The 72,089-nt window shown below is 43.8% G+C and overlaps 2 protein-coding genes across 2 annotated transcripts; both read right to left on the reverse strand.

Annotated features, from left to right (window-relative positions):
• Positions 1–19,889: 19,889 nt before the first annotated feature.
• LOC133896764 (nucleotide pyrophosphatase/phosphodiesterase-like) lies at positions 19,890–44,749 on the reverse strand. Its single transcript, XM_062337378.1, has 12 exons — positions 44,439–44,749; positions 23,298–23,389; positions 23,109–23,175; positions 22,914–23,033; positions 22,734–22,826; positions 22,439–22,568; positions 21,880–21,961; positions 21,670–21,802; positions 21,117–21,322; positions 20,883–21,008; positions 20,436–20,745; positions 19,890–20,370 (listed from the first exon to the last, which is right to left on the reverse strand). The coding sequence occupies exons 1-12, from the start codon at positions 44,601–44,603 to the stop codon at positions 20,065–20,067; spliced, it is 1,830 nt and encodes a 609-aa protein (XP_062193362.1). The 5' UTR covers positions 44,604–44,749; the 3' UTR covers positions 19,890–20,064.
• A 676-nt stretch (positions 44,750–45,425) lies between these two features.
• Positions 45,426–46,570, reverse strand: LOC133897954 (2-C-methyl-D-erythritol 2,4-cyclodiphosphate synthase, chloroplastic-like). Its single transcript, XM_062338790.1, has 2 exons — positions 46,154–46,570; positions 45,426–45,826 (listed from the first exon to the last, which is right to left on the reverse strand). Exons 1-2 carry the CDS (start codon positions 46,172–46,174, stop codon positions 45,596–45,598), a joined length of 252 nt encoding a protein of 83 aa, XP_062194774.1. The 5' UTR covers positions 46,175–46,570; the 3' UTR covers positions 45,426–45,595.
• Between the last annotated feature and the right edge of the window lie 25,519 nt (positions 46,571–72,089).

Here is a 72,089-nt window from a genome sequence, read left to right on the forward strand (position 1 = left end):
AATTAGTGCGGGAAAAGCCGGGGAAAGCGCTGGATGAGCTCGGTGAGGGTCCTATAGCCACCCTTCAGTGCTCCGGGGAGCTTGGCCAGGGCCAAATCAAGCTCGGTGTGGTGGATTTTGGGCGGCGGCGCTGCTGTGCACTCTGCTCTGCTCTGGACTCGGTCGAATGAGAGAATGGGAGAGAGAGAGAGGAGAGAGTAACGGGGGGGGGGGGAAGATAAGGGCGATGGCCTATGCCTCTGGATGCTACGGTGCCGTGGCTTGCTTCCTAGCGACATGGCTTGGGTACCAAAGTCAATAATGCCGACGTCGCCCTCTGGAAGCAGCTCGGTTGGGAGAGGCCGAGAGAAAGAGAGGGGATAACGGGTGGGCCCAATGAACTGTGACCGCCAAGTAAAAATATCCCCACCACTTCTTCTAATTCATTTGTAGGTCTTATTGAGGTCAAAAATTTGTTGGACAATTTTTTTGTGAACTTATAATTCACGTGCAATCCATTTTAACTTGTTTGACCCTAATAGCCTGAGCCAATTTCCAATTAAAATTCTCCAAAGATGCAAGCTTTTCTAACTTGTGGTAATTTTTATGTCTTAAAAATAATTCCCAAAATTTGGAAAAAATCACTAATATTTCTCATTTAACATGGACTACTTTCTAGAATTATTTCCAACCTTATGTTGCATAGCAAATATGCGAGTTTCTTCACAAAGCATTACTTAATACTAACTTTAACAATTTGAGTTTAATTGAAATTTCATGCTAATAATTGCTCAAAATAATTAAACATGATTCTAATGATCCTTATGATGCTTAATGATATGCTTAAGCCATTTGGGCTGTCACAGTGGCACGTGAACGGAATGGTGTAATTCCTTGAATCCGTGTGGTGCAAGAGGGGACTTCCATAGTTAAGGTGTACTTCACATGGCGGTGAAACATTAGCAGGTAAACATATATTAGGAGGGCCTTTGTAAAGCTCTTATAGTGATTCCTAGCCACACACCTCAAAAGTGTGTAAGTATTTAGCAGACACAAGCAAAATGAGAAATCGTGACTTGTGGATAAAGTGTACAACCTCTGCATAGTATAAAACTGATTAATTAACCGTGCTCACAGTCAAGAGCAGTGAGGAATCACTACATTTATTTTCACTCTTTTCTTACTTTTCATGCCTAGGCATGCTTTGTCTTTCAACCGAGTAGTTCTCCGCTTGGGAGAGACGAACCCCTTGTTGGACCGGTCTAAGGAAAGCCCGATCACATACCATATATTGAGTCAGAAATCAATCCCAATATATAAAGGCTTCATTGATGATAACAAAAACAATGTCATTAACTTAAATGTAAATTTGTTATTACAAGAAGAAACCTACAAGGGTTAAAAAGTAAATGAACATGTAGCTAGCATAGTTTTAGATTATTCTAGGTGACTGCACAGTCGATTGGCGGAGAGCTCGAACTAGAATGCGCCATCTTCAAGAAACTCCTCAAACTCTTCCACAATTGAGTAGCATGGGTTTTATAGCAATTATGATTACATATCGTACTCCACAAGTTATGGTATATGTAGCTTATGTACAAGGAAGAAGGCTAACACGGCTATTTTGCATAAAACAATATTTATTTAAATTAAGTGAGTAATTAAATTAAGTGAACAATAAATAACCAACAACCTCAAGATTCTCGTCAACTTGACTTAACCAGAGTTTCAACCATGGCATGGTTCCCGCTACCAGGGTTGTTCAACTATATAACCATCTCAACCACTATGGTTGACCAAACCTAAACACTCTGCTAAACACTCTTGTCTTTGTTAGCTAGTTGATCGCCCTCTAGAGCGGACTCCGTGGTGTCTCCCGAACCCGGCTGATTTCCCGATGACCTCAAACCCGATGGGGCCATCAAAGAAGCTAGGGGATTTTCCCTCTTGGTGTTAGGGGTGGCTCCGCCTTAGTTGGAATCAGGGCTCAAAAAATTGTCGAAAACTAGTTAATATTCATGAACACTGGTTACTTCGGTCCGCATCGAATTTTGAATTTGACCGATTTTCAAATTCAAAATACAAAAATCACAAAAAAATAAAATAAATACTAGAGACGATTATAAGACCTTCTGTGAATTTTTTTTTCAAAAATAATGTCCTTTGCATAATATTTCATGGAGAGGAAGTTTGGAAAAAGAAAAAAGAAAAAGCATGCTTTAAAATTAAGCTCATTTAGTAAAGTTCACGTTAAGAAAAATATTAACGTGCAAACACATATTATGGTGTACTTTACGAGGGTCTATAAAACTAGTTTTACTTCATTTAGAGTTTTATTAATTTCTCCATAATTTTTACAAAGTTCACTAGCATACAAGTGAACATGTTAAGAAACAGCATTATAATTAACTTTTTCATGTCTACATTATTTTTCCTACATAAAGCATAGTATAAGTAAACTAATAAAAGTGGTTTTATTAATTTTGGAGGTGTGATGGGGTAGTTATGAATTAATATATTTGCAACACATTTACACAATACTTCATGTTACAATAACTATTTCATGAGTTTATGTACTTTTCAAAGACATAGGATCATGTAAGAAGACTAACAAAATTGATTTCATGATTTTTGAATTAGCGAAGAATTAGTGCATTTAACTAGGTTTAGCAAATACATTTCTCACAGAAAATATTCAACTTTTTAATGATTATAAATATTTTTATCATGTAGATCATGTTACAAAATCGAAAAAATTTGCTTCACTTGATTTGAAGCTCAGATGAATTAGTTATTGATTTTGCAAGGTTGAGCTATTTTTTAGTTTTTTGTTGAACTTCATTGAAATTCGAGAAATAAGCTCGGTAAATCGGGAAATTTGACCACTTTTTGACTAATTTGTTCCAAAGCGGAAAATGCGATCAGTAAAACAGAGAATTCGCTTGGTTTTCAGTAGAATTCCACCGGTTTTCGCTGACTCAATTCGATTGGCTTTTGTCTCCAATTTATAAATTTCACCAAGTGAATTTTTCTGAATTCTCACCAAATTTTGACCAAATTTATAGTTTTTCACAAATGTTAGAAAATCAGTGGGTAGCGGTTTTTGTTGCCCAAACGGATTTTTGAACCCTGGTTGGAATGTCCATCTACGATCCATTCAGGTCATTCAAAATTGTCCTTGTAATACCAAATAAAAAGATGAAAAGGAAAGTGTTGACCATATGAACCAAATAGTTTATAAATCCATTGCTCATATGAATGATCGGATACCACAGCTGCGTAGATCTCATCGAGGTGAATCCATTTTGCTATTTAAACATCCATTTCTAACACCTTGTGACCCATAGCGAATCCAATAAACCTAGACTGTTGAATTTTAATATTAAAAAAGAAAGAAAATGGGAAGTGATAAAGTTGTGGATAGATTGGTTCTCCATGTTGTGGCCCTTGCTGCACGCTGCACTGCTTCCCTAGCCACGCCACCGTGTCGCCGCACCACCGCCTACTATGTTGTAGCCAACCACCGTGCCTCCTCCCCTCCCCCTCACTACTCTCTGTGCTAACCGAAAGGGACTGAAAGGCTAGAACAAAGAAGACAAGAAAAAAAGAAAAGAAAGAAGAGGAGAGGAGAGAAAAGAAAAGAAAAGAAGGAAAGAAACAAAGAAACAAAGGAGAAAGAAGGATGAGGAAAGGGAAGGAGAAGGAGAAGAAAAGAAAAGGGAAAATGTTGGAAATTCCCCGATTTCATCGGGTTCCTCTTCAATTCTATGAAGGTGATTCCTATGTAATCATTAGACGGTTGTGGATGAGTTGAGTCAATCAATCCTCATCAGATATATGATCGGTACGCCAATTTGATCACAATAGTCATTGTTGAGATGAAGATGTGACATCCGAAGTGATCTGTCTTTTCTTTTTAATTGAGCAAGGTCTAGTTAGCATGGGAAGTACAATTCGACCTTGAGGTGGAGATGTCACATCCATTCTTGCCATATGAGTTTTTCTATTTTGCATGCTTTTGAAGCAATGACATGTATGCGATGTTTTCGGGCGTAGGAAGTGTGCTTCTGTGCTATAGGTGTTATTGATGTGTTTTAGTACTAAAAATATGCTTGTGCAGGTGGTAGTACTTCCGACCGTGTCTAAGCGAGATTCCTTCGCCGCCCTCGGTAAAAGGCAAGTAGTGTAGGGGGTGTAATTCAGTGATGTGTTTATATTCATATCTTACTTATTTTATGAATAGATTGGAGTATTCACCTTTTTCCATTTTATTCAAATCATGAACAATATTGCATTTGATGAATTAAATATATGCTATTTTAACAATTGTTATTATGTCGTTGGCATCATGGATTGGTAGTTGTGTTGTTCATTATGAGTAGTTATCAAAAGAAAAATTAAGAATTGACGTCAATTCACATGCATGTATATGCACTTATGCATTTCATATGGCAATAAAGGCCGGTCACCACCATCATGCTGTGACTCATACCGTTACATGGAGTTGCATGAGAGGCTGACATCATCCATCACAAAACTCTCAATTGGAGTTGCGTCATGACATTTATATATTTATACAATATTTGAATAATACTGAGTATTGGAGAATCTAATGCCATGATATATGGGAGATTGTGTCAAAGATTGTTGTTGTTGTTGTGTTGAAGGATATTATATCATGTGGAAGAATACTCCTTTTAAATTTATACGCCTTGCCCTTTCTTTGTGAATACAATGGTTGTTTCTATATCACTCTTTAACTAGGTGAGATGTTTATATTCACACATGTTACTTGCTGAGCTTATCTACCCCTATTAATTATTTTGTAGGTACATTTATATTGTTTTGGTGAGCATAATGGACTTGGGGTTAGAAGCTTACACATTCCACACTGTTTATATTCTAATTCACTCTACTTAGCTAAAAGTGTGATGCTCATTCTCGATATAATGTACTGGTGTAAAGGAGCTTTGATCTCTTTTGCGTTGAAAAAGGTTGTATGGCTTGATCGAGTCATAAGGAGTTTTCGTATTGCTTGTATCATATTATGACTTGCTAGTGATGTTTTGTTAGTTATACATCAAATTACAAAGGAGGAGCTGCCAAAGTTTTGCATTTTGGCTAAAATAATCTTAAGTTGCAAAGTAGGACATTACAATTGATATCAGAGCCTAGGATTTAGGTCCTAGGGTAAGTAGATAAAGATTGACAAACTTTGCACAAATAGTATGGGAGAGGGATCTGCATTTCATTGCATGCATGCGCTTTTATGTTTCTTGCAGTATTTATTATTTATGCTGCTATGTTTTAGAGTTATCCAATTATTTCTCTCTCTCTCTCTCTCTCTCTCTCTCTCTATATATATATATATATATATATATATATATATATATATACTGATCAAACAAATTGACTAATTTCTGTTATTGCTCGTCTTTTCAATAGTAAGAAGTGACATGGCCTATAGAACATGAGAAGCTTCGGAGGATCAGTAGCATAAATGTTGTCTGGCATTGTAGATGAGTTGAGTGGACCGAGTGTTAGGTATGCGATCCAGCTATCCACATACGGAGCGAATGTTTTGGGTACGAGATGGATTGGCCCCATGTCGTCTACCCTAACTATTCATTCTCGAGATGTCAAAAAAGTGGGTCGATGTGTGCCTTACCCTAGAAGGCAGAGTGACGATGTTTTCAGCCTAAACCTTAAAATGGTGTAGGGAGTTTCCCTATTTAGTCGAGGCAATCTTTTTGCCAGTCATGAAGATGTGTTGAGAGCAAGACTCGAGAGGGGTTTTGGCAGAGGCTCCATAAAGATGGTCTTTTTGCCACTTTTATTTGGCATTGTTGCTTAGGTCATATAAATAAGAAATGCATGCAGAGGCTCCATAAAGATGGTCTTCTTGATTCATTTGATTTTGAATCATTTGATACATGCGAATTTTGTTTATTTGGCAAGATGACTAATGCGCCTTTCACCCATCAAGGAGAGAGATCGAGTGAGTTGTTGGCCGTTGTACATACTAATGTATGTGGACCAATGAGCTCTATCGTTGGAGGTGGTTTTCAGTACTTCATTACTTTTATCGATGACTTTAGTAGATATGGTTACATCTACCTAATGAGACACAAGTCTGAGTCCTTTAAAAAGTTCAAGGAGTTTCAGAATAAAGCACAAAATCAACTTGGCAAGACAATTAAATTTCTACGATCTGATCATGGAGGTGAATATTTGAGCCATGAGTTTGGTGATCATCAAAAGCAATGTGAAATTGTTCCACAGTTGACTCCACCTGGGATGCCTTAATGGAATGGAGTGTTTGAATGGAGGAACTAGACTTTGTTGGACATGGTCCGGTCCATGATGAGCCAATCTGATCTTCCATTATCCTTCTGGGGATACACTCTAGAAATTGCTGCATTCCCTTTAAATAGGGTTCCATCTAAAGCTGTAGAGAAGACACCATATGAGATATGGACCGGGAAGCATCCCGGGTTGTCTTTCCTTAAGATCTGGGGTTGTGAGGCCTATGTAAAACGTTTGATGTCAGATAAGCTCACTGCCAGATCAGATAAATGCTTCTTTGTGAGGTATCCTAGGGAAACCAAAGGATATTACTTTTATAACTGGGAAGAAGGTAAAGTGTTTGTCACTAGAATGGTGCTTTTTTGGAGAAAGAGTTTCTCTCAAGGAACATCAGTGGGAGCACGATACAACTCAAAGAGATTCGGGACCATCAGAAAGTGTTTTAGCTCTTACTGATGTTTATGGTCCTAACCACGAAGCACCTGAGAGGTTTATGGTCCTAACCACGGAGCAGCGTGATATATTATTGTTGGACAATGATGAATCTAAGACCTAATCGGAAGCGATGGTGGGACCGGACTCTGAGAGATGACTTGGAGCTATGAGATCTGAGATATAATCCATGCATGATAATCAAGTTTGGAACTTGGTTGATCCACCTGATGGTGTCAAAGCAGTTGAGTGCAAATGGGTTTTTAAGAAAAAGATAGATGTTGATGGAAATGTTCACATCTATAAGGCATGATTGGTGGCAGAAAGTTTCAGACAGATTCAAGGTGTTGATTATGATAAAATATTTTCGCTCGTCGCAATGCTAAAGTCTATCCGAATCATCCTAGCAATTGCCACATATTATGACTATGAGATATGGTAGATGGATATCAAAACGGCTTTCCTTAATGGAAACCTAAGTGAGTATGTGTACATAACACAGCCTGAAAGTTTTGTTGATCCAAAAAATGCTAGGAAGATATGCAAGCTGCAAAAGTTCATTTATGGGCTGAAGCAAGCTTCTCAGAGTTGGAATCTTCATTTTGATGAGGTGGTCAAAGGGTTTGGTTTCATTAAGAATGAAGAAGAGCCTTGTCACACCCGGTTTTAACGGCCAAAACCAGATGCGGCTTATGTGTGCTCAGAATGTTCAACACACATAAGTACGTCACAGGTGAAGTAACAAAAGCAATACTTTTATTAAATAAACGTTAAACTCTTACAGCAATTGACACATATATTATCTTCTATGAAGATATCTGTAGTGGAATAGAAGCACTGGTGCCCAACAACACCGCAGGCAACTGACCGGGAGACATGTGCCTAGAACGTCATAACCTTGTCTTGATAGTCTTTTTCGCAACTCTCGATTCCGAGGATGATATCTCCATCGTCCGGACTCCAAATTGGATGTTTCTTGATTCTAAATTGTAGTACTAAAAAATATCTACAACTTTGGTAGTCATTGGAACTTCTGAAAATGCCATCTTGATTTTCAAAATGCGCCACAAGATAAACTATTTGAACTTGAACTTATCTGCACAACACTGATTTCGGGGGCCATAACTCCTAGCTCCATTATCCAAAAGAGGACTTACATAGGTTCAAATTGAAGCTCTCGACGAGACCTACAACTTTGGTATTGTGAAGATTTGCATTTGAGGCCGTTTTGAACTCTGAAATGTCATGAGAAGATGAGGCTATCCAGGACTCCGCGAAAATTTGCAGATTTCATGGATCCTTTGTGTTGGGCCTTCTAGATGACTTGGCTAAGGGTTTGGACTTGAGCAAGATTGAGTCCAAAAACTTTTGCAGAGAAATTTGAATAGGGTTTGAATTTGAATTGAGTTTGGAGTGAATTTAAGAGAAACGAAAAAGATGAGGTTGAACAAGAATATGAGTAGATAAGGAATTTGAATTTGGATTTGGGTAAAATTTGAGAAAGAGGAGAGATTGGCTTTAAACAAGAATTTGGATAAGATTTGAATTGACCTAGAGAAGGATCAGGTATGATCAAGGATTGAATAGATGATGAATTCAAAGATTTTGAATTCGAACCATTAAGATCCTTAACTTATTCACTACTGAGTTTTGTAAAAACCTTTTCAAAATCTTTTTCACTCAAAACACCAAAGAGAAGAAAAAGAAAAGGAACTCTAATGCATTTACCTGGCTCCTAACAAAACTCAGCATGCAATGCACACAAAATAATAACCTAATTGATTGATTGGTTAAGAAAATAGGTTTTAAACCTATACTACTAGTGAAGCTATTCAATAATGTTGGAAAATTTTAGAAATTTGAGAAATCTAAAAATTAGGGTGTTACAAGCCTTGTGTTTACAAAAAGGCTAGTGGGAGCGTACTTGTGTTTCTGGTCTTGTATGTAGATGACATATTATTGATTGGGAATGATATTAAGATGCTTGATGCTGTCAAATCTTCATTGCAAAAGAGTTTTTCAATGAAAGATCTAGGAGAGGCAGCATACATATTGGGCATAAAGATCTATAGAGATAGGTCAAGAAGGTTGATCGAATTAAGTCAGAGTACATGCATTGACAAGGTATTGAAAAGGTTCAATATGCAGGATTCCAAAAAGGGTTTCTTGCCGATGTCACATGGCATCACTCTCAGCAAGAGTCAGTGTCCTTCGACCACTGATGAGCTTGAGAAAATGAGTGCGATCCCGTATGCTTCTGCTATCGAGTCCATCATGTATGCCATGCTTTGTACATGCCCAGATGTCTCATATGCTCTAAGTGTTACGAGTAGATACCAATCAAACCTGGGTGCCAATCAAACCTGGGTGAAGCTCACTGGGTAACAGTATAGAATATCCTTAAGTACTTAAGAAGAACTATGGATTTGTTCCTAGTCTATAGAGGTGAGGAGGAGCTTGTTGTAAATAGTTAAACCGATGCTAGCTTCCAAACCGACAAGGACGATTCGAGATTGCAATCTGGTTTTGTGTTTTGCCTTAATGGAGAGCAGTGAGTTGGAAGAGTTCCAAGCAAGAAATGGTAGCTGATTCCACGACGAAGGCTGAGTATATCGCAGCTTCTGAAGCTGCAAAGGAGGCTGTTTGGATCAGAAAGTTTGTTTCTGAATTAGGTGTGGTGCCTAGTGCTTCTAGTACAATGGATCTCTATTGTGATAATAGTGGAGCCATTGCACAAGCCAAAGAACCTAGGTCGCATCAGAAGTCCAAGCACATACTCCAGCGCTATCACCTTATTCGAGAGATTTTAGATCGGGGTGACATGAAGATATGCAAGGTGCACACAGATTTAAATATTTCTGATCCGTTGACAAAGCCACTCTCACGGTCAAAGCATGAGGCGCACATGAGAGCTATGGATATTAGATACTTACATGATTGACTCTAGTGCAAGTGGGAGATTGAAGGTAATGTGCCCTAGAGGCAATCATAAAGATGATTATATAACACATCTATGTTAATGTACTTTTGAATAATATGTTATTCCAAGAATGACTACCTTTTATATTGATTGGCAAGTATGTGACTTGTTCATAAAACTCTTTGTTTATATCATGACGTTATTCTTAGTCGATCCCTGGTTGCATATTATTGTAATGATATATAAGACCAGCACATGTATTGATTGATGATCACGTTTTATGGATCATAGGTATAGAGATACAATCAATAATGTGGATAATTATGTTAGAGAACATGATGTTGGATAGACACACCTTGAGATACTACTGGATTGTTATTAATGATGTGCCATCAGTTGTTATATCAAATGATGTACCTGCAGGATCCTTAGACCTGAGATCGTCATTGATTCCCAGAATGTGTAGTGGCATAATTTGAGGTTGTCAAATACTATTCCGTAACTGGGTAGTCATAAAGGTAGTTTTGGGCTTGTCATTAAACATATCGTGGGGTGTGAACGATCAATATGGAATTTACCCCTCCTTGATAATGGGAGAGATATCTCTGGGCCCCTCGAGGTAGTTGGATCGAAAAAGTGCATGGCCATGCCAATATGATTAAAGAGTTAGTCATGAATCCACTACTTGATCGAGTGAATGGTCGAGCTATCACAAGGGTGGCACGTATCTTGCCTTGAGCTTGACTGATATCGTGAGACGGAGGGATTGGTGCATGTGTATATCAAGGTTCAGCTGATATGATCTTTGTGTATACTCGGGAGTCAACATGTCCTGCTAGAGACCACTATTGATTTTGGTTTGGAAAGGGTTTCTGAGTCGTAGTTGTTTGTATGTGAACCTAACAAGTCACACACTTAATGGGTTGAAACAAAATATGCAAATTGGATTCGTATATAGATTTTGATTGGATTGTGATCCATGAGAAGTTAGAGTCCTAAAGGGCTTCCAACGTGGGAGCCCATTGGCGAGCTCTATATAAGGAGAGGCTTGGGTAGGGTGTGATAAGGTTGAGCCACTCCAAAACCCTAGCCGCAGCCTTCTACACGATCTCCCAAAAACCTAGCCACGTGTGCGGTGCTAGCACATCGGTGCTCAGTGTTTCTGCCCAGGATACCATAGAGGCGCTGCTGCTATTGTGGTGCTGATCTTCTCGACGAGTTGATCGCGACGTGCTCAGGACTGGTTGCTGGCCATAACGAACTGGTTGACGTACCTGCTCGTTTGATCGCGGAGCACAACGCGACCACTCGGATCTAGTCAGATAGCACGACACAACCACTCAAAATTGGTTGAGGACGCAATAGACCTGATCGGGAGCTAGTCGAGGAACTGGTCAGGGAGCATGACCACCTGCGCGGGGTTGGTCCTGGATCTGATCGAGAAGCTACTCAAGGAGTTTGACATGCATGATGTTGGATCAGTCTACTCCAACTCTTCTTCCACTGCATGGTTTTCTGGGAGAATGCGGTAGAAAAAATTTGTTTTACCCAACAAGCGAGTGCTCCTGGTCCTGTGTGCACAACAAAGAAAGTCTAGGGGGTGATGTGTAGATGTACCTCCTCGTCGGTGTATGGCCTCCACCTGACATCGTTCACCGTCAGCTCCTTGAACTAGTGAACAAAGTTCAGGTAGGCGCAGTGGGTATGCACACTGGACCAAGTTGGTTGTGCAATAAAACTAAGTTAGAGAAGTATAGTAATGAAATGATTTAACTAATATGTGCAAAGTTGGTAGCTCTTACTCGACGTTGGGACCACAAAGAGCCCATGGTTGGGCTGTCGACGCCTATAGGGATCGGTGACGTCCTAAGGGGGGTGAATTAGGACACTTAAAACTATTTTAGCTCTAAAAACAATACAAGATAAACCTATATCAATTTATATCTAAGAAGGTAAATTTGCAAGTAAGTAAATGCGAAAACGTAAATAAGGTAGAGAGAGCAAACTCGGCACAAGGATGTTTTCCCGTGGTATCAATGGCAAATTTCAGCAGAACAATATTATGTATTTTAGGCATAACTTTTCACTCTGAACTCCAATTTTGATGATCTTTGGCTCTATGGAAAGCTTGTGAAGAGCTCTATAAGATTATACAGAAATACATTCCATTTTATCACATCAAAATTCATGGAACAAGTCTAATTCATTCATCTTTGTTCCGGCTTCGGCGACTTCTCTTTTGTTGCATCCATGAGACCTACTAAATCATATACTTGACAAACATGTTAGTCCCAATGAAAATGTTGTCATTAATCACTAAAATCACAATCATAGCCTAATAGGGCTATTTTTCCTATAATCTCCCCCTTTTTGGCGATTGATGACAACATAACCAAAGTAAGTAACAAATAACAAATGATTCCAAATGTAAAGATCATTAATGAGCACAAAGTCTTACCATATTGCTCGGATGCATGTTCGTACCACTCAATCATCTTATATTGTGGCTCCTCCTTTCTCCATTGCCACTTTCTCTCTTGATTTGACCTAAGCAAGAGCTTATCCCCCTTTGTTAACCTTCATGTATCTTGCACTTGCTACAATCTTCTTTTATTGTTCATCTCGCATTCCTTGCTTTGGTCGTCAAACTTCTCCCCTTTTGTGAATAATTTTCCAAAATGGACTATATGCACATGTTGAACTTAAAGGGAAAAATATTAGAGAATATGGGAGAGAGCTTCACAAATCATGATCCAATTAAAAATTATACCAATTGTGATGATACCAATTGAAAGCATTGAAAGCATATGGATCATAATTCATGAAACTCACATAATATAGTCTAAACTCTCCCTATATGTGTGCATACATATGATGAGAAAGAAATATATGAACAACTAGACAATATGTCAAGATAGGAAGTTTAAGCTATATTATGCATGGAGGTAGCTTAAATGAATAAAGATTTGACAATGATACCAATTGAAGCGTTTAAGCATTGCATACCTTCAGGGACATGTTGATTGCTCCATGAGACTACAAGAGATACAACTTGCAACACATGTAAGTCTTAAAATCACAACCTATAGGATACATTCCCCCTAAATGTGTGCATACAAGTGTTGAATATTTGTGAGATATATGCACTTGTTATTGATAACAATGGGGACTTGTCCTATAGATTGGATCATGGCACATAAAAGATACTAAATGAAAGACAGGTGCCATGTAAATAACCTACATCTAATGAACCATGTAAGTTGCTCATGGGTTAGAGATAAACACAAGCAACCTACCATATGAAAACCTACACTAGGTATTGCAATAACTTGAAATAAGCACATGCAACCCTAGATGAGGTAAAAAGATAATAATTAAGAAGTTTTTGCATTTAGCTCATTTACCTCTTTTTACCTTTGGATGGGGATTTGAGTATGTGATGATTATGATCTTTATCAATGCACCCATCTTGTACACTTGGCTTCTTTGCTTGAACCTTCACTTCATCTTGTAAGCTAAGTCTCTAAATCCCCATAGCCACCTTGGGCTTCAAGTCTTCTTTGGAACACAAACTGATTGGGGCCCCTTTATGTTGGTGATGACTTCTTTGGGCACCCAAATGAGTTGGTTCCACCTCCGATCCTTCTTTCCAACCATGTGTGCAACCACCTTGTCATTTTCCTTCTTCTTGAGCTTATAGTGGTTGCTCTTGATCTTATTCTTGTAGTTGGACTTAGTGTAGAGGTTGGAGGTTTTGTTGGAAAGGTTTGTCATCTTTTTCTTCTCCTTGGTCTCCTTCTTGACTTGCATGCATTGGAATCACTTGTGTCCTTCTTTATGGCATATGAAGCATGTCACGGTTGACCCCTCCGCAAGCTTCTTCACCATGAAAGCACGATTATCTTGAGGAGGTTGGACATGTCTTTTGCCCTTCAATCTCGCCAAGTTCTCCTTGAGCTTCTACACTTCTTGCTTGAGCTTATCATTTTTTGTGTAATGTGTTCATTAGATTGTTCTACAACAACATTCTTAACACAAATGTCATTGCAAAGGGGTGAGCTAGATAAAACATATAAATCATCACAAGAAGTGGAAGCATCGACCTTAGGATTGTAATTAAAAAGAGAGGTAGATTGCTTCAAAATGACCTTAGTTTAAGATTCAATGCACTCAAATTTAGCTTTAAGCTCTTCATGCTCTTTATTTAGCAAATTGAATTTGCACAATAATTGTTCATAATTAGAAACAAAGGTAGCATGAATGTTATTAAGTGCATTAAGGGCCCTTTGTTGCTCATTGATCAAATGAAGAAGTTCATCATAGGAAGGAGAATCCTCATCGGATTCATCATCACTTACATCGCTATCCATACCTTTGACCATAAGGCACTTGTGAGATAGTTTGCGAGATGACTTGTGTGATGATGCCCTTGAGAAAGAGCTTCTCTTGGAGGAATGGATGGTGATGCTCTAATCACTTGAGTTTGAATCTTCATCATCACTCACCCATCTTCCTATGCTTGCGAATGCCTTGACTCTTCCCCTTGTCTCCCTCTTGTTCTTGGTCTTCTTCTTCTCCTTCTTGATATGATCAATTGTTTTAACCAAGTCCTTCATGGAGATTGGGTGATCAATTTTGGCATTGATTTTCTTGATGTTCTTTTCCACTTGTAAGATGAGCTTGGCGACTTTGGGATTCATTTCTTCATTGCTTGAGGTGCTTTGCTCATCTTTTTCATAGCTCTCTTCATTTTGATCTCTATCATCTTCGCTTGAGCTTGACTCTTGCTCTTGTCTCCTCATCCTTGCCTTCATATGTTGACATTGAGCTTGCTTGCTTGTGAGAGCTAGATTCTTGGTGTCGGATGAGGTATGAGTTTCCACCTCCATGTTCATTGTCATCTCATGGGCGGTGATCTTGCTGAGCACTTGACTTAGAGTCATCTTCTTGATGTCATTATTGTCGTAGATGATGGAGACGATCAACTTGTACTTTGGAAGAAGAGCTTGAAGTATTCTTCTCACCACTTGATCATCTTCAATTTGCGTTAAACCTAACCCATTGATCTCATTGACAAGAATATTCAAACGTGAGTACATGTCATTAGCACTTTCATGGGGTAGTTGCTTGATACCATTAAGCTTGGTAACAAGCACATGATATTTCTCATTGTGCATATCCTTTGTGCCTTCATGTATTTCAATGAGACTATTCCAAATATCATGTGCATTGGTGAGAGAATAAACACGATTGAATGCATCAACACATATAGATGATAAAAGGATACTCTTTGCCAATGCATGTAATTACCTCTCCTTGTTGGTGATGTGAGGTTTCATCCCTTCCTCGGTGACTCTCTAAATATCTAAGCCTCTAGCTTGCAAATAACAAGACATTAGAATATTCCAACGCGGGAAATTTGCGCTATTGAAAAGTGGAGCACTATGGGAATCCATCTCAACCCCGGACATCACAACTCTAGAATTTTAAGCCTATTACGAGTATGAGGCTCTGATACCAATTGTAGAGATCGGTGACATCCTAAGAGGGGGGTGAATTAGGACACTTAAAATTATCACGGCTCCAAAAATAACACAAGATAAACCTATATCAATTTCTATCTAAGAAGGTAAATTGCAAGTAAGTAAATGCAAAAACGTAAATAAGGTAGAGAGAGCAAACTCGGTACAAGGATTTTTTCCCGTGGTATCGATGGCATGAATGCCACCCCTAGTCCATGTTGAAGCTCCACAAATGATATGCTCTCGGTAGGCACCCGGTCATGGCCTTTGAGCCACCAAGCCACCAAGGCAAGGTCTCACCACTAGCCTCTCTTTTGGTTCCTCACCGCCGTGATCACTTCGGAGCTTGAGCCACAAAGGCATGGATCTCCGTGTCCCTGCACAATCGCCTTGCCATCGCTCCACACCAAGTCAGAGGGTCAACAAACTTGCCGACGAGTCACCAAGACTCCAAGGTGCCAGCGTACCAAGAGGTACACTGTTGGATCACTCCTTGATCCACTCTCTAGGCAGCAATCACCTAGCAACTCACTCTCTAGGCCTATAAGCACTAATCACTCACTAATCTTGTGCTTAGTCGTCTTGGATGATCACTTTAAGCACTTTGGTGGCTTGGATGTCTTCTCAGGTATATATGAACTTCTCTGGACTTTAGCACACTCAAATAACTGAGTGGAGGGGTATTTATAGCCTCAAACTCGCGCACTAGCCGTTAACCCAACGACTCTAAAAAGCTGTTAGCACCGGATGATCCGGTGATTCACAAAAAGCCGTTGGAACCCCACTTAAGCCTCTGCGAACACTGGATTGTCTTGTGATGACTCACTGAACACCAGAAAAATGCACCAGATTTTCCTATGTGTACATGTTCATTTTGATCCTCTCTGAAAATAATAGTCCGGTGTGTTTATTTTGTGAACACTAGATCATCCGGTGAGTATAGAAGAAGAAACTAGCCATTGAAACCCACTCAAACTCATCTGTGAACACTGGATTATCCTATGATAACTTATTGAGCACCGAACAAATGCACCGGACTATTCTATGTGCATATCTTCATTTTGGAGCTCTCTGGAAATAATAGTCCGGTATGTTCATTTTGTGAACACCGGATCATCCGGTGAGGCAAAATATTCTACTTCAAATTTTCTGTGAACACCGGACTATTTTTCATTGTACTCACTGGATTATCCTATGTAGCATGGATTAATTTTTATGTGAGCACCGGACTATCTGGTCAGGCAAATTTTAACAGAACAACATTATGTATTTTGGGCATAACTTTTCGCTTCGAACTCCAATTTTGATGATCTTTGGCTCTATGGAAAGCTGGTGAAGAGCTCTACAAGATTATACAGAAATCCATTCCATTAGATCGCATCAAAATTCATGGAACAAGTCTAATTCATTTCTCTTTGTTCCACCTTCGGCGACTTCTCTTTTGTTGCATCCATGAGACCTACTAAAGCATATACTTGACAAACATGTTAGTACCAATGGCAATATTATCATTAATCACCAAAATCACAATCAAAGCCTAATAGGGCTATTTTTGCTACAACACCATCAACAGGAAACTAGTACGCGCTGTGGTCGACAACGAGCCTACCGATGATGAACCACTCGTAGAACCACAAATGTAGCAGTGGCGGACAACAATGGATACTTATCGAAGTCACAATAAGTCTCCAGGTTCCTTCGACCAATGGTCTGAAGCAAACGTGGAAGATTATCATATGATGCTTTGTAGGTCCCGAACCTCATCTCAGTTGCCTTCCTATTCATCCTTCATGCCTTGTTGTAGCTGATAGTGTACTGATACTCCTCCTCAATTTCTCTGATTATGGACCTTGGTTCATAGTTAAGGTTATTCACAATCTAGGCGTACATCACATTGACAACAAAGACTATTGTGATGTTCCTATGGTTGGGCTCAAGTTCATCCAGCATGTAAGTATGGTCCACCACAATCGACACCTTCCAATACTTAACCCACTTTTCATTGAAGTTGTGCACCCGCCACAGGTAACTCTCCTTCACGAGCTTCACATCATACTCCTTGCTTGACTCCACAACATAAAATTGTTGTCAGAGCAATATCGCCCATTGAATCACATCATCCTTCATAGACTAACTGGTAGGGTACTTACCCCCTTGGTCACCTCATTCTACGTATACTCTCAAGACACTTGATTCTCCTCAATCACCAAAAGGTTGTTAAATTTTGGATTGTTCCAATCTGCAGGGACATGAGCATCATCCTTATCATCTGACATGTCATACTCAAGAGCTTCATCGGCCCCAAGATCATCCCGCTCCATCTGTTCAATTAGAGAAATGATTTGTTCCCCCTCATCCACCTCACTGGTGGGTTCAATCGAAACAGTCGATAACTGTCTAGCATCTATTTCGCCATTCTCATCACCCTCCTCCTCCTCCACAGTCCACCTTGCGCATGGAGAGGCCGTGTTGTGCGAGCATGGATGGAATTAGAGACCGTTTGGGATTGGAGTCAAGCTCGGCAGTGCAGATCAGGATCACAGAGCAAAGGCATGAGACGATGTTGAAACATGTGGTTTTGCAATGGATCAGCTTTGGTCCAGAAGAGACTCAACAATCGGTGACTTTGCGCACAGAGATTAGATGATTACATGCGGGTTTGACAATAGACCCAAGCAAATAGTTCACGATAAAGACGAATAGTCTGGTATTCAGCAAGGTGAGATTGAAGTTTTAGTCATGCGCCGGATGGATTGGCGTACATGTGACAAGGCGCATCGTGCAGATGTACATGAGATGCAGGGGTGTTGGAGCACAATAGGAGGTCACATACGCTGATGAATATTGTAACATGCAAATGAGGAGAGGCAGTCAGCTGGCTAGCCAGACCTCAGGCCGGTGTTGTGGTGCTCGATGATGAGCAGAGGCTGTTGATAATATTTGGTTGTTGTGCACATGGCGACTGATAAGAGATCAATAGTGATGGCCGAATAGTTTGCGGGCACACGACAAACAATCCAACGAAGGCTAGCGGACAATTCACTTGGAAGGTGAACATACCATGGTGTAAGGCGGACATGCTCATCATGTCATGGGTGGTAGAGATGAATGCACTAGCAACAACGACATAGGAGTGTGGGGGATGGTGGTGGCTGTTCTTTGTGGTGTGGCAACACGTGGTGCAAGCTCAAGATATAGGATTGCATTGGAATGGGCTTACATGCTTCCAAATCAGCAAGGGCGCAGATAGATTCAAGTTGTGCGCATGAGTTTCTGAAGTGTGGATCGAAAGGGCGTGACGATGCATCAATTGCTGAATCTGAAGAAAGTAGTGATGATTCTCTACTTGCAACTGGACTAATTCGATTGGTTTGGGATTACAAGAGGCTACATTGTAAGATGTGAATCGTAACCTAACAGTCAGGTGGATGAGTAATGCTAATGTGGCAATTTCTATGTGTGACTCGGAAAGCGACATTAGAGTTGTCTATATCAAGAGTGCAGTTAATCAAGAGCGTGGATGTCGGATTCAATTAGCTTTTTCATGTGACGCCCAACAGGGAGCGGTTTTCTTTATGAAGTTTGGTTATTCTGGTTTTATCTACTTATGTGACGACATGGCGTATCATGTTGTTGCAGCAGATGCTATCAAATTTAAGATTTATAACGGAGTTACGTGCTTCGGGGAGTCAGGCATGCGTCAAGGCTAGAGAAGAATCTGATTTCGCTCGAAGAGAATGTGCTGGTAGGAGAGAAATGTGCATAGTTGCAGGTGGAGTCATGTTGACTGAAGTTACAAAAATAGCAATGTCTCTGGAAGGCGACGAGTTTGAGAAAAACTCATTAGGAAACTCTTGTTGAGTGGAAAGACGACAACTCAAGTCTGGTGTATAGGGAGGTTTGTGCATGACGTCTTCAATGTGGAAGATTATTCGCAAAGATGGAGTTTGTTGGTATGTGTCAAATAATTTTATAGAGTTGGTTACGTATAGGACTTGGAGTTGTATTAACGATACATGGTAGAGTTAGAGTATAACTCCAAGTGGAATTAATAGGACTCCTGTAAGCAGGCATCTTCATAAATATGAGAAAAGGACCGTTGTTGTAACTATGACGGCATAGCGACACATTCGTAGGGGCGGCAGCGGTTCTGTTAGAGCCCTGGGAGTCGTTGGTGTTGCTGGATGAGGATGAACGCCAGTAGTCATACCTTGGGGATGTAGGTTTCGGCTGAACCTCGTATCGTGCCTCTGATGTTGTCTATGATCGTGTGTATCATATCATTAAATCAATTTGGATAATTACCTAACAAATCCCAATGTTGTTTACCGTCATGGTTGTCCCTGGTCATATCAAACAACCCTGAGTAACATTTTTTCTGTTTTGGTGAAAGCTGGAAACAATTGTCGGTGTGATGAAAGGGAAGTGGGGCGTGAGCGCAGAATGCAACTTTCAACATAAGGGAAGCTCATATTCGCCCATGGAGATCATTTCTAACAGGCGCCCAGAGATTAGAAGCCTTCAATTAGGCATCATACACATCTTAGGACAATTCCTCCCACGTCACTGGAAATTCATTCATTCCCTTATATGCCAATCAATATGTCAATGAGGCATCATCCTCCAGATGATCAATTCATAGAAGATTTAATTTGTTTTTAGCATTTCCTAAAGTAAGATTGTTTTTAAGCAGCAGTGGACTTGAGAAATTATAGGAGGTAGACAGGTAGTTAACAAGTTCGGCGAGCTCTCGTGCAAATATTTTGATGCAAACAAAATTTATGGGCCATATTCACGATCAGTTGATGAAGCAATCTTGTGAAATCCTTTTTCCTTATTTTTTCCAAATGATTGGCCAGTCACAGTTACAAGAAGAACTGAACATTAACGAGCATCCCCTCTGCGTCATGTCGCTGATGTTTTCGGAGGGCAGCTGTCCTTGACACACGCCAGCACGTCCCTGTATTCCCTGTGCACAGTGAAGGTGTCGTACACCTTGCCGTCGCTGGACCGCTTGTACTCGTAGAGAAGGAACGAGTAGTTGAACGCCGTGAGCTTGACGAAGCCGTAGTCCATCTCCCTGTAGATGCTCCACGCCGGGGCCTCGGTGGTGAAGTTGCTCAGGTGGCTGCCGCCGCCCCCCACGACGACATGGATGGTGCCGTTCATGGTGCCTGAATAGTGGGACTTCTCCGAGCTCATGCATTGTTTCTGCAAAAGTAGTTATCAGCATGCGCGAACGCAAGTAAACTTCTAGCGGGAGGAGCAGGCGTTACCTCATAGACAGGACATGTCCTCTCGTAGTTGTGGACATGACCGTAGAACGCCAAGTCCACCCTGTACTTCTGCCAGAGCTTCTGGAGGCTTTCCCGGGCCATTGGCTCGGCAAATGATCCCTCTTTGCCGTAAAAGAAACCAGAGGAGTAACCAAGAACGCGATGAGCGATGAATATTAGCCATGGCTGCTTCTTTCGGTCAACCGTGGCGAGGCAGTTCTCGATGAACTTGTACTGCTCCGTGCCTTCTCGCCAGTCGTGCTCGCTGTCCGCAATGCAGAACCGGAACATGCCATAATCTGTTGAATACCTGTTTAACAAGAACACAGTGTTTATGCATGGTAAATAGTGTCACTGTTGATGATCTGACAATATACATAGATTTGGTAAATTGAGCTAGTTGCTAACACTTCTTTTCATTTTGAGAACAAAGCTACTGCCACTTACCAGTAGTTTGCTCTGTTTTCTGTTGGTGTATAGTACATGGTCTCAGCTAACACCCCGCACTCCCCTCCTGAATCCGTACCATCGTAGAAAGACCCGCTGTTGGGCCAATCTCGCTCATGATTCCCACTGAATAAGAGAAAGCATTTGTCATGAGAAGTATTTCCCTTTTGTCATGTAGAACCCCGATAATTTCTGAAAGTCTTCAAGATGCTTAGTTTAGAAAAGATTACAAACCTTGCAATCATGTAAGGGACCCGTGAAGTAATCGCTTCGACTTGTTGTGTGAACTGATCCCATTGTGAAATGTACCCGTTGGCATAGGTAATATCGCCAATGTGAAATACTATGTCTATGTTGTCAAGGTCCTTGATTAGCGTATCAGTAGTGTTAAGTGATCCAGGCTGGTAGTTGCTGTACTCATTGCTTCCATCCCTCTCAGCCTATAATTGACAACACTGTGAGTCCACAAGGACTATGACTGAAATATATAAATTTGTAAAGCATGACGGTATAATAAACATCGATAGCGGTCTGCAGTTCGAAACAGCTACATGATAATTTTGCTTCAGAAGGACATAAACAACAAGAGCCATTGTAGTAGTACACACATACACACGCACATAATTAAAGTTTTTTTTTCAATTTTTGAAACCTTTTTCTCGGCTGTGCAACCTATGAGTCAATGATGCTTTAGGAGCCATGTCAAAAGAAATTGTTCTTAATAAACATACACAAAGAATATTATATTGATTGAATAGACATAAAATAAAAAATTGCAATTTGTTACCTTCCCCATATCGCCAAAAATAACAACACGCTGCAATGACTTTTGACCAGGATAAGGAGGTGCTTTGAAAGAGTAAACCTTGCCCCATACAACATTTCCATTAGGCAGCATATGTCCAATTTTGTAGTAGTACCTAATTCGGGACAAATATCAGAACAGCAGTATTCAAAACCGAGACAACTTTATGTAGGACCGAAGGCAAGAAATTACTCTTTATTTGGCCATAAGTCTGTTAGGAAAGCTGTGTGTATGAAACCAGGATCTCTCCAACCAACAGAACGAGCAGGTTCTCCTGCACAAGTACAGTGCGACAATTAAGCTAAGACACGGAACTAACTAGTTTGGATTTCCAATCATGTGCAACTTTACACTGTTCCCAAATAGAAGAGTTCTCCTAATCCTACTTTTTTTTTTTACCAGAACAGGTCATCCACAGATTCCGTTACCAAGATAACGGAATTAATAGAGTACATGAGTATTCGCTTACTAAAGATTGAGGAAAAGAAAAGTACTGAAGAAATGTAAACTACTGACTAGAGTTTATGCAACGAAAAAATAACCCAGATTGGAGTTCTACTTTTTGTTGCCACGGATATCAGGTAAATAACCCTGAGACTTACTGAATGAAATATATTCAAACAAAATCGGGACAGCAAGTTAACAGGATTTCATGTCTCCAGCATACTTACAAGCATTAGAATTTCACATTTTCCCTATTTGACCATGTTTCTACTGTGCTACTGTATAGAATCTTTTATAGGAGTCATACCGCAGATGCTTTCACGATCAAAAGTGACAGTGCCAGCTGCAGTACGTAGAGGAGGGGTCGATTTCATGCCCCATTCAACAAAGGGATATGCTTCATTGATGTCATAGCCACTTGTCCATGTGACAGTCATCTAGCAGGACACAGAAAACATTCTTAGTGGTGAACTTGCCGTTTGCTGCCTTTTTTAGCTAGGATGCATCCCTGTGCTAGGCGTGGATAGCAGGACACAGAAAACATCAGTATGGCACTGTGGCTAGATTTGCCAGTGTGGCCCAGATAGGAGAGAACAACCAACCTCGTTCCAGGATCTTCCCTGTGCTAGGCGTGGATAAACTGGAGCTTTTGGGTTCGCAAAAGCTATCTTATTTGATACTGCAATAAGCTTTGGCTGTGAAAGAAATATATGTCAGTGATTTTCCATTGAATGACATAAAATGGATAGCATAACACTGCAATGTCTTATGCTGTAACCGACATTTGAGGGTCCACCGGTGAACAATGCAAAGGAAAAATCTTGCCGCTGGTTGATCAACTGAAACTTCAGAGACCCTTTCCCAGACTTGACGTAATCTGATGAATAATTTGCAAACTGATACTGAAGAAAGCACAAAAAAGATTTAGGCTCGGCATTCGTTTGAAGAATAGAAAATCACTTATTATTTCAACTGACCTTTATTGGTGCTGAGCATATCACAGGACCTGGGCCTGATCCATGAGAACCAGGGCATGTGGATGCACTGCTCGAAAGTGCAGGAACATATTGTCAGGTCACGATTGCCATCGTACAAACTCACATTATAAAAGCCAATGTCCCCTTCTCCCAAACTTATATTAAGCAGATGTAAACAAGTAAGTGTACTTGACGTTTGAAGGAGAGAATATGCCGATCCAATCATCGTCACTTGGATGGGGAGCAATAAAATCTACAGTTACCGAAGCAGTATCTTCACCCTGTGTCGACAATGTTGTGTCAGATTTCTTTTCCATGCAGCGAAATGGACTAGACAGTAGTAGTTCTCATCAGTTCCTCAACCGCATTTATGAATTTTTCTTTGGCAAATTCCAAAATCCTTATTGTAGAATCAAAGGGTATATCTTGTATAGGAGTTCAATAAAATTGCACATTAAATATTTTTCTTTGAAAAGTGCACCATTTTTTATGCAGAGAACACCACTTTTTCCAAAAATTCATCTATAGAACAGCAGAAATGCGTAGCATTGGTAGATAATGTGAAAACAGAATGATAGCATTGACGCACTACATAGGTGACTCCTTAGGTGTGGGGAAACTTGTCCCATGTGACCGCACTAGCACGAACAAGCAAGGACAAGCAAGAATGGGTGATGCAGCTATGCAGACCAGTTTGGTCCATCGTATCTTCCCTTGATTTCCGATATCCATGGTCCACCATTGAATTTGGACATCAATAACTTGGCACATTCCCCTTTTCAAAATTGTTCATATTGCAATTCATGTTAGCTCATCTTGTGCCAGAAAAAGATGTCTCCGGTTCTCCTTTAGCTCTGGTCCACTATGCCACCCCCTCCAACCACACCGTGGACTAAATGCTTTGTGCTATCTCACAAAACACGAGAGGCCATTGATTTGTACTCTTCGGCACCATCAAGCCATAGCAAATCTCGGTTTATATGATCAGCCGTTTGTGCGAGGCCACTGATTTGTATTCTTGTGAACCTCTTGCGTGCATTGGCTAGCAAAACCTCGTTTTGTAGTGGGTATTGTCGAAGATTAGTTCCTGACAATATTTCATAAATTGATTGAGTACCTTCGAGTGTAGGGATTAATCGCGAGACGAGACAATCGATGTATACAAGTTCATGCCTCCGATTGGAGTAATACTCTATGTCCTGTGAGAGTGTTGCTGTCGTATATCGATGATCTCGAGTACAAGCAATGTGGCTAAGACTATTACAGAGAGTAGATCAGATCTAATCTAACCTAAGGCTAAAGTCGTCGAATATCTTCTCTGCTAGGGTCTTGATGCTTGCCTCGAGTTCTCTCGCGTGTTTCATGTTGTTGTCTTTCATGTTGTTCCTTGTCATCCCCCCAGCCTTTCCACCTTATATAGGAGTGAGGTACCGACTCCTATCCAGTCGTAGTCGATAGGGAGTTAGTTGTCTTCCTTAACGTCCAAGTAGATAAATATATTTTGAATACTGATCATATCGAGTTGGGAACCAATCTAAACCTTTCTAATATGTACTTCCTTGATTCTGAGTATATCAGGTACCACTGATTTGGTTCCGTGATATCTGAAGCTCCCTAATATGTGTTGCACATACCCTGTCTGTGTGTGATATACTCCTTATGCGCATATACCCTATAGTTAGATATTCGACAGTAGCCCCCTAACTCTACTCCAGAGGTAAGGTTTTCATAAGCACCTACTCGAGTACTGGTAAGTTTAAGTTTGGTCGAGTAAAGTAGATCAAACTCATGGTCGAAAGAATCAAGTATGTACGAATCTTTCTCGAGTATCGAGTGGAAGCTAAGTCGGGTTGAGTGCCCTGTGGCTAACCGCACTTGAGACTCGAAGAAAAAAGATTTAAAGAACTCAATTGATCAACACCCAACTCCGAGTAGAGTTAAAAACTTTTTGAAATTTGAAATGACGGGTATGGGCGCATTTAATGCGGGCAGAAGGGTGTGCAGAGATTCGCACATCGTCATCATTCCTTTTTTCGCGCCGATTGAGGTGTTGCAAAGGTGGGAGTGGTTGAAGCGGTGGTAACTTTTCGGTTTTTTACCCGTATGACCCGGACTTGTGGTGGCCATTCCTCGTTATTGTTACCAGTCTTCCTGCACAAGCCTTTCAGCTTTCTCCATTCTAGCACTCACCACCACTAGAAACAACTTTAGATCCATGGATCCTAACTCTTCCTTAGAGATCCCGACTTCCTCCTCGTCGGAGAAGTAGTAGGATGCAGCAGCTGCCGGCACCTTGCTTGATCAGTACGATAAGGCCAGGTTTATGATCGAGGCCTGGACACCCTCGACAATGCAAGAATCTCGGCTAGCAGAACTTGAAGCGGAAAGAGTGGTGCTGCCGTGTAGCCTGGTTGAATGGAGGACGACATCCGGTGAGAGATTCCCTTCCTGTAAGATCGAGCACGAGTTTGTAGTTTCGAGTCCTTCTTCCATTGCGGTTTTAATATTCCTCCTTCCAAGTTTCTTCTCAACTCCGTCACCATGCTTAGTATTTTTGTCCATCTATGTGAGGTTTTCCTTGGCATCGAGCCAAGTTTGAATCTTTTTCAGTACTTTTATAAACTGAAAAGGATCACTGAGAATAAATGTTGTGGGGGCTGTGGTTTCCAATTGAGGAGTGGAATGAAAAACTCCTACATCTTGGTTCCCCTAACCTCTTCTTGGTCGAAAGACTGGAAAGAACTTTAGTTTTACATCTCCAACCCTGACCCAATTGGTTTTTCTTTAGTGTATAGAGGTCTTTTTCCCATCCAAAATCCTTCTTGGACACAAGAGCACCGAGAATCCGACCACGCCAACAGGATTGGCATACTGAGGTAATTTGGCCTAACCGAGTGGTATGTAGCCAGAGACTTTATTAATAAGAGATTAAGTCCCTTGAAAGCGCGAACATGCCTAGCTTGGGAATACAGTGGGGATGAGGATGCTTCCAGAGATGCAGCCGGATGTAAGGCTTAGTTAGTACTTTGCCCTTTTTGTTTTTCTATGAACTTAGAGCTTGGTCGAGTAAACCTTTCTTTTCCTTCGCAACTCTGCCTGCTTAGGATGTCACTGCTCGGTTGAACAAGCTTTTCTCTTCTGGTGCACTAGAATGTGGCATTCTGCCTTACTCCCTTGAGAATCCTCGACCAGATATAAAGATTTTCTTAATGAAAAAAATAGGACCGGTTATCATCCATTTGATCTGGCTCGTTTGTATGACCATAGGCTCTAATCTTCCGCCAAGAGTACATCCTTTCGAGCGAGGTTTTTGAGCTCGATGGCACTTCTTCCACTGATGTTGTCGATAAGGGGAAGGGATCAACCAATAAGGAGGCCGAGGGTTCTCTTCCCCGTCTTCTCAACTGCTGCCTGATCCGAGCCCTCTCAAGCGCAAGCAAAGGAGTCCTCGGGTATTGAAATAGAAGTCCTTATTATCTTCTTATTTCCTAAGCAGATACTTGAACACATTCGATTGTGATGAGTGGCCTTTTGTTAGGGAACGGCGAGCGTATCCACCCAATCGCCTCCTCGAGCAACCGCCACTCTCGATGACCCAGCTGAAAAGGTAATTCTTCTCGAGTTATCGATTTTCTTTCAGTCATTCTACTGATGATGAATTTGCATGGGTGGCTTTTTAGGGGACGTCTGGCGCATCCTCGCAATCGCCAACTCTAGGGATCGTTGTGCCTGATGACTCGACTAGAGAGGTAATTTCAATCGAATTATCACTCTTTAGTTGGTCATACTTTTACTTGATAATAAATTCTTATTATTTGGTTCTTTGCAGGTTACTGATGTCTTGGCTTTACCTGGTCCATGTGTAACTCCTCCACCGGCTCTGCTTGCCAAACCAAGAACGAAGAAGATGACCACAAAAAGGCCAAAGTCAAGCATCATCTCGCACTTTCCAATTTCAAAGAGGTTTGTTCTGGATTCTGATCTCGATTGGTCGATTGGCAATCTTTTTTTTTCTTCCCTTATTTTGTTGATTGTAGACTATCGACCGAGGTGCAAACCAAGGCTACCAGTGTCTCGAACAATCATCCGGGGCTAACTCCTCCGATTGACTTGGCCTCGGATCCAACTCCTAAAATTAAGGATCCTACCTCGAGCATGCCCAAAGAAGACCTGCAACTCAAGGGAAAAGAAACCTCAACATCGATCCCAACCAATGACCCATGTGCAGCGATAAAGGTTCTTCTCCAAGTCACAGGTGCCTAGGTAGCTGCCGCCAAGACCAACCACCACAAAAAGCTCGAAGCTAAGAGGGAGAAAATTGAACATAAGTCTATCCCTGATCACAAGCGTGTGATTCAATTATTGGGTGACTAACAAAAAAAATTTCCGGTTTACTTTTTTTAGGTCTTGAATCCTCCTGTAGCAACAAGGAAAAACTTCTTGCTGACACAGTGAAGAAGATTGACGATGACATCAAGTATGGGGAGAGACTCAGGAACCAGGTGAACACCGCGCGAGCCAAAAAAGAAAGTCATGATGACTGAAAGGGGTGCTGCCATTGCCCAATGGGATGCTGTTGTCCTGGCTCTTCAAGAGCTGAAGGAGCATACACTCGACTGCATGACCCAATCAGCCTCTATAAGCGCCGCTACATTGCTCGGTATCCTCAAGAGTTACAATCTCGCGCTTGATACTTCGTTGGTGACAGTCGGGTTTAATTGTACTAGCGAGGAGGCCACAAAACTTGTCGGAAACGTCTAACCGGTGGTTCCAGCCTTTGTCGAGAGTCTGAGGCTTAGTTTGCCAAGTGATGATGGTGAGGAAAATCCCTCAGACTGATGGTCCATCCTGTTCTGGCACTTGTAAAATACATTTTATGATCTGAGAATGCCCACAACAACGCTACATTTTGCCAGTCTATTATGCTTTTGTTTGCTATTCCTTGTCGAAGAAGTAGGATTAGCATAAGTAGATGCAGTAACTGATAGATGCATGTTGTCATCGATCTCAAGATCATACGATTATGTATCTGTAAACCTGAAATCTTAACTAGATAAGCTATTAGATGCGCGGCCCTCGAATACTCGAGAAGACCGTAATAGTAAAGAAAAGACTAATACAGAGCTAGAAAAAAAAGAGCATATCGAATTTTGTTGCGAACTTTTATCAACGTGTGCATTCGATCAGCATACAAACATAAACTCGATAGAAAGCACACGCGAGGCAGACTAGGACTTCAGAACCCTTTTGGTCGTTAGGCGTGAGATGTCTAACAATCTCTGTGCCGTTATGCCAACTGAGGTATAGCTGTCCGTCATCGACCCAACACATGTCTCCGTTGGTCCTATTCAATGTGATCGACACAGAGCCAGATAAAATTTTGCAAAAAACATATAACAAACATATGGTATTACGATGTCGCCCCCGACTCTATGGTCGAGGAAGAAATTACTCGATCGGAGGGTAGAAAAGGACATACCTGTACTATTGACCGGAAAGTAGTTTTATAGCTCAAAACTCTGTACTCGACCGAATCTCGCTCTCGACCATGTGCATGATGAGGCTCGTTCTCGACCATGTACTCGATAACGGAATCGGTCAAAGAGTGAGGCTCGTTCTCGACTGAATACTCGAGAACGCAAGCCCCCGAGCATTATGGTTTTGACTGCAATATGATTATCGAGTGAACTTGAACCAGTGGGCAGGTGGGCATTAAAAGACTCCACTCCCATTTGTACTCATTTTCACCGCAACATTGATCTAATGTGTCATAATGGCCCCCAATCCCTCTTTGCAGAGACGAGACAAGCCATAATGCCATCATGACTTCCATCACACACTCTACACGCCCGATTCGATGCCATAGTTTCGGATCTTGACGATCACGTTTACACAGTACAACCCATTTTCCCCGCTATAAATAGAGGGAACTCGAAGCTGTGTGTCGTCGTCTCCTTTGTTTCCTTTACCCATTGCATCCTAGGACTCGTAGATCTTGAAGCCATAGCCTCCACTCCATTTCCGCCTCTTGAGCCGATCCCAGAAGTCCTTTCCCCTAGGCCTCTCGCCATGATACCTCCTGAGGTCATCACCATCACGTCCTTCGATGACGAGGACTCGAGTAGTGGGCCTCATAAGGAGAGGGAAGAAACATCCACCGTGGATCGTCGCTGTCCCCTCACTCATTGGGTTCGCCATTACATCAAGGCCTATGCTTCGGCGCAGTGCTCTACACCGGAGAGGAATGAGGATGGTGGTGATCTCGACCGGATCATCGACCAAGCCGCCATTGAGGTCTTCGGCGGTGGAGCCCCTGAGTCGTCACCGACGGAGGAGGCACGATCTCCTTCTTTGTTGACAACCGCCATATTGCCTTCGCGCCAGGCAAAAGACCACTTGACATCACCGACACCAGTCATTAGCTCCAGCAGGACCTTCGCCTCGGCCACTTTTCTTGGCCCTTATGTTGGTCGGCGGCCGATTCCTGGGGTGATCAGCTACCGCCTGGTGGAGGAGTATAGAAGGTTTCTCAACTCGTTCAGGGGCGAATGAGGGTCCATACGCTTCCAAACTTTTGGAGGTGGATCTTCACTATTTGCTAGAGCTAGGCGGATCCTTTTTGTAATCTACCTTATGAATAAAACTTTCGGAGTTGGTTGATGTTCCACGAGTGCTCGAGTATCTCGCTGTTCGGAGTAGATAGCCGTACTGACCCAGGTCGGGTGACTTTGACTACTATGTAAGATCATTCCCACTTAGGCGATAACTTGTGGTGCTAGGCCTTTTTCTGTACCTTTCGCAGGACGAGGTCCCCAGCAGCGAGTTGCCTGGGCTGAATTCTCTAGCTTTGATATCTACGCAACGCCTGCTGATACTTAGCCGCTCGAATAGATGTTCAATCTCGGTACTATTCGAGTAAATTTATGTCATCCGCTCGTAAGTGCTTATGCCTTTCTTTTGAGTAACTTTCCACTCGAGGTGATCCAAACTGCAACTCGGTCGGGAGCACCGCTTCCACTCCATAAACCAAGAAGAATGGAGTTTCAATGGTGGCCCTATTAGTCGACGTATGAACGGTCCATGGTACCAAGGGAAGCTCTTTTACCCAACGTTTTGAGTAGGCTTTTAGCCTGTCAAAGACCCGAGTTTTGATACCCTGCAAGACTACCATAACACGCTTAACTTGACCATTACTCTAATGGTGAGCTACTGAGCCGAAACAAGTCTTGATGTCAAATTCTTCGCAAAATGCAGTAAAGGTTCCGCTTTTGAACTGACTACTGTTATTCGTAATTATCCGATGTGGAATGCCGAATCGAGTAATTATGCTCCTCATGAACTTCTTGGCCGCTTCTACGGTTATTTTTCCTAGGGGTTCGACCACAGGCTTTGCATCCAGTTTAACAGCTAGTCGATGCTCGATCACCTCCTTGTGGACTCCAGGCATATCGGACAGTTGCCATGTGAACACGTCTGGGTTTGCTTGGAGAAAGGTGATGAGCTTGATTTCCTATTAAGGGTCAAGATTGGCCTCAATCTTAATCATCTTGGATGGTACAGACGGGTTAAGGGGCACTGCCTTGACGTAACAATCGGCCTTCTTGTTGTTGACGCTGTCGGTGATATGGGATCTGGGGGTTTCCGAGTCCCGAAGCCAGGACAGGGCGGTACCACATGGTGCCTTCCATCGGGGACCACCTCCCCGAGGACCTGACGGAAGCACGGTCCGGGAGTGGGTGCTCGGGGTCAAGAGCAGTTGGTCCCCGAGGACCCAGAGGTTCCCGAGCACCCAGAGAGCCCCAAGCACCCGGTAAGCCCCATGCCAGTGGACCCCACAGGGACTCCACGATGAGGTGTCGGTTGGTGGGAGGCCCGATGCCACATTTAATAGGTAGCATGGACGATCACATCCAACCACTCTCCCCCACGCCTGCTGTTCTGAATACGTCAGGCCCTGCCGCCGCCTTGCAGGAAGGCGTGGGCATAATTAATACGGCGGGTCCCATGAAGAAAGACGGCTTGAAGATATCTTTGATGGGCTTGAAGCTTATCGCCCTGTTACATCAGACTGCGTCAGAGCTACTCTGACCAAACGGGTATGAGAGGGTACTCAAAAGCTGGCCGGTGGGCGCCCCTGTGCCTACTAAAGCTAGAACGCGAAGACCGATGGAACCGTCCGAGGGATGTATTTTCAACCCCCTGTAACATCAATTGTAGACTAATGATGGCCACTTTCCATTTATTGTTTACGGGAACTTGTGCCCTCGTACTGGGCACTCCCTGAAGGGCCTCCCCCCTGGGAGATAAAAGGGGGGGAGCACCTTGTAAAGAGAGGTGAAAAAGGATATAGAGAAAAAAGGAAAGGAGAAGAGCATTGAAAACATACTGGACACACAGGAGTAGGGAATTACGCCTCCGTGCGGCCTGCACCTGTCTAAATTCTTGGTGCATTCATTTCTACTAGCTGACGATCAATCCCGCCTAAATCCCACTCGCATTAACCTCGCGTACGAGGTAATTCCAGGACCAGCCCCCCGGCCGAATCTCAAAGGGGGTCCCTCAGGATCCCCACTCGCGGTGTTCATCCACTGACAGCTGGCGCGCCAGGTAGGGGGTTGTATCCCTGAATCCACCTCATTTTTTGCAGAAAAAATGGCGGGTGGACATCATGGTCAGTGCACTGATTCAAACTCGAACGAGGAGATGGAAAACGTGGCCCAAGGGGCCCCAGCTCCTGCTCGTCCTCAGCGGTGTCGACAGCTGGCTCATACGGCACCTCCTTGTGCCGGGGACAATGGCGTTGGGCCCAGTAGGGCCGCGACCGCCACAGGCGGGTTGCCGAACCCGCAGCAAGCAACGATCGTCCCTGCCACAAGATCGGCATCCGGACAACGCCGAGCGTCGATACGGCGCAAACTCAACTTTGGCAACGCCAGCCCTGGGAGTGCCCTGCTTGCGGCGCAAGCACTCCTTTAGCACCCGCCTGTCCAGGTAGCGGGAGAAACGCCTGAGGGCCATTGGCTACATGAGGTAGCCGACTTGGTGGGCACGGATCATCGGTGAGTACTTGCCAGAGTTCCCGTACCACCTCCCTCTACGGTACAACTAAGGCTGGAGCATCTTCGGGTGGTGGTAGAGCCGGCAAGGGGGGCTCCAAATGAAGTGCCATTCGCTTGCACGACGGGAGCTCAAGACCTTCGCTTGCACATTAGTGAGCGGAGGGCCATCGAGGATACACGTGTCACCCTCGAACGCCGCCGGGAGTCTCATCGCGAGGCTGAGGCGGTGGAGGACCAAGCCTCCTCTATGCCGGCCCGCGACCTCCGGGGTGGCCCGGCGCGCCGGCATTCACCCCCAGGGGCACAGCTGGCGTCGAGGTATACGGCACGGGCTGCCGAGCCTTCACCTGCGAGCTCCGCCGGGTCAACTGGCCCACAAAGTTCCGGCCCGAACTACCGGAGAAGTACGACGGTTCCATTAACCCCATCGAGTTTCCAAGCGACGGGCGGGAACTAAAAGGTGATGGCAAATTACTTTCACGTGGCCCTGAGGGGCTCTGCCCGCTGTTGGCTCATGAACTTACCCCTAGGCTCTATTTGCTCCTGGGATGATCTGTGCCACCAGTTTGTGGCAAACTTTTAGGGCACCTTCGCGGGCCTCGGCCTGGAGTGCAACCTCCATGCCATCAAGCAGCGGGAGGGAGAGACACTGAGGCGGTTCATACAGCGCTTCAGCCAGGTCCACAATACCATCCCGCGGATCACCCCCCACGCTATCATCGTCGCCTTCCGGCAGGGCGTCCGCGAGGAGCGGATGCTCGAGAAGCTAGGCACGCACGAGGTCGAGACCACCGCGGAGCTTTTCGCGCTGGTCGACAAGTGCGCCAAGGCGGCGGAAGCTTGGGCGTGGCACAGTCAGCGCCTTGAGCAACCCGCAGCCGACAAAACAGGTCCTTCCTGCTCTGATAAGTGGGAAAAGAAGAAGAGGAAAAAATGCGACGCTGCCCTTGTCCTGCCGGCGTAAGGCGCCGCACGCAGGACGGCACGCCGAGCGGCTATCGAGAAAAAGCCCGCTCCCGCGAGGCCAGAGGTAGGGAAATGGTGCGAAATCCACCAGACCGACTGGCACGACCTCATCGAGTGCCGGTCGGTGAAGGGTCTCACGGAGAGACGCCAGAAGGAGCACGAGGAGCACCGCAAGGGTGACGACGACAAAGGCGCCCACAGAAACAAAGAGCTCGGGTTTCAAGAGCCCGAGCACACCGTTGCCTTCATCGATGGGGGCGCGTACACGCCCTCCTCTCGCCGCTGTGTTAAAACAATGCGGCGTGAGGTGTGCTCGGCAACCCCGAGCGCAGCGGCCACAAGGCCCCTCAAGTGGTCGGAGACCCCGATCACCTTTAGTCAGGCGGACCACCCCGTGAGTACTGTGGGGGTGGGGCAACTGCCTCTGGTGGTATACCCCACCATCTGCAATGTAAAGGTCAGCCGAGTGCTGATCGACGGGGGTGCAGGCCTGAACCTCCTGTCCCAAGAGGCGTTCAAAAAGTTGTAGGTGCCTCTGAAGTGTTTGAAGCCGTCCCTCCCTTTCTATGGGGTGACGCCGGGGTACACCCTTCCCCTCGGGCAGATCGAGTTGCCCGTCACCTTCGGGAGCCGGGACAACTTCCGGACGGAAAACGTGGTCTTCGACGTTGCGGAGGTCCCTCTCCCTTACAATGCGATCCTCGGGTGCCCAGTGCTCGCCAGGTTTATGGTGGCAACACACTATACCGTGAAGATGCCGGGCCCGGCCGGCCCCATCTCCGTGCCCGCTGAAACTGGCAGCGCCGTCTCCTGCGTCGAGCAGCTGTACTTGGCCTTGGCCTCTGCCCGCGTTGAGGTCGAAGGACACCCGGGGGGTCCAGGACCCTCTACGTCCAAGTCACGACTCGCCGCCGATGCCTCCGTCCCCACGAAGGAGGTCACGCTGGGCGAAGACCCGTCTAAGGTCACCAGAATCGATGATGACCTGGACGCCAAATAGGAAAGCGCGCTCATCGCCTTCCTCCGGGCTAACGCTGACGTGTTTGCCTGGCACCCATCGGTAGTCGGTGTACCGCACAGGCGGCGATCGCTGACCTATGTCCTTTATGGTGGGCTGTGGTGCCCGGCTAGCATGGCAGTACCCCGAGCACTACCGAGACTCTAGGGTTCTCGGGTAGTCCTACCGCTCAAGCATGAGTGGTCGGGACAACCTAGTCGCTGGGGTCGGGCTGTCGATGCTCGACCTGGTCAGTCCTACCCCAGACACCACAGAACCATGGGGACTCTTGGTTGCATTTCCGCCTGCGCGCGTCTCCGGTTTATTTGTTTGAGAGGCCGCGAGACAAAAAGCGTTCACGAGTCGTGGCGGGTACCATGCCAAGTGGACTCACTTCCTGAGCAAAAGAGTTTGTGTCTATTTGACTTAGCAGCCACGTACCCGCAACCGTCCCGGGGCTGCAAGCCCCGAGCACAGGATCCTACACGCGGGCTCAGGGGCTGGATGCTTAGGAGCCGAGTACACCGAGCACTGCCGAACCCCCGAGGGTCTCGGGTACTCCTGCTGCTCGAGCATGAGTGGCCAGGGCAACCTTGTTCTCGGGCGTAAACTGCCGGTGATCGGCCTGGTCAGTGCCACCCCGGGCATCAGTACAAATAAAATCAAGGAAGGAGAAGTACAAAACGGAGTACGATTCCAAGGACGGCTTCTAATATACTGAAGGGAGCCAATCAACATGGAATCACTTCCAGAATTACAACTTTCAAAAAAAAAAAAGAGAAACCCTATGGCGCTACAGGGAAGATCACGCGTCATCACCGCTGTCGCTTCCTAGGCCCGGCTCCCGCCCGAAAAATTCTGCCACTCTGGTGGCAACTTCACGGACGGCTGCCCGAGCGGCGGCTTCCTCCGCCTCAACCACGCCCTGCTATGCTGGCTCCAGCGAAAAGGTGGGATCTCAGCTGCGGTAGTAGGCGAGAACGTGCTCGACCACATCCTGGGCCAGCGCACGCCCCTCCCGGGTGGCCAGTTCCTGGACCGCGGCGGGGAGAGCCTCGAGGCGTCGAGCGATCTCCGAGAACCCAAGGGCAAGATGACCTAGCGTATCCAGCCCTTGGGAACCCACCGTCATGGACCCGAGCCCGGCCGCCTCCACGGAACCCCGCGCCTGCCGAAAGACGTCCTGCATCATCACCTTAACATGAGTCCTCTCTTTGCAGATGGCATTAAGATCCTCCTCAGCTTTCTTCAGCCGAGCTTCAAGACCTTTGTTGCTCGTGCCTCCTGGAGTTAGGCAGCCACCTCGGTGCGGGCCCACTCTATTTGCTCAGCTCGGGCCTCGATGGCTTGCTCTCGGGCAGTCACGCATGCCTCCTGGTTGGTGAGGCTCTCCTCTCGGGCGGCGAGCGCTGATGGCGCCAGGTCGGCGTCCATCTCGCGCAGCGCAACCTGCTCCTCTCGGCGGAGAACGACAGCGCAGCCGCGTTCAAGATCTTGGGCTTTGCGGCGGAGGTCCGTCTCAGCGGATAGCGAAGCTTCCTTCCTCTTGCCGACAGCCTCCTCCCGTGAGGCAACCTCCTGCTCGCGCAAGGAAAGCTGCTCCTCACGAGTGGCCAGCTCACCGGCGTGCTCCTTCGACGTCTGGTCATGCTTTGCCGTGAGCTCCCCCAAGCGTTCGGCCTCCTTCTGTACGGCGATGGCCTCCTCACGCACCTCCTCCAAGGCCTCCCGCTCTGTGGTCAGCTCCAGCATGGTCAGCTCCAGCAGGGACCTCTCGTAAGTCATGCGGGCCATGGCCACACGGGTCTCTAGGAGCTTGCGGACCTCCTCCAGTCGGCCCCTTTCGTCAACAAGGGCGGCGCGCTCCTCTTCGAGCTCGGCCCTCTCCACCGCGATGGCCGCCTCAAGCCGCCCGATGACGTCCCGAGCACTCCCTAGCACCTCGGGGAGGGGTTCGGGGCCTGGCCAGGGGATGGCTGAGAGCTGGATTCCCTCTGCGCCTTTTCAGCAGAGGCGTTCGAGGACCCCGACGACGGCCGAGCCAGCGCCGCTTTTGTCACGACGGCCTCCCCTGAAGCCAGTAGCTCCTCCCCAGTTGGAGTGTTCGGGGCAGAGCTAGCCTAGCCTCTCAATTTAGGGCCGGGGGGAGGCCTCGGTTGCTCAGGAGATGCTCGACATCCTGAAGAGCCCTTGGGAGGCCTGGAACAGGAAGAGATCAACCCCCAGCCAAAACACGGGCAAAACAAGCTCGAAAAAAAGGGGCTTACATGGTTTTTGGCCCGCAGTACTGCCATCGGGACTGCGGGAATTGGAACTCGGGGGCCTTCGGCCTGGGCTCCGGCCTTCTCCTATTCGGGGGTGGGCTCTGGCCCCCGGGTCATTATGAACTGGCCCTAGCATCCACCTCGGGACCTGCTCCAGAGGGCTCGCCAGTTCAGCCACCGGCCGTCACGCCGCCTACCATCGACCGAGGGTCTCGGCGCGGGGATGGCGGAGGTGATGGCGACGGAGAGGGCGAGGACAATACAGCGATGGGCGACCGGAGACGCTTCCCCTTGCCCCCCTAGCTTGGCAATCTGCCACCGTCTACGGCATCGCCCCGCCCTCCGTCGTAGTCCACCCTGGGAATCTGCAGTGCCCCAGGGACTCGACGCCCCGTGCGGTCCACCGGCCCCTGGGCGTCGAAGACCGGCATCGCCTCCTGCAGAGCCGTCTGGCCTGGGTCCGAACAAAGCGCCAGGTCTTCACGTGGTAGGACCGCCCGGACGAGGTCTTCGACACCGGTTATCACCTTGAGCAGTGCCGCCAAGGCCCCCTCATCGAGGTTCCCGCTGTCGCCTATACACGTCCTCGTCACATCATGAGACCCGGTGTACTTCCAGGCGGGACGGACGCGTTCCCTCAGGGGGGCCAGCCGGCGGCGCAGGAAGTCAATGACCACCCTCAGCGAGGTGAGCCCCGCCCGACGCAGATCTTCGATGCGGTTCAGCACTGGGCGTAGGCGGGCATCCTCCGCGGGAGTGGACTCCCAGACCCGCTTGTTGTACTCCGCCGGCGACCGGGGTAGCAAAAGATGGTCGTGGGGACTGATGTCGACGTAGACCTAGTCCTGGCGCCAGTCGTCCCACTTGCCGCGCAGCACCTGCTGGATGTAGGCGTCGCCGACACCCTCCGGCAGGCGAAAGTTACAGCAGCCCATGACCTCCACATCGTCCGACCCTTTCTTCTTCCCGATCTCCCGGAGGATGAAGAAGTGCCGGAACAACGCCACATATGGTGGAACCCCTACGAACATCTCGCAGAGGTGGGCGAAGACCGCCAGGATCACCACCTAGTTCGGGCTCTGGTGGGCCAACTAGACGCTGTAGGTGTCCAGCACCTGCATGAAGAATGCTGAAAACGGCGGCACTAGACCGGCGGCCACGAAATAGGTGAAGATTATGATCTGTCTGGGCCCACGCGGGGTAGGCGGATGGGTGGCTGGCGTCACCACCGATGCTCCCCGCTGGCCAGCGGGGACCATAAGCTTCCGCACCTTCTTCGCGCCCTCCTCATTCAGGAGGCGGGATTTCGGCAGAATGGCGCCGTCGTTCGACGCTTCCCGACGGCCGCCTCCTGCCCTTGTCATTTTCAGGGGTGGGAAATGCGCTGGAAGTGGCTGGAGTCAAGGTGCACTGAAGGCTGAAGAGAGGCTCCCAGTGCTTAAGAATCGCAAGGGCAATAATGGCGATTAAGGAAGGCGACAGTCTGCTGCCTCTCCCCTTTTTTATCACTGGGAGTTCAAACGCCTCATTCCTCGGCGCAGTAAGCGAGGCACATTTTCCTCGGTCCGCACAGAAGCCTAGGCGTCTCCCGCCTCATCATTGCCTTCCTCGAAAGTTGAAATGGCGTTTGCCTTTTCGGCTCCTCCTTGGGTTATTCCAAGAGCTTGGGCCAAAAAATTGGAAGGCCCAAAAAGATTTTGGCACTGGGCGACATAAAGCCACGTGGCACCAATGCTGTGATCGGCACCGAAGAAATAGGGCCCCACCCTCAGTCTTTAGTCCATCGCCTGCCGATGGGCCTGGAGGCTGCTATCGGTGATATGGGATCCGGGGGTTCCCGAGTCCTGAAGCCAGGATAGCGCGGTACCACATGGCGCCTTCCGTCGGGGACCACCTCCCCGAGGACCCAAGAGAAGCACGGTCCGGGAGTGGGTGCTCGGGGTCAAGAACAGTTGGTCCCCGAGCACCCAAAGAGCCCCGAGCACCCGGCAAGCCCCATGCCGGTGGACCCCGCAGGGACTCCACGATGAGGTTTCGATCGGTGGGAGGCCCGATGCCGTATTTAATAGGGAGCGTGGATGATCACATCCAACCACTCTCCCTCACACCTGTCTAAATTCTTGGTGCATTCATTTCTACTAGCTGATGATCTATCCCGCCTAAATCCCACTCGCATTAACCTCGCGTACAAGGTAATTCCAGGACCAGTCCCCCGGCCGAATCTCAAAGGGGGTCCCTCAGGATCCCCGCTCGCGGTGTTCATCCACCGACAGACGCCGTCATTGTTTTTGCCTTTGGCGTCGTTGAACTCAGAAGTGCCAGCAAGACTTACGAGCCTGGAATCTTTGGCCTTGACAACACCTTGGTGCCTTTGACGCTTAGATTTTGTGTCCTTGGGAGTGATGGCCACTCGACTTAAGTGTTCAATCATATCCAGGCTTTGCTTGTTGTATTTGACCGTTGTGCACTGATCCCCTTCAACTATAATGGCCCCCTTAGGACCCAGGATCTTGAGTGTTTGATAGGCATAGTAAACCATCGCCATGAACTTGCCCAACATTGGGTGACCTTTGATCACATTGTACGCCGTCTCGAAGTCCGTGACATCAAAGGTCAGCTTTTGTGTGCGGAAGTTGTTGGGCGTGCCAAACGTGACTGGCAGCTCGATCTGGCCGAGAGGCATGGTCGATGAGTTGGGAGGTATGCCGTGGAAAGGCTCGACTCCCATCTTAAGCTCTGACCTCTGAATTCTCATCTTGTCCAAGGTTTTAGAGAAAATGAGGTTGAGTGAACTACCACCATCGACCAGAGTTCTAGAGACTTTGATGTTGAGTATGTTCGGCTGAACCACAACTGGGTATCAACCAGGATGTGGTATCGTGACCGGATGATCGGTTTGATCAAAGGTGATCGACTATTCCGACCACTTGAGATACCGAGTGGGCCCAGTTAGGGCCAAGTTGACTTCTCGCTTGACCGCCTTGTACTGCCTTTTGGATTCGTACGTGGCGGGTCCTTCAATGATGTGCGCCAAGCTGTGGTGAGCCTCAAAGAACTAGGGCTCGTTACCCTCCATGTTTGACTTAGCCTGCTTATTGCCACGCTCAGCGTCCACCTTGATCTTTTCATCAAGCTTCTTCTTGAACACATAGCACTCGTCGAAGTCGTGCAGGTTGCTTCAAAGGATGGGATACCATTTTTTGCCACCTCGATTAAGGCCTTTGTTGTCCCTAATGTTGCGCGATTTGCTCCTGTCGACCGCAACTATAGTCATATCAGGACCCTTGCGCTTGTCACCGGGTTTGGACTTCTTTTTTCTGCTCTTCGAGGACTCGGGTTTGTCCTTACCAGATTGAAGGTTTTTAGTGTGCACCTGTGCTTCCGCTCGTTTTGCGCACTAATCGGCCAACTCGAAAAGCTCTTTGAATGTATGGATCTTCTAAGTAGCCATCTTTCCACGTAAATCCATGTCCTGAACACCTCGTTTGAAGGCGATAATTACCGACTCATCGGAGATATCTAGGATTGTATTATGCTTGTCGCTGAGCCAGCGGATAAAATCTCGAAGAGATTCATTATCGCCTTGGTGTAGTTGGTGGAGGTCATTCTCCGTTCCTGGGCGCTCGAATGTGCCTTGGAAATTGGCTATGAACAGAGCCTTAAGTTCTGCCCATGAACTAATCGAGTTGAACGACAAGTTTAGCAACCAGTACCTTGCGGGTCCATCAAGGGCGGTTAACAGGTAATTGACCATTACTCGATTGTCACCACTGGCTACTCGAATAATAGTGGTGTAGATTTGCAACCACTCATTGGGATTGATTTTGCTGTCATATTTCTGGATCGGGTCTGCTTTGAACTTCTCGGGCCACCAAATTGATCGAAATTCATGCACAAAAGCCTCGCAGCCCCCGTCGAACTCTTTAGGAGGTGGTGGGGGACTATCACGCCTGGCTCTTCGAGCACGGGAGTCATGTCGACCATCTCGTCCTGTAGATCTATGATCATAGTGGTGGCGATCATCTTCACGATGTTCTTCACGGTGGTTTTCGATCACCGTCCGTAGATCATGCCGATTGTGAGGAATACGATTCCTCAGGTCTCCTGATTTCTGCGCCTATGGATAGGGCAGCTACAATTTGGCCCACAATGTCGTGTTCTGGCTCGACCACCTGAGCTTCCCGTTTGAGATTCCTCTACTCGAGGGCGTTCCCGCTCGTGGCTCCTCGAACCGGGACCGTATTGACTGGGGAGCCTGGAATTGCTGGGATTGTTTGCTCGAGCAACTTAGATCTGGACTGCATCGAGTAGGATCTTGACTTGATTGACCATAGGAGTTCGTGGATTCGCCGGATCCAACTCTGGAAGAGATCTGAGAATCAGATGAGCTCCTTATATGTTAGCGTCCGGAGTACTGAATACGTCGCTATCAAGGCTCGGTGGCGGTCAAACCGATGAAGCTTCATGGTGACTGTTCGGAGGGAGCTTCTCCCTTGAGCCGTGGGTCATCACAGGCGGAGGCACACCCACCGAAAATCATCGGGAGAGGCTAGGAGGCATCTCTTCTCCCGTGGTTCGCCAGTGGAGGGTCATGTCGGGTGCACGTAAGGCTCCAACTGCGGTTGTTTCTGGTGGTAACTTGGAGCTAGTACAGTTGGTAGCGACAGCTGTCGCCGGATCTTTGGGAATTTCTGCACCGTTGTCGACCACGACCTTTGGATCTATCGCCATTAGGTCAGCCAATAGGGGGTCGTTGCTTTTAGCCATATACACAAATCGATCTGTTCGGCTGTTCTGGCTAGCGTTAGAATCACCGTCGCCACCCTCGTCGTTGTTGGTGTCCATGCAGTGGAGAACATTAGGCTCCACAAGATCCCACTCGAGATGTCCCACCTCGCGATACACATCCACTAGTCTGGATTCGAGGGTATCGGTGTGGATCAGTCCACCTTGACCATCCTGACAGAAAACCATAGTTCTGAAGATAATTTCCGAGTTGACGAGAGGGGGCTCAAAGTTGTCCGCCGTTGACTCGAAGTGGTCGTAGAAGCCGTTGTCGGAGAATCCGACGTAAACGTGAGCCCGATACATGATTAATCCTACAAAACAAAAGATGCCCCTTCCTAGCGCGCCAACTGTCCAAAATTAGTTCCTGACAATATATCCGTAAATTGACTGGTTATCTTCGAGTGTAGGGATTAATCACAAGACGAGACAATCGATGTATACAGGTTCGGACCTCTGACTGGAGTAATACCCTACGTCCTGTGGGGGTGTTGCTGCCGTATATTGATGATCTCGAGTACAAGCAATGTGGCTAATACTACTACATAGAGTTGGTGCTGTATATTGATGATCGTATCGGGTTGGGTAACCAATCTAAACCTTCCTAATATGTACTTCCTTGATTCTGGGTATATCAGGTACTGCTGATTCGGTTCTGTGATATCTGAAGCTCCCTAATATGTGTTACACATACCCTGTCTGTGTGTGATATACTTCTTATGCGTATATACCCCGTAGTTAGATATTCGACAAGTATTCATTGAAGTTTTCTCTAAATCTATTGCACAATAATACTTTATTCAACAAAAAACAAATGATGTTTTGGATATAGACACGATCCTAAAACACTATTTTGTGACTGATTTATATTAAAAATATGTGTTGGAAACAATACTACATTACAATATTTTGAAATAATTACCTATTTGTAGAAATACTCAAGATAAATCTATAAGTATCTTTGACCCTTTTCATATGATGACACTAAATACATATAAGTCGACTTTCAAATAGGTTGACTATGCCCTCTTCAAAACATCACTTTTAGAGACTGAAGAAAATAGCACCTCTGAGTTCATATTTTAAAAGCTAACTGAAACGGAGTTCAAAGAAGATGTAGATGGAAGTCCCCATGTTTTCCTTGTTTTCTTCCTCCCATATCTCTATCCATCACTCCTCTTCCCGAGACGACAACTCGGAACCGATGAAAAGCCCATACCATCTGCTTCGTCCTTAGCCCCTTTAGCGTTGTTGTAAAGCCATGCCGATGAGTTGTCAGCCGATGTAAAGGCGAACAAGAGGCGAGGCGCAAGCAGCTATGCCTCCCACCAGTCGTGGCATCTGCGACTTAAAATCAACCAGAGCGACAAACAAGTTATTTGTTGGGCGGTAAAATCCAATGGGATCTGCAACCCTAGATTCGGTCTGGAGCTCCACTCAATTAGACCGCCGCATGGTCAAGGATGTTTTCGCGCTTTCCTCCAACGATGTCGTGGCATTTGCATTGTTGCAAATTTGTTTTATTATTTTATTAATAACCCTTTCGCAACTATATTTTTAAGAGTAACCCAAATTATTTTCATGCCATGGCCAAATATTAGATTAAAAATAGTTAAATGTGAAGGTTCATTGTTGTCTTCTTTGATTGTTAGTGTTCTGGTATGCTGCCGGAGGGAAACTTCTAGTGTTCATGTCTTGTGTTGGGGTTGTGATGCTTTTGTGTGAATTTAAGTGTTAGTCCTCCGTCACAAACCCACGGGCATTGTTGTTGCATTGACCACGATTCAAGTGGCATTAGGGCCACCTTTGTTTTTTCATTACAAACTTATATCAGGAAACAAAATAGAGGCAAAAGTACGAATCTCTCCCTTTTATAAACTCTTCTCGCCCCAGGAATTGAGGAAAAATAATCTCTGTATAAGGACGGCTTGATGTAATCTTCTCGAATATTCGCTGATACTTCAGGACACACTGGTGTTCACATCTTCTCGAATATTCGCTGATACTTCAGGACACACTGGTGTTCACATGAGCCTAGGAATACTTTTGGGTCCCTGGTTGACTCTAAATTATTTATTTGACCAGATTTGCATTGCCTATGTTTCTTTCCTCTGTTCTTTTCTCTTGAACTTGAACTATTGCCATATAGGTGATACAGTTTGAGGACCAACGTCGTGCTAATTGGTTAAGTGTTTCTGGGTTACAATGGATCAAAAGATTTGAGATACTCCCTCCTCCGTTCAAAAATACAAGACATATTTTATTTTGAAAAAGTCAAACTTTATATATTTTGATCAACAATTAGTCAAATTGTAAGTACATTTAGTGTATAAAAATATACAACTAGATTCATATTTCAAAACTCTTTTATACTATATTGGTTTTATAGCTATAAACTATATATTTTGTGATAAACACAATAGTCAAATTCTAGCTGAAGACCGAGCCAAAATAAAATACGTCTTGTATTGTTGAACGGATGGCGTACTTCTTAAGAATTGGCTCTACTTGTCTACCTCTAATATAACAATTATGTGAAAAAGATTACTTGCTACAACGAAAGCAGCGTATATCTAGCCATCACTCTATTGCAAAATTAATGCTCCCATCAGAAATACTTAGACGTTTTAGATAAGATAGTCAAACTTATAAAACTTTGACTACCAATAACTTTTAAGGTATTTAGTTTAAAAATATACAAAATTATATAGTTATCTTAAAAGATCATTTTATAATATTATTTGGATCTTATAAATATATTTTAATAAAAAGAATAGTCAAAGTGTACACATGTGAGGGACCACGTTCACTGAAAACCGCCGCCGCCATCCAGCTTGCACTGTTCTGGGTTCCCTAGCTCCAAATGGGCACAAAAAGCAAGGCCCCATTTGCATTGCCCGCACGAAATCCTCTCCGGCGATCAGGTGAGTTCCATCCCCTGACGATCGAGTGCCAGATTCTTCCTGATCGATGGATTTAGGTTCCTTTTCCTTAGTTTGATGGAATCAGGAATTAGATTAGATAGATTCATAGGATTCTTCCACTAACGATTGATTAATTTGGCCGTTTTGTTCTCTTCTGAGGCAAGCAGTCGTCGAGAGAATTGATTTCTTTTTTCTACTTTGGAAGTAACAAAACTAGAATCGAAGGATAGCAGGCTACGGGGGAAACAAGCAAACAGCATGTCCAATACAGAGTCCAGGCAGAAAAAAAATAAGAGAGAAGAAAAGAAGTTCAGAGGAAGTACGCACGAACGCACCTGCGAGCCGAGCAGCGCCGGCGACGCTCGCACCGCCGCGGACGCGTCCAGCGCGACGCGCGCGCGGTGGATGGCTATGCGCGATAGCGGCTGCACGCCGTGCCCCGCGGCCGCGACGGTGAGCAGAAGCTGGAGCAGGCAGGTCAGCCGCGCACCTCCCCTCATGACGTTGTATCCTGCTAGGAGCTACTGCTTTCTTTGTTCTGGAGTACTATGGAACGGAGAATACTAGGCGGCATTTTATGGATGCAAGCTCACATGTGGCGCGGGGCGGAACGAAACGAAGCGGAGGGGTTGACTAGGCTGCGCACCGGCGCGGTAGAGCCGTGTCCGGGTTATGGCTAATAAAGATTCCCAAACTGTACTATGGCCTTGTTCAGGGCATTTTTTTAAGAGCTTTTATGATAAACTAGTTTTTTTTTAGTATTCGTTGACCGGAGAATTTGACCGTTTGACAATCCTAATTTCCTAAGTGTGTAATGACTACTATACTTGTGAATAGTATGATGACTTATTTATTTGCTGATTAATATAGATGTCACTGTTTTTATTTTATTTTTTGTATTTAAAGATAAAAACAGTTTAGTATTAGTAATTTCATATAAAGCTAACATTCATTATCTCTCTCCATAATAGCAAAACTAACTAAAACTTTGATATCACGAAGTCCAACAAATTAGTACTCGCACTACCATCATCCGTATTATCTTACATAGCTTAAGCGTCTGTATCCTCATCGACATAGTTTTCAAATCTGCATCTTCTATGGCTGTCACTGTGTTCCATCAACTGAAATGTTACCACCCAGGATCGACCGAAAGACATCCCACCAAGAAACATTCATAGCACAAGTGAATAAATTAGAGCATGTACAAAATATTCAGAAACATTCAGAACATGACACGATGTGTTCTAGTTCATGCAATATACAAAACATTTTGAGCATGTGCAGGGAGTAATGAGGGATATGGACGGGGATCTTCTGTCTAGGAAAAAAAATTCAGATTGCATAACTACTCATACACAAGTGAATAAAATTCAGATTGCACAAGAAGTGACATACGAGCTCATCTTCCTCGTAAGTGAAACATTTTTTTGTTCACTATGATACGATTCAATTCGAGTATTAAAATACAATTCACAACTTCGAGTTTGTTCTACTTCCGCATCAGAAGTACAGTATGAGCAGCTATGCTCCTGTCTTCCCCTAAACTGTCGATTTCCTCATGCGTCTTGGCCTTGAGATTGACAACAGATGGATCTGCCCCAAGTAGCTCACACAAGTTAGATGGGATTGTCTCCTTGAATGGTCTAATTTCTGGTTTTTGCAAGATCAGCGTAGCATCAAGGTTGCCCAGCTCGTAGCCTGCTTCATGCATTAATTTCACCTGAAATTGCATGACAATCCAAAATCTTAAAACGATAGTAGCATAAGTTTCATCAACTTGTATATTGCAGACTACAACACTTCGATGTATAAAAGAGTAGCAAAATTCTAATTGGATAACTTATAACATCCTGCATACATTGCTTGAAATTACTAAGAGGGGCGACAAATACAATCCTAACATAGTATCCCAAATGGCTAAATCCTAACATTGCTTGAAAGCATTCCAAGCACTCAAAGCCATCCTACTGCAAGCTCGTTTCTAGGGGAAAAATAATTGACTGCAAGGAATGAACTCGATAGCGCACTAGGAAGTTGAGAAACTCACAGCTTCCTGGATGTGAAACATGTATCCATTCCCCAAATGCCCAGCACAAATCGCAGTTGTTGTGCTATGAAACTAGCATGGTTCACGGCCGGAGACAGTTTCACAGGTGTTGTGCTCGTATCACTCCCAATTCTCTCAAATCAGTACCAAATCCATATGAGATAGATGGCATACCGTAGGGAGGTGAATAGCCGGACTTGGGAAGGCCGGACGGAGAAGGGTCGGGGACGATGGTGCTGGGGATTTGAGCGTGCGCTGGTCTTGGGATCTGATAGCTAGTGCTGGAGAATGGCCAGACTTGGGGATGGCGCCGGTCGGTGGAGGAGGGGTGCCGGTCGAAGGAGTTGGGGAGGCCGGACTTCGGATCTGAATGTTGGTCAATGGAGATGGGGTGCGGTCCTCGGCTTCAGAGATCTAGGAGGTGGTAGAGGCGACGACACTCTCCCAGATCTAGGAAGGATACGATGCCGCAGGACACGAGAGCGAGAGGGCGAGCGGGAGCGCATCTGTCCTCGAGGAAGCGGATCAGGTGGGGGGCTCAGGGGGTATATGCATGGCAATTGCAGGAAATTATAGGCTAACTTCAGTGGCGGACTTCTATTTAAATCCTGCATAAGCCACCGCTTCCCCGGTAAGTGGGGTTTTCTCCGCTTCTGCTTATACGTTGTGGAGATGGTTGTTCCTAGAATTGTGATTCACGTTACAGTCTAAATAACAATAATTCTACAGAATAGATGCAAATAATGAAAATAAACTTTCTTCAAACCGTGTACCAGTAGAGAATTAAGAATTAAAGAGTTGAATCTAATTGATTCACCAAAAATTGAAACACAACAAGAAGATCAATTCGCATGGTAGAACAAGAAAACTTGATATCAGTTTTTAACTTCTTTCAAGAACTCAGAAACTTCTCAAAACCCAACCGTCGAGGAGATTCATAAATCACTGAAAATAATAATAGTCTCCCTTACATCACAAAAATAATAATAGTCTCTCTTACATGGGCATGGACTTTGTTTTATAGTGCACACATTCCTTTATAATTCCAACTTGAACATAAACTAGGACTCTCTAACTTAATTGATTTAGACTCTATTTTGTGATGCACATTGTGACTCGCACATGATGAACCTAAGCGTGGGACCAGACCATTGGAACGTAATCATAATAAGCTTTTCGACGAGTAGAGGATTAAGAATTAAAGAGTTGAATCTAGTCGATTCACCAAGAATTGAAGCACAACAAGGAGATTAATTCGTATGGTAGAACAAGAAAACTCGAGATCAGTTTTCAACTTCTTTCAAGAACTCAGCAACTTCTCAAAACCCAACTATCAAGGGGATTCATAAATCACTAAAAATAATAATAGTCTCCCTTACATAAAAATAATAATAAAAGCCCTTACATGGGCATGGCACTTTGTTTTATAGTGCATGCATTCACATTATAATTCCAACTTCAACATAAACTAGTACTCCCTAACTTAATTGGTCCATACTCTATTTTGCGATGCACATTGTGACTCGCACATGATGAACCTAAGCGTGGGACCAGACCATTGGAACGTAATTGGAATAAGCTTTTCAACGATTACTCATACATCCTAAACAGACTTCGTATGTGAGTAGGATGGAACATTTATTCAGGGTATGTTTGGTTGTAACTGACTCGACTTCAAACCTTCCTATTTAGACTTAAACAAAAAGGAAACACATATTCTAAATTGTGGAAACTTCTATGATGTATCTATTTACTAAATATTCTATATAGCCTACTTGAACTCATATTGGAATTGGAATAAAGCCATTTTAAACAACCTCCCCCCCCCCCCTGATTTTTCACCTAGTTATTCCTTCAACTTGGATGTTTTGACTTGGCACGGTCCCTCCTTTGAAACCAGCGTAGCACCCTTGAATATATTGGCAAGTCTTTTCTGAAATGCATGTGGAAACAACTAAGGATTTCTGAATTGTACCACCCTCCCCTCCTTGAAGAAAAATCAACCTCAACTTTTGGTACTCTTCAAATCCATCTTTGGTTGAGCCAATACATCAATTTTGATTGAATTCTCTTGCATGGGCAACAACACATGATGCTTGCCCTGGTGCATGAAACAATACTTGTTGAACTAACTATGGTGTGTAGCATTGCGATCAAACTACCAAGGGCATCCCAACAACATATGACAAGCTTGCATAGGTACTAAGTCACACTCCACCTTGTCCACATAATTACCCATAGAAAAAGGTACTTTTAATACGATGGGTAATTTTCAGCTTATCGACATTTTTTACATTGCATATAGTAAGGGTATAGATGCCTCCATGTGGATAGTCCAAAGGTTGCCCCAAATCCTTATTAGTGACATTTTTGGAACCTCCTCCATCATTTATCCGCTTGCATATTTTGCCCTAATCTTGCAGCTCATTTTAAACACATTATGATGCTGCATTTTCTCCATAATAACAGTGTTGGAATCTAAATTGCAACACAATCAACATGTATTTATTGGGATTTTAACTATCCAAGTTTACATTACATTAATACCCTTGTTCATAGGAACATTCTATGAATATTCCCAGGATACTATAGTCATTACATCATTACAAGTTGTATCCTCACAGGATAATACATGTGTCAATTGGTCCTTTGGGAACTTGGACGTGTGCCTCTAGGCCTTCCTTTGGCCTCATCCCTTTCAGCCCTTTGACCCTTGTCGACGCCTTCAATGACCTTCATTCTCATGGCCAAGGCATTGGTCTTCGGGCCCTTCGCTTTGCCCTAGGCAACTCTTCAGGACTCACAAATACCTTCAGAAATCCCGCTCTTCGAGGCTGAAGATTTGGTCTTCGAGCCTCTCGCTTCACGTCGGCTGCCCCTTCGACTCTAAACATACAAAAAAGCTTCACAATTGTGTTAGTACTACCAGTTACTTCCTATCTGTGTTGGTTGAGGCTAACCGAAGTCATAGAGGGGGGGGGGGGACTGACGTGGTACCATTCCCCCAACAAACAGTGTTGTCATGCTACACTTCGTGGATCAACAGATCAACTGCTACTAATTTAGGATCACAAAACACCATCCTTAGTTTCTGATACTCTTTTGAATCATTATTGTCTTAAGATTCACTACTTGAACTTGCTCTGTCATAGTCTCCTTTCTCCATAAGCAAGACCTTCATACTATTTGGACAGTCACGCATTGCATGTCCTTTGCTTTGCATGTAAAACACTAAATGTAGCTAGTACAAGCAGTAGAGAAAGCCTTAGACCTAGCTACATTTAGCACTTGGAAAACTTCTATAAAAGCATAAATATTCAGCTTAGCAATTACAACATATTTGGAGCTTGATCCCATATTTTTCTCATGTGTATAGGAGCGCTGCTACCCACTAGATGGGACACGACCACTCTTATCTTGCTTTGCTTTCACCAATTTTTAGCATGTTTTACCTGATTAATTAATTCTTGCAGATTATCGTACTTCACCATTTCAGCTCTATCTTGCATATCTTCATTGAGGCCCTTAAAGAAATGTGCCATGGTTGCTTCCTTGGACTCATGCACACCTGTACAGATCATGAGTACTTACATTTCCTTGTAGTACTCATCCATTGACAAAGACCCCTGACAAAGCCGCTGCAATTTAGTGTGCAAAGTCTTGGTTTAGTAGGCTAGAACAAATCTCCTCCTCATGACTTGCTACATCTCCTTCAAAGAGTGAAGCCATTTTCCGACATGATTCAATTGATCCCACCAAATCATAGCATATTCAGTGAACTCTATAGAAGCGGCATGAACCTTCTTCTCTTTAGTGTAATTATGATTGTAGAAAATCTGATTAAGACACATCTCCCACTTCAAATATGCATCAGGATCAATCCTAGCAGTGAACGCTGATATCGTTATTATGAGTTTACCAATACCACCATTCTCATGATCAACATATCTTTTTTGTTGTCTCCTTTGCGCCAAATCATTACCAACACGCCTCAACCCGTGAGGATGAACCATGATCATCAAAATGTCATCCTCCAAAGCCCTATTATCACCTTCATCGTGTCGAGCATGAATTTGTGGTTGCTGAACCTGTGTTGCTTCTCTCAGAAATGGCGGTAACCTCTCCTCCAAACAATGTATGGCCGTAGTTAGATAGCGCATGTCACATCCCAAATTCCATAATCGCGTGATTAAGCTTAATCATGCATCATTAGCGTCATAATTATTTTTAGGTAAATTATTTTGGCATACTAGAGCACTTTGTTTGAAATCAATTGGATGAGAGAAAAAAATTCGGGAGAGAAAAGAATTAAATTCGCAGTTAAAAATAGACCTCTTTCTCTCTAACATGTGGGACCCACCTGGCTCCACCATCTCTCTCTCTCCACTTGGGCAGCAGCCCCACCTGCTCCCTCACTCCCACTCTCGTGCCTCTCTCCTCTCCCAACCAGCCAAAGCAAGGGAGCTCCCCCTCATTCTCCCTCTCACTCCCTCTCTCCTTTCTCCCTCAAATCCGCACTCTAGGAGCCGAATCAAGGTATGCATGTGGTACCATTGCGATCACAAGCTCACAAGCATTCCATTCCTCCAATTTGTTTGCTCATTCCTGAAGGATTTGAGCCGATTTGGATGTCTTTTGGTGTTAGGGTTGAAAAGTGAAGAACACCGGAGTTCTTCGATTTCCCACCATTTTCTCCTTCTCCCGAAGGTCCCCAACCTCGGAAAAGCACCTTGGGTAAGTCCTCTAGGCTTCCTATGGTTTGGATACGCATTTGGTTGGTCGAAATCCAAATTTGGAGCTAGGTGGTGAAGTTTAGGTATTTTTGGATGTTTTAGACCTAATTTGAGGAATTGGATGAATTTGAGTTAGGAATGGAGTTTCTAGGTTGTTAAGTGAGTTCTAGAACCCTTGAACTAGCTCAAACATGTTCCCTTTTGGTTTGGAGAAGATCGCAGTTCGTTCCGGGCATTTTTCTCCTCAAAACAGTCCAGTTCTAGAGCTTCCCTGGAGTATCCGGTCTTCCCCGGAGTCTCCGGGTGAGCCCCAGCCAAAAATAACAGAGAGGGATCTGCCGGAGAGTCTCTCGGATTCTCCGGTACCCCGGAGTATCCGGCCTTCACCGGAGTATCCGGGTGCACTGTTTATCAAAGGATTTTTCTCCTCTGCTGACAACTTGTAAAATTCACAATTAATTCATACAAACTCCAAAAATCATGAAACCAATTTTGTTGTTTTCACTGTAACATCCTCTACCTGATAAATATCTCCATACTTAAAATAATTAGTAAACTTTTTGAGGCCAATTAATTAGGCTTAAGCTTCATTAATTCACCATTAATTCTTTACAAGTCCAAAATGGATTAAACTAATTTTGCTAGTCTTCTTATGACTTGTTATAGCTAGTAAAAATGTTTTACTACATTTTAGAGCATATTTTCATGGCATTTCATCGTTTGCACCTTGTGGCTTACATTATTGCATTTTATTTATGCTTATCATTGCATGCATTATGTTTCTTAGAGCACGCTGATCCATTGATCCCGGAGACCGAGGTCAATCCTGAGGTGCCACACCTTTGTAAACCAGTACGTCAAGGCAAGCATCTATCATATTGAACCTTGTCAGTTGAATAGAATAAAGTCTAAATATTGATAAATTATGCTTACGTATAGGTTTGCATGTATAGGAAGTCGATATCGGGCTTTTATGGGTAGAACCTATGTTGATCGCATTGTCTCTACCTTGAATTATTGTTGATCTATATCCTTGTAGCCTGGGTTTATTCATGATAAGGTCTAACTTAAAAGTGATGCGAGATGCTTAGCAATGCATAGGTCCTCAGTAGAAGTCGAGCTGGAACGTCCCATCATTCACGAGCTATAGGTTAAATTACTTTCACAATGGTTACCATGTTGGGTCGTTGGTGTTGGTTTGTCGAGTGGTGAGTATGAGACGAGATGTGGGCGGTGTTAGGGGTGTCATCTGTCCTCAAGGAAAGTCCAGGGGTAGTTCAGGAAGGGAACCCGGACACCGTAGGCCGCTTGCATCGTTTAAGGATGATCGTTGGGTTAGTTAGCTTTAGCACTTACCTTACTCACCACATGCCAATCTAATGGTAAGGCGAGCCGAATACCTTCGCAGCTGTGGCTTTGTGGGCGTGGACATCGATGGTGTGAGCGGGTGGGCTTGTAAGCGGTACTAGTTTGCTCCGGGAGTAGTTCTAGTATCGCCGCGCCGAGCGATGCATGCCCCACACGGTTGGGGTTGGTTGGGAAAGGTTGACACAGGTAGCCCCTTGTGTGCACTTTAGCGGGTGGCACAAGCCGTATGATCCCCGAGTCGTGTGGGTCCAGGAGTATCCCCCTGCAGGGTGTATAAACAGTATGAACTGCCGTGCTTTCGGTCATGAGCATGCTATTGTTTCATTTGCACCCGGTCGTAGAGTTCTCGTGGTTGGTTCGGTTGTATAGTTCGGATATGTGGTTTGTGGTTCGAATATGTGAGAGGTGGTCGAGATGGTACTTGTTATACATTGATACTAATGTGGTTTCAGTTCCATATGATCAGTTGGTAGTTGCACGGTAATTTCATATATGTTGGTTAAGTTTAGTTGCTCACACATATGTCTAGGTTGCTTACTGCATATGTTTTACTTAACCTTGTGGCATACTCTTGCTAACAGCTCAATGCATAATCATTGGAGTCAGGATATTATATACCCATGTTATGTAAGACTTGCAAGTACCTTCGTACTTAGGGTGCTGGCCTTAAGTTGATGCAGGTTCAGAGGTCAGCGAGGAGGGGGCAGTGTTTGGCTACTTTGTGCCTGCCGATCAGAGTGGCGGGCAGGAGTAGCACATTCTACTCCGAACTCAGTGTTTTGGTATGGAGCCTAAGGGCATGTGGCTCCATATCCTTTTGTTGTATAGCTTTTAGTCTTCCGATGCTTAGTTCTTTTGCTGGTTAGGAGTTGAGCAGGCTTTAGTCTCCTCCTAGCTCTCTTTTGCTGTAAATTTTGATAACTTGTTGCATGCTTAAGAACTTGTAATATAATGTTAATTACTCGCTCTTTCTTAAGTTTTGTTGTGATGTACATGTTGGAAAGGCATGTGTTCCGATTTTGGGCACAAAACACGTGCCGAGACTACCGGGATGATATTCTGGTTAATCATTGAGGTTGTGATTATGAATAATGATCCTCCTGGTGATTAATTAGAATATTATTTGGACGGTTCCTCACAGCGCAAACCTTTGGTTGACAGTTGTTCGCTCATCGTGAAATGATCTTTTAGAGTGTTTTGCACATCCTGTATTTGATCCTTGAGGCCATTGCTATTGTCCTCCACCTTTACAAGATGAAGCTGAAAATAATGACTTGTAACCTTAAAATGATAGCTCACATCCTAGAAAAGTCCAACACCATACAACAACGCCTCTTCTTGCTCCAAACAAGAGCCACCATTGTGGTGAGAACCATATTTGCTACCTTCACAATCCACAATTGCAATCTATATCCAAAAACAATCTGAACAAGCAAATCAAACTGCAACGTGCTGTGACCAACTAAGGCTCTAGTAAAAATTATGCGGAAACCACTAGAAACTTCAAATTGATACAATGTTGTCCCAAATATTTCATGGCACAAACCACCAAGAAAAATAGATAATTGGTAGGATTCACATAGCAATAATTCTGTAGAATAGATGCAAACAATAAATTGAGACTTTCCACCAAACCGTGTACCAGTAGAGAATCATGAATTGAAGATTTGAATCTTGTCCATTCACCATGAATTGAAGCACAACAAGGAGATCAGGTTACATGGTAGAATAGGAAAACTTGAGATCAATTTTTAGCTTCTTTTAAGATCTCAAGAACTTCTGAAAACCCTAGTTGTCATGGCAATTCATAAATCATGAAAAATAAGAATAGTCTCCCTTACATGGGCGTGACCCTTTGTTTTATAGTTAACGCAGACACTTTACAATTCTTACTCCAACATAAACTAGGACTCCCTAACTTAATTGGTTCAGACTCAATTTTGCGACACACTTTATGACTCTCACTTGACAAACCTGAGTGTGGGACTAGACCGATTAGAAATTACTCAAAATAAGCTTTCCAACGAGTACTCATACACACCAAACAGACTCCGTATGCGAGTAGGATGAAACTTTTATTCAGGATATGTCTGGCTATAACTGACTCGACTTCAAACATTCCTGTTAGGACCCAAACATAAAGGAAACCCATATTCTCAATTGGGCAAATTTCTATAACATATCTCTTTACTAAAATATTTATATAGCCTATCTGAACTCATATTGGAACTAGAATAGAGCCAATCCAAATATCCCTCCCTTTTGATTTTTCACCCAGTTCTTCCTTCAGTTTGGATGTTTTGACTTGGCACGGTTCCTCCTTTACAACCAGCACAACATCTTTGAATATCTGGCAAGTCTAATCTGAAATGCATGTGGAAACAACTAAGGATTTTTGAACCATATCAAGGGAGTTATGCTTCGATATGCCTGGATTGGGGTTGCTGATGTCGGATTTCGTAGATAATTTACATGGAGGAATTTTCGTGGACACTGACTTCAAACCATATATAAATTTAGTTTGTAGTTGTTTTGAAATACGTTCACATCGACCCATTTTTTGTTTCTTGCTTTTAATAAAATAATATACCGGATTTGCACTTTGCACGGATGATAGATTCCCCAAGCCATGTGAACTCACATGCCTTCCCATATCTTTGAGATTTGCGCGTCTCCTTTTACCTTTCCTATTCGTGTGCATTTTCTAACCCCAAAGAAGAGAGATAAAGATAGTTGTACCATGGATCAGAATGCTCGGTTTCACAGAGTTCTGTTCCATAGTGCTGAGATTCCGTGCATTGGAACTGGCGGGCGGGTTTTTCTTTTGTGCATCTCAAAAATTTAGAAATGCAAAATTTCTTTCTTTTTTTTACTGGAACAGCAGGGAAGCACCCTACTGATTTTTTTTCTTTTCATTTTCATATAAAAAGAAGAGTATGTACAAAAGTTAACAAGGGCTGTAAGCCCAAAGAGAGACCCTAGACTGCATATTTAGTGCATACTACTGAACCAATCATCTAACAGCACCTTTATTGATTGTTTTTCCCTGATAGCAACCAAGGCAAATTCTTCTCTGAAACTCTTTTTCCATCTTCCCAAAGACACAACCCCTGCAAAAAAATAATGATGCTATATTGCGATAACACCAAATTGTCAAGCAAACCATAATGATGATTTCTCCAAAGATCTTTGATCCAAAGCTCTGACGACCATCAGCTAACATATGCAAGGGAGAGAGGGATGCATCCCATTGGATATGGAGAAAGCGCCAACACCACTTGCTAAATGAACAATTGAAAAAAAGTGTAACACCCGGGAACAATCATAGGCCTGGCGCGCCACTAAAACCTACATACGGCTTGTCGAACAAGAAAAGTTCCGCAACACCTCCCCTAAAAACCGGTATAACCGAAGCAAACAAACACATGCAATTATATATGGATATCATCAACACACTAACATAAACCAACATCCTAACAAACAAGAAACATTCCTCGAACAAACTTCCACATCACGACAAGAGACCGTCAGACAACGAAATAACTAAAAGACATCGAACTGACATTAAAAAAAAAGACAAATAGGTGGAGGCGATTATGCATAAGACATACTGCTACCCCTCCCGAATGCTCGATGTCACCTCATGGCACACCTGGAAAGATAGAAAGGGTGAGATTCGAAAATCTTAGCAAGTGAAATGGTTTAACAAGCTAATGAGCTACATTTGATTAAACATTTATCTTTAATAAAGATATTAAGCTAAACATGTTAAAATTATCTGAAAAACATAATTAAGTCTGACAATATAACATCCACATGCTATGATCCGCTAGCTAAGACTTCATGTCGGTAGTATCATCCAAAACAATATTAAAGACTTTCTGGCATCAGAAGATTGACATCGATGCATTTAAAGTAAATACATCCATATGAATGCACATGTATGCACTACATTCACTATAGCATAACGCAATCACTACATTCACTTGCCTTCACTGACAACGAAAGCAGGAACTAAAAGCATCCTGGAGTAGGAATACATGAACAAGTGCATAAATTAGCACCAAAATACCACGAAAACAAAAGCAAAAGGAGACACGCTCTTACGCCTGAAAAACCCGCATACAAGGCGATATCAAAATCGACAGAGAGACATCTACTACTTTACATGCAAGATGACGAGCAAGAACTTCCTCTAACGAGGTCAAAGGCTGTACAACAAAAATAGCATGCGGGCTCACTCTCGATGGATGGCAACTTTGAGTTAGCAATTACTCTTAAACCGCTTGTCCAAAAAGAACAAAAGCAATTCCATCCGAAAGCATTCGACAAGGCCTACAATTTTCATTATAACCATACAATTGATTTCGACACCGGTTAGGCCTCCATTTGAATTAACCCACTACTCACTAACTGGGCCAACCAACACCTATCCGACAATGTGGACGACCGATCTCGACTATCTACAAGCGTCTAAGAACTACGAAGAGGTCACCTTTGGAGTGAGGTCTCGAATCAATGACGAAGTTCGGCGAAATCACAAAAATTCCTCCTAGTCCTCCTCTTCTTCTTCTCTTCCTTTTTCCTTTCTTTTTTCTTTTCTTTTGGCCGTCTAGTCCTTCCCTGTTCGCCCCTTACTATCGGCCTCCACCAGGCAGCTGGGTGGCTCGGCATAGGGGCAGCGCGACGGCAGGCGGTCGACTGGTGGTGGTGAAGGTGATATTCCCCAGAGCCAATCATAAAGATGATTATATCACACGTCTATGTTAGTGTACTTCTGAATTATATGTTATTCCAAGAATGACAAGTATGTGACTTGTTCATGAAACTCTTTATTTATATCATGATGTTATTCTTAGTTGATCCCTAGTCGCATATCATTGTGATGATACATAAGATCAATATTCGTATTGATTGATGATCATATTTCATGGATCATAGATATAGAGATACTAAGTCAATAATGTGGATATTTATGTTAGATAACATGATGTTGGATAAACCCACCTTGAGATACTGTTGGGATTGTTATTTATGATGTGCCATCAGTTGTTATTTCAAATGGTGTACCTGCAGGATCCTTTGATCTGAGATCGTCATTGATTCCCAGAATGTGTAGTGGCATACTTTGAGGCTGCCAAACGCTATTCCGTAATTGGGTAGTCATAAAGATAGTTTTCGGGCTTGTCATGAAACATGTCATGAGGTTTAAGCGATCAAGATAGAATTTGCCCCTCCTTGATAACGGGAGAGATATCTCTGGGCCTCTCAAGGTAGTTGGATCGAGAAAGTGCATGGCCATGCCAATATGATTAAAGAGTTAGTCATGATGAATCCACTACTTAATTGAGTGAATGATCGAGCTATCATTAGGGTGGCACATATCTCGCCTTGAGCTTGACTGGTATCATAAGGCGAAGGGATCGGTGCATGTGTATATCAAGGTTCAGCCGATATGATCTTTTGTATATACTCGAGAGTCGATATGTCCTGCTAGGGACCGCTATTGATTTCAGTTTGGAAAGGGTTTTCAAGTAGTAGCCGTTTATACATGAACCTAACGGGTCACACACTTAATGGGTTGGACCAAAACATGTGAATTGGATTCGTATATAAATTTTGATTGGATTATGATCGATGAGAAGTTAGAGTCCTAAAGGGCTTCCAACGTGGGAGCTCATTGGCAAGCTCTATATAAGGAGAGATGTGGTAGGGCGTGCTAAGGTTGAGCCACTCCGAAACCCTAGCCGCAGCTGAAAGGATCTAAAGGCCCCAGAGGGGGGGGGGTTGAATAGGGCACTAATAAAAACTTAAACCAACTACCGGATTCTAGAACAAAGAGCAATCTTAGCCTAGAATGAATAAAAGCAACTAGACAACTTACCAAGCTAGAATGATAAGTACAACACATGCAAGCATATAGAATATACGTAAAGTGCGGAATTGAAACTTGCATGAAGAAAATGCTAGAAGTGAAATGCGAAATGTAACAAGAGTAGGGAAAGGTGATACTGAGTTTTTCCTGAGGTATCAAGGAGTTGACACTCTCCACTAATCCTCTTTGGAGCATCCACACAAGGATGTTGCTCCCCCTTGAGTCACCAAGACTCAAGTGCTCACTAGTGATTGCCACTTCTCCATCTCTGGATTGGTGGGCATCAAACCAAGTACACGAGCTTCTTGGGGCTCCCACAAGACCTCTAAGAGCTCACCGAGAACACCTCCAATCTCCACGACCGGCTAGGTGTTGCCAACCACCAAGAGTAACAAGCTAACTGGTTCACTTGATCCCTATCAAGCCTAAACAATAGCTAGATGCACACTCGCTACTCTTGAGGCACTAATGAAATCCTTAATCTTCAATTAAGAACTTGCAAATAACCTCAAGTGCTCTCCCTTGCTTCTAAATTACACCAACTATGTATGAATACTTCTGGGTTGCAAGAGAGATGTATGAAGTCAAGTGAGGGGGTATATATAGGCTAGAGTCCAAATCTAGCCGTTACCCAACCACTCACATTTTTTGTGAACACCGGATGGTCCGGTACACACGCCTTTGTCATCACCGGACAATCCGGTGAGACTACTTTCTTCACGTGCTGTCTGCCATCTGTCAGTAGCCATTGCAAAATGGTCCAGTGTTCTTTCACATAGTATCACCGCACAATCCGGTGACTTATAGATCATTTCCTCAAAAAATACTAAGTCACTGTTAAATAGTCCGGTGATAACTTCCTTTATGTCACCGGACAATCCGGTCAGTTCAACTTGGATTTTCACCAGAAAAGCAGTGCTTCTGTTAAATAGTCCGGTGTATGCGTCCTTCTGATCACCGGACAATCCGGTCAGTTCAACTCGAATTTCCTCTGAAAAATGACTCTTATGTTAAATGCTCTGGTGCAAAATTTCTCCAATCATCAGACAATTTGGTGAGGTCATTTGAACCCTTTACATAGAGGGAAAATAGTCCAGTGAGTTTAAACCTTCTTACACCGGACAATCTGGCGAGAACAAATTTTCTGGAACTCATCCAATTCAATCGACTTTTGAGTTCTAACTTCTCAACTTCTCACCCATGGGCTTCAATTAGCTACCTAGTACTAGATTTTCCCAAGTATGCATTCAACTCTGTCTAGACTCAACTAGGTGAAGCTACAACACTTAGCCCCACGGTCAAAAAGACAAAAAGAGACCTATGTCTACTCTAAGTGTCCTTCATCACCTTGTGACACTTAGAACTAGAAGATCCTTAGTCTTGACGCAAATATCCTTTTGATTGACCAATAGAATTCCATGAGGGACCAAGAAAACCCATTCAAACATTGTGAACTAAAAAAATTTGATTCCCTTCAAAACATACACATTAGTCACAATGATATGGTTGTCATTAATCACCAAAATACTTACCACTTACCTAGGGGCCTAGATGCTACAGTAGCCTTCTACACGATCTCCTAAAACCCTAGCTGCGCGTGCGGTGCTAGCACATCGGCGCTCGGCATTTCTGCCTAATATGTGTGGATATTGTAGAGCGCTATTGCTATTGCAGCGTTGATCTTCTCAGTGAGTTGATCGCGATGTGTTCGGGACTAGTCGCCGGCTGTGAAGAACTGGTCGATGTACCTGCTCGTCTGATCACGGAGCATAACACGACCACTCGGATCTGGTCGGACAGCACGACACGACCACTCAAAACTAGTTGAGGACGCAACAGACCTAGTCGGGAGCTGGTCGAGGAACTGGTCGAGGAGCACGACCACCTGCTCAGAGTTGGTCAGGGAGCGTGTCCACCTGTGCGGGGCTCGTGGATCTGATCGAGAAGCTGTTAGAGAAGTTTGACGCGCATGATGTTAGATCGGTTTACTCCAACTCTTCTTCCACTACACTGCACGTCGAGTGGTAACGATCTATGATCTCCTATAGCATGGTTTTCTAGGTGAATGTGGTAATTTTTTTTGTTTTAGGCTAGCGTAGCCTGCCCGTTACTCAACAGGTGGTTGCAGGCCGGGCCGACAGGGGGTGGCAGCAGGACATGGTGAGCGACAACCGGTGAGGCGCAGCTGGTGATGGGTGGTGGTCAGTGGGGCTGGTGAAGGGCGGCGGCCGGTGGCGTAGGTGGCGGCAGCTCCTAGGGTTTGGCACGGGCAGGTGAGCCATCAGGGCGGTCGGGCAGCTCTAGGTGGGGATAGTGGTGGTGACCGATCCTACCCGACCTTATCCCCTCTTTTTTTCTCATCCAACGGTCTAAACTTATTGGGCTTGCTACAGGTTCATTGAGCATCCAAACGGGAAGTTAGATAGCAAAATGGAAACATATCAACGAGATCTACGTATCCGCGGTCTCTGATCATCCATCCGAGCATCGGTCAAAAGGTCAAATTTTGTACTCCTCGTGGGTCCCACGGTTAATAGTTGAATTTCACATTTTTGGGTATACAAAAAGATAACCCATTGTTTCTTCCACCCGAGCATTGCAAAGAACACAACAACAATCATCTAAAAACATATTCTTTCTTCGTAGCAGGTTTATTGTGTTCAATCTGTTCCTCATCAGTAGCAAAAAAAAAAACTTGTGCTTACTCCTACATCAATACTTCCACATCCATTTGAAAGGTGGAGAAACTTGGAACACACCAATGAGGCACTTTTAGGCTTGCTTAGAAGCGAAAGCATCATTACCCCAAATATAAGTCCATGTGCCATGAGAATCCTTCAACATCTGAGTTCCTTGGAGGATGATAGAGATCTCCTGCAATTGGGAAGAAGCCACAATGGAGACGGGTAGACATAAGTTGGCATGTGCATCCTGGCTCAAGATTTGTTTGACAGAAATATTTTAGTGTCTTGCAAAATAGAAGAGGTGATGAAATCTCCATTGCAAAATTCCACAGTCCAAAACATCCTTCAAGAAAAGAGCAGTTGTCCCATCTTTTACTTGACGAGCCGCCATCACACAAAAATTAACTGAAATTCCCATTATATCACGCCATCGGAAAGAGCCTACTGGTCTCCTAGCATGAGGTGGAATTGGCCTAGAGTAGAAAGCACTCCAAGTAAGTTGTACCCATGGTACATCAAGTGGTAGAAGCGGATCGATACAGATCAGATAATGAACTTTCTACATTCGTATCCATATTTTCAAATGAATACAAATACAAATTTGAATATCCTCGAATACTAATACAAATTGGACTATTTGAATCAGAATCGGTATGTCCATTTACTTCGGTTGACTATAAATATCCTACAACTTTAACAAAAATTATGGAATAATGATTTTATATAACATGGGAATGGCATCAATTCAACATAGGGAACTACATATTTTAGTTGTTTTCAGATCTAATCAGTCATGGCTAATAACATATTGATATTTGACATCATATATAACTATATGTCAGGCGATTAATGGCCATTAATGTAAACTAACATCTGTTCCTACTTTCATTACATAACTGTGTGATACAATGTTACAATTAACTGACTATACAACTGAAAGTAAGTGAAAACTAACTAGTAGCAGTACTTCAGCCCCACAAAAGCAACTAAATCAAAAGGCATCCAACAGGATGAGCTCTAATTTTCTTCCACATGACACAATGTTGCGATTAGCAGTACCTCTATAAGCACCTACAACAAATGGAAAGTGAAACATGGATCCAAGGAATTGGGTGAGAGAACAAGAGAAAAGAATACAGTGTTCTAGCTAATTAGATTCTAGAGAGGTATTTCCATATATTTAGATGCGGATATTATCCATATCCACATTTGTATTCGTCAAGATTTTGCATACCACATCCATATCTGGGGGAAAAAATTCGGATTTATCCATATTCGTATCCATTTGTCAGTTGGATGTAGATTTTACTTACCACATCTGCATTTTGTCGGATATGAATATTGGATAATATGGATCTCTGCTATCCATTTTCCACCCCTAGGTAGATCAAGCATGTTATGTTATAGAATATTTCACAAAAAACATGTTATAGAATCTGTGGAGATATTTGAACAACAAGGTTGTGTTTTGGGCTCTAAGATCAATAATGCCAAGCCCTCTTCGATCTTTAGAATGACAGGCTTTTTTCCATGCAACTAGGCAACCACCTTTTCTATTGATATCCCTATTAACGGATCTAGGCCAACATGACAATTTGTACTTATAAGCTAGGGGAAGCGCTCACACCTCAATAAATCAACCACACATAATGGCACAACTTAGTAGGTCGAGCATGAACCTCTGTGCCAACTTAGTACAACAGGACAAGGTAAAAGGCAATAGCTAATGGATATAGGGCCTAGCGACTAAATTGTAGGTCGAGCTAGCCGATAGTTTTTGGATTTCTCGGTAGCGATCCCGATGATTCCAGAGGCAATCTTCATGGGCGTTACACGGTCTTCTGCCTACGTCAGTGTGGTCTCTCTAGCCGCTCATCGCCGGCTTTCCTGTCCGATGTTGCTGTGGCCTTCGACAATGGTGATGCGGTTGCTGATCTATGCGTGATGGATGGTGAATTGCCGGCTTATGATCGGTCAGTGTGCACTCTTGGTGGTCCCTCTCCATCGGCTTCAAAGTTCATATAGGTTGCTCGGTTGGCAGGCTTCTCGGATGATGAGGTAAAAGGGTCGATGATGGTGACGGTGTCTCACTAGCCTCTCATGTCGTTGAGGCTATGTCTAAACATATCATCACCAAAAGAGAGATCTTTGAAGGGGAAGCTGCTACTTTGAAGAATGACACGTCTTCGGATCGATTATTGACGGTTTCCATGCCTCATGATCACCGTGGAAGAAGCCATCCTGTGAAAGAAGCCATGGATGGCTTATGCAGCCATGGAAAGGCATGCTGCCAAAAGCGAGGCCTCATATAGTGGTTGTCTTTGGAGATTTCATGCCAGCAAATATGATGTCAGAGGTGAATTCCTATCAACCAAACAAGGAATGCCTTTGTGAAAAATCTGCTAGCAACCATTTTCAAAATCTAGCTTTAGATCAGGGAACCATTAGTGGATCAACTACTTCCTTTCTTAAGAGGGCACACAAGACAACTTATGGTAGAAATAAGAAGGATGTCTTTGGTCCCACCTGGGAGCGACTGAGCATCAATCAGGGACATTCCCTTCCCTTGGAAGCCCCTGCGTCAACTCCACTCCATTGCCGTGAGCAGAGGAGAGCATGTGAATCTTATTCTCAGGTGCTCATGGCCGGACGTGGTGATGATCCTTTCCCTGATTCGAAGCTTGATGGTTTAGAGGTGCTTGCCGTGCCTCTTCCATAGTGCAAAACAAGCCTGCTCAAAAGCTCTCACGCCAGGGAATCACTCATCAATCATCGGGGCTGATCTTCAACTCCCTATTGTCCGCTAATGTGGATGGCACTTTTGGAGGCTTCGGAGGAAATGCGGGTCCTTGTTTTGGTCAGGCCAGAATTTTCTCTTTTGGTGCTTCTAGCTTGCAACAGGCGCTGGTCGTGGGGGGCTTTCATTAGTGTAGCATCTAGGCCCCTAGGTAAGTGGTAAGAGTTTCGGTGATTAATGACAACCGTATCATTGTAACTAACATATGTGTTTTGAACGGTATCAAAGAAAAAGAAAAACTTAGTTCACAATGATGCTTTGATACTCTTGGTCCTTTAAGTGCTTATATGGACGATCAAAGGACATGTGCATGAAGATTAAGGATCTTCTAGTTCTAAGTGTCACAAGGAGATGAAGGACACTTAGAGTAGTATAGGTTCTATTTCTTTTTAGTCTTTTGACCGTACTATAAAGGGGGGTTAAGAGTTGTAGCTTGACCTAGATGAGTCTAGACATAGTTGATGCACACTTGTGAAGTTCTAGAGCTAGGTAGCTCATACAAGCTTTTGGTTGAGTGTCCAAGAAGTTAGAACTCAAGATTGTTTGAATTGGATGAATTCAGCGAAAATTCAACACACCGGATGATCCTCTGTATGAAGAGTGTACTCACCGGAGTTTATTTTGGTCGAGGACAGCAAAGTTCTTTAGCTTGGTCAGGTTGGTCCGGTGCCAAAATTGTTGTCAGCACCGGAGCAATTTACTAAGAGTTCTGAGTTGAAAAATTGTTGAAGTCCACGCCGGATGGTCCAGCGTTCGAGTGGTGAGATCGCCGGAGCAATCTTTGCAGTGCAGTCTCGGCGTGATTCTACACGCCGGATGGTCCGGTGTACTGAAGAGTATTCGCCGGAGTTTCTTTTACACAGAGAGAGTCGGCGTATATGCACCGGATGGTCCGGCGTATGGTAGGCCGGATGATTTTATACAGAAAGGTTGCAAACGATCATCTGGCCAATTTCAATACGTCGGATGATCCGGCGTTAGTCCGGATGAAACACCGGAGCTTTAACGGCTAATGGAACAGTTAACGACTATTCTGTTAGGGGTATTAGCACCGGATATTCCAGTGTGGAGAGAGTTATTCACACCGGACCTTCCGGCGTTAAGAAAAATTCTGGGTTGTTAGGCAACGGCTAATTCTTGATCCTTAGCCTATAAATACCTACTCATTTGGTCTCATATGTGGCTCTTGCGACCCTGTAGCAGCTTATACACTTGGTGTGTCATTTAGAAGCAAGAGAGAGCACTTGTGTTAATTCCAAGTTCTTAGTTGAAGATTAAGGACATCTTTAGTGCTTGGAGAGTAACAAGTGTGCATCCGGAGATGGAGAAGGGGCAATCAAGAGGGAGCACTTGAGTCTTGGTGACTCAAGGGGGAGCTACATCCTTGGTGGATGCTCCAACGAGAACTAGGGGGAAGTGCCAACTTCTCGAAACCTTGGAAAAAAATTGGTGTTCTCTTCTCCAACTATTTATATTCCCACATTTTACTTTGAGTATCTTTGTTCTTGCAAGTTTTTCTTTACCGCTCTCTCTCTTAGTTATCTTGCTTGTTTAGTTGGCTTGTCCTAGTTTAAATCAAGTAGTTGCATTTCCTTTTATATAGGCTAAGGTTGTTATTTGTTTTAGAAAGCGGTAGAAGTTTTAATTAGAGCCCAATTCACCCCCCCTCTTGGGCCATTCGATCCTTTCAATTAGGCCTGTGGTTCAGGGAGTGGGCATGGAAGACCTTTAGTTGCACCCCCTTCTTCAACGTCTCATGCTCCTTTTTGGACAAACAAAATGCAATGCCATCTTCATCGCTGCAGGCAAATGATGCTCTAGATGTTTCATCAAAGCCAAAGAAACCATATTGCTTCCGGTGTAAAACCAAGGGGCATACTATGGAGCAATGTGACACGACTCTCTACTGTGAGATCTGTGACAAGAAGGATCATCTTCCAACCAAATGCCCGCTGCTCTGGTTGCCTAAGCCAAACATGACAAACTTCGGGTTCAGAGGAACCAAACTTCTTCCATATCTCCAAGACAGGACATAAACGTATCGCACCTCAATCTTCTCTGACTACTATAATCTCTGTCATGGGTGGCTGGGTAACAACGAATGTGATTCAGAACTAACTAAGAGGTCTCATCCATTTAGATTGGAACTAGGAGGCAATCCTTAAGGGAGTGGACACTTTTCTTGTGGCTTTTCCGACATTGGAAGAGCTTCACAGGGTGATCAAAGTTGAATTCCGTCTTAAAGAACATGGGGTAACACTCTCTTTTGGAGAATGGAAGTTGTCCGATGTGCCTTCCCCCCACTATCAACTAAATAGTGTATGGGTTCATGTTTCAGGAGTCCCACCTGCATACCGACACTATTTGGCCATCTGGGCCATTGGCACACTGCTTGGCTCTTCGCAGGAGATCAACATGAAATGCCTATGGCAGCGAGGCATTATTCGCATGTAGGTTGCCATGATGGATGCCAAACTGTTGCCGGTAAAAATGGATATTGTCTTTGGTCTTGACAGGTATGAAGTCACTTTTACTCTCGAAGATCCAAACTTTGTTGTTGATGTAGTACTGACCCAAAATGGATATTGCCTTTTGGCAAGAGTTTGCGTCACTTCCTAGGCTTTGGAAGTTGTAAAGCATAAGCTTCCATCAGCCAAGTAAGAAGCACCCCTCGCATGAACAAAGCGTGTCAATCGTTTGCTCTAGCCCTCCGTCTTAGGTGTGACACCTCGCTTGTGTGGTTCATCTAGCTCTTGTTGCCACTGCTGTTCTTTTCTCATGTACCCACTGCTGCCGATTTTGTGGGGGTAAAGGTTCTTCTATGAGTTTTTTTTTTGTTCACATCACTCAACTTCTATGCTTCTTCCGACAACTTGTACTCCGCAAGGCTTTCCAATGATCTTCTAGTTGTGGCCATTTGCTAAAGTCTAGCATTGTACCTTTCTGCACATAGGTTCTGTTCAGTGTGCCCTTCCAATTCTTAAATGAAAGGACCATGATCATTAGCGCCTTACTCTTAACTACTTCCATATCTGTGTCTTCAGGGAACTCGACCTTCTCTAATATATTGGGCTACAAGATGTCATTCTTCATTGAATCAGGAACCATGTGCGGAACATCTCGTTCACTAGTCCACAATCTATAGCTGATGGGCATGTTATCCTTAACAGCTATTCCACAAACCGATTTGTATGGCCTCAGAACTTTCTCTGGTGCAGTTGTCTCCCTAGCTGGTGAGACCTCCATGATGACAAATCATCCCATAGGCATCTTTGAGGGACCTCGGACACGATACCGCTCCTAGGATTGCTCATTGTCGTGACCTTCCAGGGCTTCAAGCATCTACGCATAAGTGAAAAATTTATTGAGAACCTATACGATAATATATACAACAGATGCATTCATCTAATTATGAATTACCACATCACCTCCAGGTTGAGGTAGTGGTTTGGGCTACCTTCTTCAATGTTTGATGACGGCACTACATCTCCTTCTAGCACCTAGGCAAAATCTACAGTTGGTGGTGCCATCCCTTCCTGAGAGTTCTGCATACGATGATGACGAGCGGTTGAGTATTATACATATAGAGAGCTGAGGAAGGAGGGAGATAGAGAGAAAGCCGATGAGGGACGGAGATAGGCTATCGAAAGAGTGAGATAACTAGGAAGAAGTCGATAGATAGAATGCATACACATACAATATTATAATTGAGTACATTATGACCACATTTAACAAAAAAAAAGTCACATCTTCGATAGCAAAATAGGCACAAATATGCACAAAGGTACTGACAAGTGACACAATGATCTTACAAGTCACATCATCTTACATAGCAAAATAATGATGATTATAACCAGGACTAGGATTACGACATCTTTACACGTGAAATCACATTTCTTCTCCTTATTTTCAAAGTTAGCCAATTTTAGCTTGACTTGAATGACTTAATTGTTGTATGCCGTAATAGCTTCATGTTTCGACTTGTATCCATTGTAGCATGTTCATTTGAATCCATTAACTTATGCCTGGCATGCATCTCAATTGCAGAACACTCCACTTTGCCGACCACAGTAGACAACATACCATGTTATAGCAGTCCTAAATTTTAGAAAATATGCAAAAATGATATACCATCTAAATGTCATATTTTTAAGCAGTATTATATTGATATACTACAAACCACACTAAAGAAACAAACTGGGATTGCTAGCTCATGCAACTGCACGGGTTCATGTGATCTAGAAAGAATAATGTAGCACGCAGTTATGGGCTTCACACACTAATGCAAGTTCCAGAAAAATAACAAGATGCTTCTGAGTAAAAATATATCATTATTATACAGCAGTTTAGTAGATCAACTATCAACACTATATGCTTAGCCCATGCGAATGCATGGGTTGATGTACCTATATATGTTGGAAAAAACTAATAATGAATATATTTGGTGATGAACATAGTATCATTTGGTCAATCTACACACATTTTGGTAGGAGCAGTATCAATTCATCACAAGAGCTTCAAAAGTCTCAAACCAACCTGAGGAATGGACATGCATTTGTGAACTAGTAGCCTGCATCATTTGTGTGGAGTCCATTATTTGATTGATCTGCATCTGATTATAGAGATAATTATATATGACTACAAACTCGACAGTGATAGTGAAAAGACGTGCAAGATGCATATGTAATAACCATTCTAGTCAAACTTTGCAGTCATATATATGGTAAATAGTTATCTCCTTTCATTATTTTCTCATCTAACTTCTATAGGGGAAGGAATCACATAAAATTGGGTAATCACAAATGGTTAACAAACTGTATGGGATAACTTATCACATAATATTCTAATTGGGAAGATCCGTAAGGTGCTATCTATCAACTCCAAACCCAAATCTCAGGCTGGGATGATACTGAGAAGGCAATTGATGAACTATGTGCACAGTTTGGTGTTGTCTCTAGATTGTGAACTTTTGACGTGTGTGCAAATATTGACATACATGAATAAACATAATTAGGTTACATATATTGACATACATGAATAAACGTTACCACATGTGGCCGGCCAGCCAAATAACATCACAAAGAACAATTAAATTGCAGCAGAAGACATGAACAAAAGAATTTAGTGTATCACTGAAATCTACATGCATGCAAGGTTATGGAAGGAAAGCTCTACACTAAAAGTTATTTTCAGCACAAGGCAAGATTTATTTGCAATAACAATAAAAACTTTGCAACAGAATTAATGAGCACTGCCATCTAATTTTCAGCAAGTCAATGTCTATAGCATCAAGTCATGGCCTCCATAGACCATAGAAAATGTTATTCTCCAAGCTATCAGCATAGACTAAAAACAAGTGATCATCCCCACCATAGTCCTAACCTTGCACCTCCCAATGAATGTTTTACCTTTGCTCCATTAACTGTCAGCCACACATGAACTTGCCCCAGCCCCGCCAAAAATGACTATGGAGCACACACTATTGTGTTGGCAAGCTTTGGCCCTAACACAGAGTGAAGGGAGCTCCATTTAGTATCCACTCACAAAACCAAATTTTACGACGAAACAACAAGAATACACGCACATTACTTCATTCACCAAGGTTAATAAGCTAGGGTTGTACCCAATTTAGCACTTGTGGTTATACTGTTTATTTAGGTCTGAATGCACAAAGTACCCATCCTTAATTGACACAAGCAAGTCACCATACCTACCCTTCATGTGAGATGAATCTCACCACCCATGCTACAAATAGCATATAACTTGCTCATGTCTAACATATAATTTCAGTGTAGTAAATTAACGAGTGAACCAAATCTGAACCAAACTTTCAAAATTTCCAGAGTCCACAGTCCCCAAAATACACAGAGGTGAGAAAGGGTCAGGTGCTATGACAAGATGGTCTGGTGGAGCACTGCAGAACTGAAATCTGAAAATAAACCGGAGCTCCTCTAAAAAATGTCAAACCCCTATCAAATCAAATTGATCTCTAATACTATATAAATTCATAGTTCAATATCTGAAGTAAACTACCTTTTGCTTGAAAGTTGAGTCACATTCTTTGTTAGAGGAAAGCAATACATACTCCAAAGGAAAACCATCCAATTAACAGATGTTGACCATACATTTGTATCTATGTATCACTCTATTAACAGGACAAAGTTCTAGGGCATGATAGAGGACTATAAAGCACCAGTGTCCTCAAGCTGTAAGAAAGAGCACAACAAGCCTCATGTTGTGCTGACATTGCTGCAATGAAGTCTATCAATGGTTGGTCTGATAAGGGCTTCAACGAGTTGTTACAATTCTTAAGGGACTTGTTTCCAAGGGGCAACGAGTTGCCTAAAAACACGTACCACGCCAAGCAGTTGTCTGCCCGTTGGTGCTGGAAGTAGAAAAAAATACATGCATGTCAAAACGACTACATGGTGTATCGCAACAAGGATTCAGACTTGGAAGCGTGTCACATTTTTTGTACATCATGGTACAAGCACAACATTGACGATATCGACAGCGATGACGTAGGGGAGAAGAGTAAGGATAAAACAACACCCCCCCCCCCGCTAAGATGGTTTGGTATTCCCAATAATCTCTCATTTGAAGCAATTGTTTGCCAACAAAGCTAATGCTAAGTTGATGCAATAACATGCCGAAGGGCGCAAGAAAGACGGAATGCTTAGACATCCTACTGATGGAATGCAATGGAGGAACTTCGATACAAAATACAGGGAATTCAAAGCTGAAGTGAGGAATGTAATGTTCGGGTTGAGTACGGATGGGATGAATCCTTTTGGTAACATGAGCAATAGTCATAGCACTTGGCCCGTGACTCTCTGTATCTACAACCTTCCATCTTGGTTGTGTATGAAGCGGAAGCTCCTTATGATACCTTTGCTGATTAGTGGGCCGAACCAACCTGGAAACGATATCGTTGTGTATCTCCAACCATTGCTTGAAGATCTCCTTGTATTATTGAAAGATGGATTATGGGTGTGGGATGAATACAAATGTAAGCATTTCACCCTACATATAGTGTTGTTCATAGTGATCTAAGATTGGCTTGCTCTTGCTAACCTATCGGTATGGACTTTAAAAGGTTACAATGGACGTGTATGGTGCTTGGATGAAACAGGGGGGATGTGGCTAAAGAACTGTAAGAAAATGGTCTACATAGGTCACTGTAGATTTCTACGCCCAGATCACCCATATTGTAGGAATAAAAGAGCTTTTAACGGTACAGTGGAGACCCATTGAGCTCCGAAGGATCACACTTGGGAACAGGTATATAAGATGGTAAATAATTTTAGAGTTTTTCTTGGAAAGGGGAAAGTAATTACAAAATTCCCAGCTAGAAAACTCGCTCCTATGTTTCAATTTGAAACCTACCTTATTGGAATCACATGATGATTCGATACGCAATCGACATCATGGATGTAGAGAAGAACATGTTTGACAGCTTGATTGGTACCTTACTAGACATATCAAGCAAAACAAAAGATACACTCAATGCACGGTTAGACTAGAAGATATGAAGCTAAGGAAAATTCTGCATCGTAAAATCCTTAGCAACATGGCAAACAAACTTCCCACGGCTTGCTACACCCTGAGCAAGAAAGAGTAGATTAGCATGTGCAGTTACTTGCATAGAATCAAAGTTCCAACCGGTTACTCCTACAATGTAAAGAGATTAGTGAACATAAAAACTTTAAAGTTAGTTGGCATAAAGTCTTATGGTTGTCACATGATGATCATACAGTTTCTTGACGTTGTACTTAGAGGTATTTTGCCGGATAAGGTCTGAGAACCGATCATAAAGTTGTGTTTATTTTTCAACGCAATTTCACAAAAGGTCATCGATCAGAGCAAACTAAGAAAGCTGTAGGAAGACGTGGTCCATACTATATGCCAGCTTTAGAGTATTTTCCGTCCTTCATTTTTTGACATAATGCCCCATATTATTGTTCACATCGTGCATGAGATAAAGTGTCTTGGCTCCGTGTTTCTGCATCAGATGTATCCTTTCGAAATATTCATGTCGGTTCTAAAAAATATGTTCGTAACCGAAGTCGGCTGGAAGGTTGCATGGCCCAAGGCTGGGGAGCGCAGGAGGTCATTGAGTTCGTCATCGACTACATGGATATGAAAGCAATTGCTAAGATTGTTCTCACCATGAGGGAAGGCTAAAGGGGAAAGGGACGCTAGGTTATAGTACAGTTCGTTCCAAGGATTATGTTTCATTGACCCAAGCACATTTTGCAGTTTTGCACAATCAATTATAGTAGACCAATTTGTCAATATACACGTGCAAATGCTACAGTCCACAAATCCAGCAATGCCACAAGATTGGATTGCAAGAGAACATAGAGATAATTTTAGCAGTTGGTTATATAGACCCATGATGGATAAAGATACAAATGATGCACTATTGAAAATGTTGGTTAATGAGCTGTCAACTACGATTCATACATACAAAGCATAC

Source organism: Phragmites australis, chromosome 17 (assembly GCF_958298935.1).
Source record: "Phragmites australis chromosome 17, lpPhrAust1.1, whole genome shotgun sequence".
Taxonomy (NCBI): Eukaryota; Viridiplantae; Streptophyta; class Magnoliopsida; order Poales; family Poaceae; genus Phragmites; species Phragmites australis.

Bases quoted from the DNA above. Each gene is read 5' to 3' on its own strand.
- LOC133896764 (XM_062337378.1), bottom strand. From the start codon at position 44,603: ATGAGGGGAGGTGCGCGGCTGACCTGCCTGCTCCAGCTTCTGCTCACC. The intron at 21,323-21,669 runs GTAACAAATTGC...TGTCAATTATAG, and splicing joins TTTTTGGCGATATGGGGAAG to GCTGAGAGGGATGGAAGCAA. The intron at 21,009-21,116 runs GTTTGTAATCTT...TCTCTTATTCAG, and splicing joins GTCCCTTACATGATTGCAAG to TGGGAATCATGAGCGAGATT.
- LOC133897954 (XM_062338790.1), bottom strand. From the start codon at position 46,174: ATGTTTCACATCCAGGAAGCT. The intron at 45,827-46,153 runs GTGAGTTTCTCA...ATGCAATTTCAG, and splicing joins TGTTTCACATCCAGGAAGCT to GTGAAATTAATGCATGAAGC.